At 34.7% G+C, this 72,089-nt stretch overlaps 2 protein-coding genes across 4 annotated transcripts in view; both read left to right on the top strand.

The window, feature by feature from the left end:
* The window catches only part of snx16 (sorting nexin 16), a 26,432-nt gene extending 9,202 nt beyond the window's left edge, over positions 1-17,230 (top strand). The window contains exons 4-9 of one of the 3 annotated variants that reach the window (XM_030123506.1): positions 3,613-3,761; positions 3,884-3,953; positions 6,027-6,163; positions 7,014-7,136; positions 13,222-13,264; positions 16,882-17,014. In XM_030123506.1, coding sequence (XP_029979366.1) covers positions 3,613-3,761; positions 3,884-3,953; positions 6,027-6,163; positions 7,014-7,136; positions 13,222-13,240 — 498 coding nt within the window. In that variant the 3' untranslated portion in view covers positions 13,241-13,264; positions 16,882-17,014. Of the gene's footprint in view, positions 1-3,612; positions 3,762-3,883; positions 3,954-6,026; positions 6,164-7,013; positions 7,137-13,221; positions 13,265-16,881 lie in introns of all 3 variants that reach the window. The other 2 variants (XM_030123504.1, XM_030123503.1) reach the window with 2 other exon arrangements.
* Positions 17,231-52,483: 35,253 nt separating this feature from the next.
* Positions 52,484-71,355, top strand: LOC115410953 (agouti-signaling protein-like). The gene is made up of 4 exons (XM_030122797.1): positions 52,484-52,519; positions 56,240-56,562; positions 64,634-64,713; positions 70,478-71,355. The coding sequence occupies exons 2-4, from the start codon at positions 56,430-56,432 to the stop codon at positions 70,679-70,681; spliced, it is 417 nt and encodes a 138-aa protein (XP_029978657.1). The 5' UTR covers positions 52,484-52,519; positions 56,240-56,429; the 3' UTR covers positions 70,682-71,355.
* The last annotated feature ends 734 nt before the right edge of the window (positions 71,356-72,089 follow it).

The raw sequence follows: 72,089 nt of genomic DNA, 5'->3' as shown, positions 1-72,089 counted from the left end.
GGCCCGCAACCCAAAACAGGCCCTCCAAAGGGTTCAGTCAGACCCACAGGTTGAATTTGCAAAGTGCAAAAATTATACAGAAGGCAGTCAAGAGTGTCACTGAGTCTTGACAAGTTGTTTTGATCATAAAGTTAAATACTACATTTTCAACTCCAGATGCCTTTTACTGTTTGTTTTGTGCCTTTGTAGATTCATTGCTATCTGTAAATTGTATTGTGCATGTGTAAATGATAAACTGAGGCATAATATTGTTAAAATTGCACTTGTTTTTAAGAAATTTGGATAGATGTTTTGGTTATTCACATTTTTTTTGTGAAAGGATAGTTTGTAAATGCAGTTATTTTCATACTAATATTTTAATTTTTTGCACTAAGACAAAAAGAAAAATCTGGTGTTATCATCATTTATAAGTTATTATAGCATTATTTTACCAGTCCAGGCCATTTGAGGTCAAATTGGGCTGAATGTGGCCCCTGAACTAAAATGACTTGGAGATCAAACACGTTAGCATCTGTTTTCAGGTTAAGTCTGCGTTCATTTGTACAGTGTGTGTAATGCGTTTTACTGTTGCTGAAGAAATAATGATTAAGAATTACTATAAGTCCATGAGCTACAGGTCCGACTTCTTAACTCTCATGTGAAGTGAGTCTGATTTACACAGATCCTTTCCAGTCTAAAAATGGTTTTGATTCATTATATAAGTCCAGCGGAACAAGTCAGGCCGCATCAGTCTAGGTAAATAATGGAAACACTGCAGCATCACAGATGCAGCTTGAAAAATGTGAAATGGTGTTTATTGGCAATATTATTATAATAGTGTTGGTCCACAATGATGCAGAATGCAGAGCTTCTAGTCAGATAAGCAAAACCAAAATGACACTCAGCCTCCAGAAACCAGAGAAAACTACATTTTGTAAGAGGTGTGAAGTGTCTAAATCAGATTGTGGATTGTGATTCTACCTCCAAAGATCATTATATATTCTTTGGGACATCAGCTACCACCTTTACTCTATAATTTCACTTTTAATCCTGTAAAGAAGTTGAAAAGGTGCTACTACATTTGCTATTTTTGTTTCTACTTGAGTAAAGTATGTGTGTTCTTTTCTCACCTTTGAACCTTTGAGAACAAATATACCAATTTTATTAATTAATTGATGCTAGAAGCAGTAAAACTAGTATTTACAAGATATGGTCAGATGTTAAATAGACGACGGTACCTCCTTACTGTGACTTGGAGTCAGACTTTGTTTGCGTAGTAGTCCGGACCTTATCTAATACCTGCAGATGAACAGATTCAAGTGTAGCTGTAGGTGCACATACATTTGTACTGGTCCTGCCCCACAAACTGGCATCTGGATCAGGTCTTTAATAATGGTATAGTGAGACGTTTCATGGTTCATCGCTTATACAAACCTCTCAGATGACACCTGCATGCTGTTAAGACTCTGCATGCTTCAAACAGCCTTGTGAAAATCTGATCTGAGTCGGTCACAGTATATAAATATACACTGAAATCACCAACAACCTTCCATGAGAAACCCTCCACACACCCACAGAGAACATAAAGTGGGGTTATATGCACTGTTTTTTCATGTAAGGCCAGGTCATATAGTCAGAGTCAGCTACGTGGAAAACCACTCTTTGAATAAGACTCCTGGGATGAAGCCTTGTGGGATTCTGGTTGTCAAGCTGCGTGATTTAAACACAGTCTTTCTATGTCACCTGATAAGAGCAACCCATCAGGTAGGATGCAAACAGAGAAGGTACAGCTCGACACACCCTGTATGTGAGGGTAGAGAACAGGATGTGGAGGTTCAACATGTCAAACATAGTGTTAGAGGGTTCCATCAGGAAGGGTTTTCACTACAGATTACAGAATGCAGTCACAGAAAAAATTATTAGACCATCAAAAGTCATCAGGAACAATGGTTATGCAATCAAGTACTAACTCCTGTGTGTATCGTGACTAAAACAGACAGAAAAGAAAACATGGAATGCCTAAAAGCACTGTTTTTGGCAGTACAATGCCATAGCTATCGATGTAAGAACTTAAATGATTTTGGTTATCAAGAAAACCATGGAAAGTTAAACTTAATTAAACTCTCAAATATGAAATGTTTAACATAGTCCTCATAGACCTGAGAAACAAGACCAAAAAATGAATCTGCGTGTTTTTTTTAGTGTTCAAAGTCTTAGAGGATTCACAGTTTTATATACAGTAGATGCAAACATCTTAGTCCACCTTTAGCTTTGTTGTTTTTGCAGGGTTGAAATGAGCATACATAGTTATTATTCACTCTTCTTCACATACAACAAGAAAATAAAGGAAATATGTCCACAGCTTTAAAAAACACACAAAAACTAAACTAAATGTGTTGTAAAGTTAAAGTCACTATTTAGTGTGACCTCAACCGCATGACAAGAAGCAGCACAAACTATTAGAAACATCTGACGTGTTTTGAATGAAACTTGGTATAAAACATCAGAAAATTAATGCAATAAATCTCATATTGTCCGAACAAAAGGGGTAAAGACATGTTAAGTGCAAAGGGAGGTCACACTAAATATGATCTCTTTGGTTTATAGAAGTTCTTAACCTTAAACTTTTGTTTTTCCTGTTGTACATACTTCACATATAACAGATTGATTCTAAATACAGAGACAAATGCATATATGTGGACATTAGAACTTTACAAAACCAACAAACCTAATGCTAGACTAAGACATCTGCACAGTATTGTATTTCTTTTTTTTTTTTTTTTTTTTTACATGTAGGCAAAATATTCTTCAAAAACTCTGACAGATACAGTACTGTGCCTACAACATAGACCTGTTAGAATTCCCACATAATCATATTGCAATTATTTTAAGTAGCTCGGATTATTTTACATAATCATTGTCTTTATCAACTTTATCAACAGAATTATTATTACCTAACAGAAGTGACATATTTTATCAATAAATCCACATTGTTCACTCTGTTTTATTATAATCATCAAGTTTCTCATTTTTCTTCTGCCAAATTGAAAATGAGCATCAGAATCAGAAACATTTTTCATTGTGTATATTTCATGACATCATTCTTAATCCCAAAGTGTAAATACGTAATTAGACTAAAAGAATAGACAATGTGGTTATTAGTGTAATATTAATGATCAACTCTAATTTCAGTAACATGGCAGCCCTTACAGTGAATATATTTGTGGTTTTGGAATAAAATCATTTATTTATTTATTTCATTTTTTTATTTAATCTTTATTTAACCAGATAAATTAGTTAAGAACTTACTCTCATTTACAATAACGACCTGGCCAAGAGGCAGCACACAAACAGAAAAATCATGCACCATATGACAGAAAATAAGCAAAAGCACAAAATGTTCCTGTTAAAATGTACATTTCGACAGCTATATGATGACAACATCTAAATGTAGACGACTGTAAACTCATATTTATGGCGCCAGAATTGGAAAACCACATACTGACATTCTGGTTTGTGAATCCACGCCAGTAACTGCATGTTTTGTTTAAGACCATGTAGTTTTCCACTGCTGTAAACCGCACACATGCAGGAGATCATCTGCTCATTCCAATGTCTGTATAATTGTTCTAGTTGAAGGAGATGTTTCCAGGCTTCCGGCTCTCGCTACCTCCCAAACGGTGGTTCAAAGACAACTACAACAGCGACTTCCTCGAGGACCGGCAGCTCGGTCTGCAGGCGTTTTTGCAAAACCTGGTCGCACACAAGGACATAGCCAACTGGTATGTTATGTGGGTTCACAGGGAAGTTCAAGGAATTAATAAACCACTGTGATGATTTAATAGATGGGTTTGTTTCTGAAACTGAAATGCTTTAACACGCATTCTTTTTGTTTTTCTGGCAGCCTGGCAGTGAGGGAGTTTTTATGTTTGGATGATCCACCAGGACCCTTCGATAGTCTGGAGGAGAGCAGAGTAAGTCTATGAATACACTGTGTCGATGTATTTGAAATTATCCACTCACTCATCCATTTTCCGAAGCGCTTAACACCCCCCCCCCCATTGGTCGTGGAGTGTTGGAAATCATGTTATTGGTTAATTTTACACATTAGAATTGCGGAATTCTTGGTAAGACGCTTTAAGAAATGGTTCGATTTACAAATTATTAACCTAATATTACACTTGAACTGTTTTTAAGAATCAAAAGTCACTGGTTCCTGTATAGCACTGTGTTTCCTCCAGGATTTGTTTTTAGTAGAATGGGAAAAGCCAGTACAGTTTTTAATCGACAGTAATTATCTGGTTATTTGGTCTCTTTTGTCTTGGATTTAAAAAACAGTTATATTCAGTATGATTACAGTATGTTTACAACCAAACTGCAAATTTACAGTATTCCTTATTGGTTGTTTGCTTTTGTGTTTGTTTCAGTTATTGTTAAACTGAGAAAAATCACAATGATAATGAGCATGTTTAATGAAATTAACAGCATCATCGCTAATTTTTAAGGACAGAACTACTACAGGAAGCAAAGTTGACTTTTATTTATATGTAACAACACAGAAAGTAGGAAAAAATCCTTACATTTTACAGGGAGAAGCTAAAACTTAAAACTTTTAAAAAGCCATCACATACATCCTAAGCCTCTACAAATCAGTGGAAACTACATTTTATACTGAGGTGAGGGAAGTGTAAATCAGATCGTGGATTGCGATTCTACCCCAAAAGATCGTCATTTGTTCTTTTGACCAGATCTAATGGCTCTACTCTGTATATTTTCACCACCTTTAATCCTATGAAGAAATCAATTCAGTACTTCTACATTTGATATTTTTGTTTCTACTTGAGTAAAGTATGTTGTACTTTTCTCAACTTTTCTCACAGACAATGAATATGCACATATTATTAATGAATTGATGTTAACAGCAACGTATATAAGTAGCTCTTATAAGACATTGTCAGGTGTTAAATACACGGCACTGCTTCTTGACTGTGACTAACATCACACTTTGTTTTGCTGTTGCTCATTTTCTCTTGTTTTGTTTTTTTTTCAGTAGTTGCTAAACTGAGTGAAATTAGAATGATAGTGAGCATGTTTAATGAAATTAACAAGAAAACCAGAAAAAAACTCTTCACATTTTACAGGGAGAAGCTAAAACTTTGCATCATTTACACAGCTATAAGCAACAAACAGGCTAAAAACAAGAAAACACTCATCTTTTGTACAAAAAATGAAGGCAAAGCAAAAAATGAATGCAGGACTATGTAAGGGTAGAGACTGCGATCTGGTAGGATCGGCGATTCTACCAGTAGAGACTCCGATTGTAGTCTCTACCAGTAGAAACTCCGATCAGAGTCTCTACTGGTAGAAACTCCGATCCTGCCAGTAGAAGGGTTAGGGTTAGGGTTAGGGTTCAGATTGGAGTTTCTACCAGTAGAGACTCTGATCGGAGTTTCTACTGGTAGAGACTACGATCGGAGTCTCTACCCTGACAACTACATGGACATGGGTGATAACAGCATTTTCCTGACTTGTTTCGTAATAAAAGCCTCTGCAGCCTTACAGCAACCTCATGACACTGAATTGTTATAAAGGAAACCCTGTGGTTTTATGTGGATTTTCACGTTATGCGGCTGTATAGAGGTTTTATTACCTTTTACATAATTGGAGTGTTATATAGTGCAGTCACACCTTTTTCATATCAACAAAACATTAAACTACAGTGAAATCGTGACTCAGTGGCTCAGTTAAGCTTGTTAAGTGTTATTTCACAGAGATATGATTTAGTGTGATGATATTTGGTAGATATGAGAGCAGAGACTCATTCCATTACATCATCTAGAGTTGCATATGGATCCTCCTAAAACACCTGACTTTAATATTTATACTTAACTTTTAACATGCTCTTTCTCTTCATTTTATTCCCCAAGTGTCATTTCTCTCTTGACTTTTCATTCGTTCACTTTTTTTTCTTTCTCTCTTTAAATTTTTCTTGTCTCTGTCTTTTTGTTTTGACTCTCAACAAAAGCCCTCTTTGTTTTCCCCCTCAGGCATTCTGCGAGACTCTGGAGGAGAGCAACTACCGTCTCCAGAAGGAGCTGCTGGAGAAACAGAAGGAGATTACATCCCTGAAGAAAAAGCTCGAGGAGAAAGAGCAGGCCATCTTGCTTTTAGAGAAGCATATCAAGTTAGTAGATGATGCACTGTGATGCCAAAATGTAGCAGTTTTAATCAGCGTTTGCGATACATTTAAGAACCAGAGCCTCTGCAGTACAGGTGAGGGGATGTAACCTGTTCTTTTTTAGTATTTATTTTTAATTAATTTGGTTTATTTATTTGACAGGGACAATGCACATCCATCAGCGTTGCAGTAAACATGCCAGTTGAACAAAAGTCTATCTTTGATCCTTGTCCTTGTGGCCAGATTTTGCAATGCCTCCCAACTTAAAAGCTGAAAGATGACAACTCAGAAAGATGCACAAATCTGCAGATGAAATCTACTTTATAAGATAAAAAGCATCTTTAGGAAAAACTTATTGCACATGTACCTTTCATTTTTACTTTGGCTCGAGCCAGATTGACAAATTTGAGGATGTAAGTGGGTGTTTTTCAAGTTATAAGTAACAAACGAACAAAAGATCATGGGAAAAACGATAATTCAAGGCAAATTTGTCAAATTAAAAATAAATTATTCCTTAGTATATTGTACAGGTAACGATCATGACCCTTTTATCTTCTATCACTGTTTTTTATACTTAATTTCCAGGGTTTATGATCTCTACCACAGCCAGCCACTAGGGGGCGATATAGATGATTCAGTTTCACTAAATACATCTTTATGAACAGTGTATGGCCCAATCACAAACATAGCAAAAGAGAATACAGATGGCACAGCGTATTGTACATGACCTTATGTTCTGTGTTGTGTCTCGTCTGCAGAACAAATTACACATATTAATTTCCAGGTTATTACAGAATTATATGTATAATTGACTCAATAATATCTTCGTGGTTGTCTGTGTATGTGTGTGTCACAGCGGTGAGAGTGTGAGTCCAGAGTCGCCTTGTCGTCTGTCAGCTCAGGGAAGTGAGAGCAGCGCTGATGCAGACGTGGAGTCATCCGCTGCAGAGGCCGACCAGGATATGCCTGATGAAACCGGGTAAGAAGGATGTAGCACGCACAGTAACACATAAGATGTTGAAAACACACAAACACATGCACTATTCAATGATATACGGATTACCCAGGGGTGTAATGGTTCTCAAAATTTATGGTTTTTAGACCTTCTTGCCCTTCTAGACATTTCTGTATTTACATATAAACTGTAATTGTATTAATTGAGAAGATAAATAAATATTTTGTGTTATATACTGTATATGTCACCTCACATTGGTGTTTGTCTAAATCATTAAAACTGCCCCAGGTGATATTGCTCCAAATGTGTGGCTGTACTGTAACGTTTTTGTCTACAGCCCTTTTTCTATCATTGTATTTTACATTGGAGCCAAAATGCAAGAAGCTTTTCTAGTTCTTTTAGAGTTGTGTCAGTTTTCAGTAAGCAAACTGACATTTGTCATGATCACAAACGATTAGCATAATATTTTATTTTTATATAAGCAGGACATGGTAGTGTTGATGCTGGCAGCATGAAGGGCATCACATTTCATCAGAGGGAAGGGAACGATGCACAAAATGTATGTTTTCTATAAAAAGCAAATGTTTTTGAAGAAACATGGCAGTTGTAGGACATTTTCTCACCTCAAACTTCAGACTACACTCTAGACAAGGTTGTTTTTTAGTTTAGTTACAGTCTGGGTAGTTTTATTTTTTATTTTATTTTACCTTGATTTAACCAGGAAGTCCCATTGAGATTAGAAATCTCTTTTGCAAGGGAGACCTGGCCAAGGTAGCAGCCATACAAAGTCCAAACAATACAAAACACATACATGATGCACAATGAACAATAAAACACAATAACAGTTATTCAACCATAAGAAAAACAGTGACATTCCTCCTTCACTGCATTCTCCAGTTTTGCTTTCACACTGCAATTTTGATAGTGGACAAATACAGACAAGTGCAAGTTCTTATGAATCTGAATTTGGTTTGTTAATTTGCCTTATTTTTAAGTTCTTCCTTCCTTTCTCTTGTCTTTTTGACAATAGATTTGCTGTAACTTCTCCAAAAGCCCAAAGTATCTAAAAACTGTTTTCACTCAGTACATGAACGAAACCATCATTCAGTTTAATCCAGATGACGCCACCTCTTTTGATTGGATTGAAAACAGACCATTAAGTCCAGACCAAATGAGGTGGATGTTAAAGCATCTTCTAAACTGCACTAATAAGGCAACATCTCAGATTTAATAAGGCATCATATGCCTCACTCCCTGCATCATTGTATCGTTTTGTGCTTATTTATGGTCTTTCATCTAAATCCACCAGGTTGATGGATTTAGTCACTACAAATTCATTCATGGGCTCCAACAGGTTTATTGCATTTCACCTGGGAACACGTTATCAGTCAAGTGCAGTATGTGCTGGTAAGATTTGGAATACTGGTGTTTGGCTTAATAGCAAACTGGTCTGAAAATGTAAACAGCCTAACCTTTTCATGTGCTTTAAACAGGCCACACTCACATGAACGCTGTTTAGTTTGTATGTTGTCATTTCAGCTCTACATCAAGACCTAGTGGATATTATGATTTAAGAATTATATAGGTAAAAATATAAAGTAAAATCGTTGGCTTTCTATGATTGTTAAACCTTACTTTAATACACACCACCACTTGGTCTTATTTTGCTGACTCTGTCTCAGCCTGGCAACCATTACACCCCTAATAATAACCACACTAAACCTTCCAAACCAGTAACTTGTTAGTAAATTTCATTTCCTCCTTCCAAACAGGATGTAAACATTGCATGTTAGATAGCAGTCAAACAAATGCAGGAGTCTGTTTACACTGACCTTAAAGCTGTCAAAAAATAAAACCAGAAAATCATTTTATGAAGCTTTTAGGCTGCAGCTGAAAGGTTGTCGAGGTTAAGTTGTGATCGTAAAATGTTGCTCTTGAATCATCTTAAGAGGCTTCTGTTGGTTTAAGAGGCGTCTACATACCACTTTCAATCAGTGCAGCAGTGTGCAAAGGCTTGCATTTTAATTGTTTGTGCATAAATAAATCAGCCATAACATTGTGACCACTGGCATGAGAAGTGGTAATAATATTGATTATTTCACTCCAATGGGACCTTTCACTGGGTGGATATATTAGGCAGCAAATGAACATGTGGTCATCGATGCTGATGTTTTTGAAGCAAAGTGACCAACATAAGAAACTGGAAGACTGAGGTCCATATTGTAACAGTGATGACCGGGTCAGAGCATCTCCACAACTGCAGTTGTTGGGTGTTCCTGATCTATAGTGGTTAGTACCGACCAAAAATGGACTAAGGAAGGACATCCCAATCTGAGAAGTATTGATCATCTGTTGGAGCTGTTTGACAAATAAATCTGATCCATGGAGGTCCACCTCTCTACCTCAAAGACGTCATGAATCCGCTGCTAACGTCTTGGTCCAGATACCACAGCACACCTTCAGAGGTCTGGTGCAGTCTAGGCCTCGGGTCAGAGCTGTTTTTGTGGAAAAAGGGGAACCTACACAATATTAGACAGGTGGTAATAATGTTCTACTCCCACAGATGCTGGATTAGTTGTAATCTGGTTTAGGGCTGCACCATATTGGCAAAACTTGCGATATGTGATATGGGTGTACAGCATTGCGATAACAATAATATTGCAATATTTCTTGTTCACCTTAAGAAATACCAATTTCATCTACTAAGAAAAATGTTCCTTAACAATGTTAAAAGGAGGCAGTTGTGTGTATGCTGACTCAATTATTTATAATTTAAGACAAAATACTGTACTACTACAATCAGTTACACAGTTCTGTCCTAGAACCTGGTGATGCTGCTACCATAGACCTTCAGACACAACACTGTCAAATACTTTGTCATTTTATTGACATTTAACAATGTGTAAATGATATGAATGTATTTCATAATAATAACTAAAGTGCCAGAGCACCGCCATGTAAGAGCTTTAACAAAACAATATTCCATTGCTTGCCTGGTTTGGTAAATACTGCATATAAAAATAAAATCATTAAATATAATTGTTCAGGCTTTGCCCAAAGTTGTGTTCTGAAAATATTCACATCTTTTCAACATTAATAACATGTAAACCTGCATTCAACCAGCAGTAGTAGCATTACTTCAGTTTTTTTGCCAGAAAAACTAGCATGTTAGAGCGATGGAGAAAACCACTCTGGTACCCTATGGCGTGTAAAACAGAGAGTTAATGGGGAAAAAAAAGGAAAATAAATGATTGCACTTCTTTGCGACATGAATATTGCACGCTCCATTATTGCGATAACAATATTTTGTCAAAGTTGCTCAGATCCTTCTCTTGGTCATTTTGTTTTTTTCTAACACATCAACTTAGACGTCTACATCTTCACCTTCTGCTGAATATATCCACCCACTGACAGGTCCCATTGTACTGAGATAATCAACATTAATACCACTTTACCAGTCTGTCCGAATGTTATCGCTGATCATTCTAGGCTTACGTTTTATTACATTCTGTGCAGAAATGGATTCTTATTATTTAATTCATCACTCACCATCATCCACACACTCCTGTACTCATCACTGCAACGCTTTAATGTTCTCATTGAACTGCTGTTGAATTAACTCTGATCATTTCAACTCCCTGTTATTCTTCTACTGTTTAAGTTGTTGCTAGCCCATTCCTTGAGATGTTTAAGTAGTGTTTAATATGAAATTAGCATGAAATGTGAGGGCAGGCAACAGAAAAAGCATGTACTGTAGATGTTTTTACTTAAATACTTAAAATAGTTGGTATTAAATGTATAATACTTACATATTTTTGTATATATATATATGTATTATATACAATACTGTACAAAAGTGTTGGGCTACCATGAGGTCTGTTGTTTCACAGAGGCTATAATGACATGTGCATATATATTTCTCAGTCTCTGTATTGAGATACAACTGGAATATACAGGAAAAAATGTAAACCATTTTAAAAACAAAACTGTACACCAACAATTTAGATATTGTGCCCAAGAATAAGAAGAGGAAGCTTTAATAGAAGATAATATACCATAACATTGCAGAGAAAACAAAGGCAAATGGAGGTCACGTTAAATTCTTACTTTTGCAGCAGACGCCATATTTAGTCAGATTGTTTTGTTTGTATGTAGCATTTTGAACCTCCTGAGACCCAGGAAATGTCAGCAAAGTACAAGCTTTTTTTGTTTTTTATTAAATAAGTGCCTATATTGGAAACATCATGATGCAACAGTCTTTTCAGATCCAGTTTATAATTTTTTTATGGAATGTCCTTTGTGGTGGACAGTTTTCTTTTTTTGTATAAAGTTGTGAAACTCTTGTCCACAAATGTGGACAGAAAACCCATAGCTGGGTCTTAAGAGGTTAATTCAGAACACATGTATTGCCTCCTGTATGTTTTTGTTGGAGCTTCATCATAACGAGACTGAGAAATAAATATCAGGGGTTTGCTTGTCTATTGTAAGACTTAACTGGAGCCTGAATGTTTCACTTAACAGAAAACTACAATTTCTGAAAGAAAAGAAACCACATTAGCCTGAAGAGACAGGTTTTTCTGGTAAACTGATATCCAACAGTTTGTAAAAATGCAGAGTTTTTTCATCAAATAATAGCAACAAAAGCCATCAAAGCACGAAATTCCTCTTCTAACCAAAGAAAAACTCAGAATATGTAGCTCATTATATAGAATACAATTGAATAAAGATGAAAAATTCAGTTTGGACAACAGTGACACATGTTGCTGCTGATCGGTCACACTCAACGATGACAATACAACAAAAAACCTTCAGACACAAAGTTTATTGTCACAGTAAAACGAAAGAACATGGCTTGTTAAAATCAGATGTGCAGAGTCGATCCCTGATAAAAGCAATGAGAGTAAAATAAAAAAAGACCAATTTTGATGCAATCAATAAATACATCAACGATAACCAGAAAGTAAACAGAGATAAAAAAAAAAGACTATATTGAGGTTAAAATAAAGTTAAATACTTTCACTTAAAACCCAAATCTTGCATTTCAGTAAATTAAACACAGCTGAATGTGGCCTGAGATGTGTAAACAGTAGTGTATATTACTAATTATTGCCAAAAAATGTAATTACTATAAATCTAAGAAAGTATTTAACCTCAAGTAGAGGTGGAATGATTGATGAAATCATAATATTAGGCTTCTCAATTGTAAATTCTGACTTTGAGAGAAAATAATGCATAGTTTGAAAGATAAAAAATTACTCCCACTTAGGTTTTTTTAGTTTGTTTGATGTCCTTTCCCACATTTATTTTGGTATTTATTACTGAGTGTTAAATACCAGTCACCCTGTTTTTAATTAAAAGTGAAATAAGGTTAAAGTGGACAGTTTCATTCATACATAATGTGTTTTCAGTATCAATTAATGGATTGCTGTTAACTGTTATATGAGTGCTTCTATGAAACTGGGTTTATTTTGGTACCTGGCACTTTTCCAGCTTTTTAGACCCAATAATAAAAGAGAAATTCAGACATATTTCCCCCAAGGATGGACCTATTGATGACCTCAGATAAATGCAGAAAAAAAACTATACTCTTGCTCTGAGCCATCCCAAAATTAATGATTTTTTTTAATCAAATATGGGGGCCAAAATTGGGACATGAAAACTACCTAGGTGTCAGTGCAATTTATCTTTTTGCAACAGCAGTTATTTTTTTGAAACACTCTGCCTTGCATAATTAGTTCAATTCCAAAAATGTACCTGTGAGACAATAAAAAGATTTTCTAAAAAATAGTGCGTCCATTTTACTGCGTTACACGTGGATTTTGGTATAAAAAATAATGTGTTTTATCTGAAAAATAGTTTTTCGTTTATCTCAGTAAATATTTATTTTTAAAATAGACTCAAAGTGCTTCCAAACTTGCTTCATAACATTAGTCTACATCTGATTTGAAGTTAAAGCACAGACTCTGGTTAAAAGTCTACGGTTACAACCTTCAGCAAAAAAAAAAACAAAAACAAATCACAACTACTCTAATGTGAGATATCCCAGAATTTCAGTTTAACACCTTATGTTTTCCACCCCCTCCTGTGTTTTTGCTCTCATGTTTTACAGCAGTGCCGCCCCCGTCTGAATAAAGCGCCCTGTAACATGTGAGGTACCTCCTATACCAGCTGTGCAGACTCTCTATAATGACATACCGCTGTTTTCATGTTCTTCCTCTCAGTACCAAGCATCCCTCTGCTAGACGCTGTATTCCGGGTTGTGTTTCGTTGTGTCGGGGTGGAAGAGGATTCGCTCTGAGTTTTTTCAAGGCTGCGAATGCCATGTTCACATGCGACATGTACTGTAATGCTGTTATAATTGCATGTGAGCCCTGAAAAAATCTGAATCCATCCGTTAGGTTTCTGGAGTGAGGATGTTGACCAAGGCTGGGGGCAGGGTACTTTCAGTTCATGTGATTCTGGAGAACTGGTGTCTAAACAGTCACAAACTAATGTGATTTATCCATGTTTTATTTTCTTACAATGCATGAAAAACCACATTTCTTGAAGCTGCATTTTAGTTGCACTTTTGTTTTTGCTCCAATTTTTTGTGGGCTGAAATCAACAATGTAAAACTTTTTATATGTATGCGAAATGTGATAAATGTGATAGTCCTAAATTGTCCTTACCCATGAAGACCCGTTAACCAAAACTATCTACTGATCTAAACTGTCTAATACCTGTTGACCCACTAATCCTATTAATACATGTAAATAATTGGTGTAAAATACAGTTTGTCATTTTTTCGTGGTTGTTAGATATGACCCATTTGGATGTTCAGAGGCTCCGTAGTAAACGTAAAACACCGTCATCCTCTACGACATTGATTCACCAGTAAAACCCATGGAGTTGGAATCAATGACAGTGGATGGAGACCACTTTTATCTTCAATTAATGATATCCTTGCTGAAAAAGTCCTTTTTTCTTCAATTTTCTCTGTTTATAATATAATAACCCTCAACTTTAATCTGAGCTTGTATGAACATCTACATGATCAGTGAATTAAATGTAGGAAAATACCTGATTTACGCTGAAAAAAGCATTAAATAAAGAAGATAATATTACAATAAATGGTGATAATTCACTTAAAAAAGTTTAAATACACAGAGAAATTCATTTGGGAACTGCCATAAAAGTAGCACTGGATCTTTATGGGTTAATTATCCTTAAAATTGATAATTAATCCTTAAATCTGACTTTCAAATCCTGCTTATTTTTTAGTGTGTTCCCAAATCCATTTCTACAGCTATTAAATCTAAACCAATATATATTATCTCATAAAGTTGCTATAAGTGTGGTTTTCTAGCTGACTAGTCGCTCTTTGACCGTCCAATCAAATGACAATGAAATGAAAATGCCGTTATTGAACACCTGCTAGATCGCCCCCTTGTGGCCAAATATTAAATCTGAATGGTTAAAGCAACAGGTTGATTCCATTTATTTAAACCTCCAGATCCTGCACTGTTGATTCTGAGCCTCAAAATAGATCTATTTTACCCAGCAACACATGATGGTAAAATATGATTGGACAAATGCTTTAACATACACATACATTACTTAAATTTAATACATCTTCATGGAACAAATATAAAAGTTTAGGTTGTAAATGTGTATTTGTATAAGTGATAAGGCTGTTAAAAAAAATTACATATTGATTTTTGTCAGTGTTATAGACGATTCAAATCTTTAATATTTTTTTCCGTCTACATATGCTTAAGACCAAACCTGATTGAAAAATTGTCAAAAGTGTATTAAATGATTAAATTTCCAGAAAATAACTTAAATTAATCTGCTTTTTTTATAGTTATCTCCACGTTCTGAGTAAGAAAACTATTATTTGTCCAAAACAGAGTCTTAAATGTTCTTATAATGGTCATGAAAATGTCTTAAATTGACGCACTGCTCCACTCTTCTACTCATTTCAGTTTCAGGTTGAACATATTGAACTGAAGTAACTTGTCCTCAGCTGTGTCTGTGTTCATTGTTTTCCTCTCATCTTTGCCTGCATCATGTGTGACTAACATGTGCCGTCGATGCATCTCTTCACATGACGACGTACAGCGTGTTCTTTGTTCTGTAAACTGTACATGGTTTTGGATTTCAGGTCTTTCTTCTTTCTCTCCCACGCCTTATTTTGTTCTTGATACGAATCTTACAATCATACCGATGAATGAAGTTTGGACACAGTATGAGACATGTAACAAAATAGTCACAATTTAGCCAATAGATTTTTGTTTCATAGACATGTGTAGTTTATTTTCCTTGGATGGATTTGTCAAGTTTGACTGAAAATTCATTACAAACCATTAGAAGACTCAGTGAAGCAATTTTCATGGCTGATAATGTACAAGTTGATGCTGTGAAATAAAGTAGTTAATGGATAATGTGCAGCAAGTGCAGCAGTTTTACCAAATATAAAATGATACTGATGATACTGATCATTATTTAAAAAAAATCTAATAGTTGAGTAGTTTATTAGCGGTTTGGTTTGTAAAATGCCAGAAATTATGGAAAATACCATTATTTAATCCACCACAGAGGAGGAAATAAACTGATGAAAATGAAATATGAAATGGAGCAAAGTCAAACATCGTCTCCTGCTGCTGAGAATAAAAAGTTAAAACAAATGAAAGTTCAATAAGAACTGACACTGTGCTTGTTCTGTTCATTTTGTTCTTGTCTTGTCTATAGACAAAATAACCTCTTAATGAAGAGATTCAACCCCAGCTAAACAAAGAAATTAGAAAAGTTATCAATGAAAAAAATGAATAATAGTTTATGTAGCCGCTGGCCATCACAACATTAAGTCTAACGGAAATTTTGTTTAGTTAATTGAAAATAAATAAGAAAAAGGAGTTAAACAATGAAAACTGAACAGTTTAATACAAACACTTTGACGACATTGAATCACATTAACAAAATAAGATGTGAATTTTAAATAAGTATGCAAAATAACCAAAAAAGATCAAAATTACTACTAAATTAACACAATTAATAAAAAATAAATTTAAAAAATGCACATTGACCAACGTAAGAACTAAAGAAAAAAAAACTAACGAAAACAAAGATGTATAGTATGAACAAAGTAAGCACTAAATGAAAAGAAAGTAAGCACAAAAATGTACATGAAAATAAAAAATGTAGTTACTGTTAACACAAAACGATATTCAAAAAAATTGCACAAAATGTTTAAAAACAAATAAAAATAAATTATACATAAAAATTTAAAAATAAAAAAGCAAATCAAAAACTAAATAAAATTGGAAAAAAATGAACAAAATAACAAGAAGATGAACAAAAATTAGCAAAATAGCAACAATCAATACTTCAAACGACTAAAATAAGTGTCTGATAATGACTTTTCTAGTACACGGCTACTTGTTCTTAAAATAATAAATAATTCTGATTAATCACTTATCAACATATTTGTCTATTGATGTCATAGTTATCATTAAACAGGTTTATCTCTAACCTTTACTAATCAGTTTCTTCATCATCCTGATCTCGTTATTGAGCTGAAATGAGAAAGAAGGAAACCCTGTGGTCGTGTTGTGTTTACAGACGTCTGTATCTGTGAGTTCTGCTGTTGTGTCTTCAATAACCTGTCACATCTGTCTCTCAGTGGGTTTTCTTCGTGTCCACTAGGATCTGCTCGTCCGTCCATCGTCTTCCATCTGTCCTGGTTCCATGTGTTAAACCTTCTCGTCTTCTGTCTCTTCTGTGTCTTCAGTGGCAGATGTGAGGTCCAGCCGGTTCGGTCCTCGGCCTGTTGGTGTGGACCGTCCCTCAGTTCGTCTCCGCCGGTCATTCAGGTCACACAGCTGTACCACCACAACCTGGATCCATAAGACCTGGTCCTCCTGGTCTCACATGTTCTACTCTTCTACTAAGTGGAACAGTATCCAATCCTCATCTTTATCTCTTCATTTCATCACTGTTACTGACGCCACACGGAGGACAAACCTGATATCTAAAGAAAAAGTCATGGAATTTTGGAGAAAAAGTCACAATATGTAAAGAATCAAGATTACATTTTGTACGGAGCATCGAATATCAAAACAATCCGTTATAAAATCAGATCTTTAAGTTAAAAAAAAAAACAAAAACAGCTGCTGCGTTCAGGTTGGCTGGGAATTCAGACAACTCTACGAATATGAAGCATTTCCCTATTCTGACTTCTTTTTTTCTTGAAATGTTAGCGCTTTATTCTCATGGAATAGTACATTTTCCCTCAAAACATTTCTGAATATTTTGACTTGTAATATATATATATATATATATATATATATATATATATATATATATATATATATATATATATATATATATAATATCGGGACTTAATTCTCCAATTTTGAGTTATTTCTCAATATACCAACTAATTCTTATAATATTAAAATAAAGTATTGACTTTTTACTTTTTTTCTTTAAATATGACTTCATTATTGACATCAAAATATTACCACGTAATTCTCTAAATCTAATCTAAATCAGGACTTTTTTTTTAACATTACTTTATGCTCATGATTTTGTGACTTTACTTCTTTTCTTGAACTATTATAACTTATTTCTCATTGTCAGTTTTTCCCCTAAATATTATTTTTCAAAATATCGTGATTTTTTTTTTTTTCTTATGACATTCTTTTTTTCTCCAGATAACAGCATTATTCTATTTTGACTGTTAATACGACTTTTCTCAAAATATTATCACTAATTTCTTGTAATCCTATGACCTTTTTTTTTTTAGATATTAGAACTTCATTCCTGTGATATTGTGATTTTTTTCTCTGCAGCTTCATTCATTCTAATCTAATATTTTTTTCTCTATGTTTTATGACTTCTTAGGATTTTGTTTTGTATTATTATGACTTTGTTCTTGTAAAATTATCCTTATTATGACTTTCCTTGTGTATTACTTATAATATAACTTCATTTCTTATGGCATCGGAACTATCTTCTGTAAATATTCACCGGTAATAACGACTTCATTCTTGTGATATTTTGACTTTTTATGCAACAACGTTACTGTCATGATATTGTGACTTTTTCTCCAAATATTAATTTTTTATTCTCTAAATATCGGGTTTACGGCTCCTCAGTGTGGCTGTAAAGATCCTCCATATATGTCACTCTTTCTTTTCTGTCTATTAAACAGATCATAACCACTGTTTCACCCTCTGGTCTCAGACGGGGATCTAAGTTGGACATTTTCGCTTCGAGACAGTTTTATATAATAGTCTGTTTCACTCCATGGCTTAAGGATGAGATGTTTTATCTGTCATCCACCACAGACTTTGTTCTGAAGACTGTTAAACATCCTCTAAGGACTAAAGTAGAAAAGCTCCTTGTTTTTGGTGGAGATTCTCGGTTCTTCTGTTTCCAGATCGGATGAGCTTCACCCGTTGGCCAAAACCAAAGCTGGGATTCCTGACGTTTAATAACTTAATAAGAAGAAGACGACTCTGCGGTTTGACGGGTTTCACAACCGAGACAATCGACAGATCCCAATATCGATTACTCCATCTCCTGTGGCTGAAACGCCGCCCCGTTGTGGCCGTGAGAAGTAGGACGCCTGACTCAGGTTAAGCAGCATTAAACAAGTCTCAGAAACATTCATCGCTGTTTGTTCAAGGAGGAAAAACGCAAAACCTCCTTATGTGAAACACTTAGTGTGCATTTAACGCCAACATTCCCTTACATTTTTTGTGCCATGTGTAATTTGCGGTAAAAACTATGTGCTGTGAGAGATGGTACAATCTGTAAGAGAGAGCCGAGGAAATGTGGCCGACTGCTTTCTGAGGAATGTAAAAGCTGGTTTATACTCATCATGTCATTTTTCTGTCACATTCCAGACTCTCTATTACAGCACGGCCCTGCTGTTTTTTTTTTTCTTTTTCTTTTTTTCATGAAAATTTAAGTCCCTACATATTCACGACAGTAGACGTCGTCTGGCATCGGGCCTGGACAATGATCTGCAGTTCACCGACAATTATAACGTCAAGACATATATCTGTGGTTTTGTGGTTTGTTTAAATTTACTGCCTACATCTCAATAAACCCGCAGTGAACAGGGTTTTCTTTGTTGATGTGAGTGCACAGGAAAACCCTTCACTGTAAGACTTTATGTGCATGGATAAAACAACCATGAGTAAGAAAATATTTAGTTGGTGTTATTGTTACTAGGATGAACTTAACTTTTAAGGAATACATTATTAGTATTTATTGAATACAGAGAAAAGCTCATAAAATGTGGTGGTGCTTCGAGTTTAAAGCTTCACTAGGCAGGTTTTTACTCATGTAGTAATCTTTTATTGTAATTAAAGTGCCATAAGGGGGAACAAAAATCCTGCAGATCCTCTTATGTCTGTTTTCAGGCTGCAGAAAATCTAGCCAGTGAAAGAAGATTTTGGTCTTTTTAAGGAAAAAAAGGCGAAAATAGCTGTAGTTACGAATCTGTTATCTGTCAGATTCTGTACTTAACATGGCAGCTCCGATGAACGATTAATGTTCTATTTCATGAAGCTGATATTAAATCGTATCTGCAGGTGCAAGCTTCACTGAGCAGCGTGTTGGATATAAAATAAAAACACCTATTTTTCACATGTGCTAAGCAGCTTGCAGCAAAATTACAAGACTTTTTCCAGGAGAGACAATTCATCATTAACCCATAAAGACCCAGCGCTACTTTTATGTCAGTTCCCAAATGAGTTTTTCTCTATATTTAACATTTCTTAAGTGATTTATCACCATTTACTGTAATATTATCCTCTTTACTTTGTTTTTTTCCAGTAAAAATCATGTATTTTTCTATATTTAATTTACTGATCATGTAGATGTTCATAAAAGCTCAGATTAAAGTTGAAAGTTATTATTGCAGAAACAGAGAAAACTGAAGAAAAGCAGTCTTTTTCAGTCTAATCTCTCATTAACTGAACATAAACTCAGTGAGTCCATCTACTGTCATTGATCCAACTCTATGGGTTTTACTGGTGAATCAATGTTGCACAAAATAACGGTGTTTCCACGGTAACTACGGGGCCTCTGAAAGTCCAAATGGGTCATATCTGATGACTATGAAAAGATGAATCACTGCATTTTACACCAATTATTTACATGCATCAATAAGATTAGTGAATTAACAGGGATTGAACAGTTTAGATCAGTAGATGGTTTTGGTCACTGGTGAATGTTTGGGTTTTTATGGGTTAAATCCTCTATCAGTCGACTTCTGAGGTTTAAGACAGACCTGTAGATTTATGCCTACTGCAGCTTTAACGAAGCACCACTTAAATGATCACTAAGGGGAAAAAAAAACAAAAACAAACTTAAGGACTGAAATGAAAGCGAGCCATGTTCCCCAACAGGGCTCATCACATCTTTTTCCAATTTAAAAAAAAAAAAAAAAATCCAGAGTTATTGTGTTTGTAGAACTCACACAATCAGCTGACAGACACTGTTGGGCCTCGCTGGTCGCCAGGCCTTCACCGAAGCCATATTTCTACACCCAGATGATTCTCGAGGGGCTCGGCATCACATTGAACCCATGTGAATAAGACCAGCTGCTGCTCTGTGTGTGACTCGTGTGGATTTGTCTCGAACCAGAATTGATAAAGGTTCTGGCGACGCACTTTATGGATGAATGGCTCGGATCTGAGACAGAAACGTGCCTTTTCAATCGCTGAAACTGTCTGCGTTTCCGACTGGAACTAATGTGTCAATATGTGATCGGCGGAGTTTTGTTGATTCTTATTTTTCTTTCTCTAAGTGCCTTGAATATCTGTCAAGTTACATTTCATTTCTGATGTGTTTAAGATAGCTTTATAGGCGTAGGACATGAACCTTTCACTGCTCCTCAGATGGAAATTTTGTTTTAAATGACACTCCTGCATATATGTTATATATATATTGTTTTTGTAATAGTATGGATTAATATGGAGTCTGAACTCACATATACACTATAGTTGCACTATAAAAGATTTATATATATATATATGAAAAAAACTCAGCATCATTAAATATCCCGGGTTTAAAGGGGTGAGTTCACCTGATAATCTGGTTTAAAATGAGTAAATACTGTAAAACACGCTGTGGCAGAATGAATTCACAATTAAACATGTAATGATGTGTTGAATCCATGTGGAGTTTGGTTTTGTTGGGAATGTTTGCTTTGAGTGCAGTCGCCTTCATTGTTGATTAATTGACTTTTTTGGATTAATCAAGAAGTTTAGTTTGACAAATGGTTGAAAAATGTATGTAGTTACCATTACAGAAGAGGAATAATATTAAAAGGACACCAGATATATGAAAATACAAGTATATTTGGTTTCATCGGGTCAACTTCACATGACATATTTTCTCTTGCTGCTGAAAGTAAAAAGAATAACAAAAGATTGATCTGACTCATTTGATTTAATGATAATAAAAATCAGAAAATTAACAAAATCTGTAAAATGAACAAAGAATTTTCAAAAAAAAAAAAAAAATGACGAGAATTAATCAAAAACAGAACAAATTATAAAAATTAAATGAACAAAATCAGTAAGGAACAAACCCTACCAAAATACTTGCAAAAATTGAAACCAAATGTTAAAGTCTTCAACAAAATGAATAACCCATCAACCAAAATACACAAAATTAAACCTGAAAATCCACACTTTATATCAGTGGTTCCCAACCTTTTTTAGTTTGTGATCCCATTTTAACATCACAAATTTCTGGCGACCCCAGACATTTAAAACGAAAGCTTTTTTTTTTTTTTTGCTAAAATTAATTTGTTTTTGATCATGTAATAGTTTGCTATACTATGTTGCAACTAAATGTTAATTTTAGATGACATTTAGTCTATATAATGTATATTATTCTGGACGGAGGCAGAAAAGCCAGGTGTAGATTACTGCACAAAGTGAGAATTTGATTTTCCTTGGTCAGGATATGTACAGTCAGTCCAGTTTGGATTTACAAGGCTGACAATTAATACTGAACAAACAAGAACTCAAACTATGAATTATGAAAGAGCTGCAGCATCTGAAACCGACCACAATGAACATTTGACAGATAAACAGAACCGCAGTGCTTCAGTTTCAGCTTCACAGTTTGTCATGTCTTTTATGTATTGTGATTGTCAACTCACCATATATTTTTTATTAGTAAGTTTTTATTTTTTAACAATTACTAGAAATTTCAGGTGAACCCCACGTGGGGTCTCGACTCCAAGGTTGAAATACACTGCTTCATAACATAATTTCCACTTCACTGTAAACTCGCAGAATTAAAACTACTGAATGTGCGTCAGTGTCCTCATATTTCTGGATCTGACTGTGTGTTTATCAGGTATTACTTCATTTTGCACAGATGAAACATGATAATTTTGAGCTTTTTTTCACCAAAACCTAATGATGTTTCACTGTAGAAGACAAACCAGAGCAGAAAACCATCACATTAGAGCCAGTAATTATCAGAAGACAACATAAGGACTAATGAATAATCTGAAATCCAGACAAAATGCACTTTACTTCCAGGAAAATTTGAACCTTTAAACAAAAGAGATAAAAAATCACAAATGTAAATTCACTGATTCATGCCGACACGCTCATAAAAACACTGCTAATAAAATCTGACGCATCTAATTGTCAGCTGCATTTAAAGTGCCTTCAGTTTTAATGTGGGTCATGACATGTGTTCTCTTTGAGTTGTGTAACTTTGAACGTACCGTCAGCATCAGATGTTTAACAGGTGAAAATCTGGAACAAAGACCTGCGGCTGAAGAAAACAAGGAGCAATCGGTGCCCATCCAATAAAAAAAAACAGTCTAAAGTTTATGATCTAATTATTTAGCCTTTTTCAGCCTGTTTAGGAATTATAACTGTTTTATAGATCCCTCACCCAAATGAGTCAGCATTAAAAACCTACTGAGAAAATGAATATATTACAAAAAATAACAAAACATCAATAAAAATTAAGTCCATCAAAGGATGATAACATTTTAATAAACCAACAAAATCCTCAATAAAATGGATAATGGCTAACATTTTGCTTAGAGGTCTCATTTCCGTCTTTGTGCATAAGAAATCAATCTAAGTGAATCCCCAAAGGAACTTTGTGTTGGTAAATGCAAGTTCTGCAAATTGACATGATTTCAGTTCTGTTGCAACATGTTGATGGTCATATGAACTATGTTTTCAGCTCAAAAATGTCCAGTTTCATCACAATTAAAGCGATATTTTCATGTCACAAATGGTCAAGCTATATTTTAACTGAATTTACCTGAAAAACAAATATTCTATTCTATTCTATTATTTAGATTCCCCAGTTTTTCTTACAAGATTCTATCCTACATATCACGTTTTATTTTTACAGGTTCAGTATGAAGTATGGTGCTGATCCATCCTGCTTATGTTACACCAATACATACATTAAGAATGTCACACGTCACTTTTTAAATCAACAGTTTTCTAATAATAAGCATTTTTATAAAGAAATAACAATTCTATATTGTTATTTACTCTTTAGTATGATGATAAACTATACAATAAATAATTCTGATACTAGTTTTTGCACAGGGATCATTCGTGGAAACGGTGACATGGCTGCCGAGCATCAGTATGATGGGATCCACAACAACCATGTCACATCTGTCCACTGACACATTTAGTGTTTTTGTGTCAGCTGTTATTGTTATTGTTTCATTCATTCATTCAATACTAACATTTATGAATAAGAGGATAATTATCAATAGTAAGTCTATAAGTTTATTACTAATAAAGTACTGGTACTGACCAGATCATCATGGGTAATGTCACGTCCGTCCACCAGTAAAAGTTTTCACATACACGTGCTATTCAAAATCCAATATTTCTGAAAATAGAGCTTCCACTGTCAAATAATATCAGTAGTCTGTGCACAAATGTATTAGCATTATTTCAACACAGTTCTATGCATTTCTTACAACTTTTTTTTTTTTTGACAAAAATGGCCACTCATATGACTCCCTAAGTAAATTTTAGCCGATAAATATTAATTAAATACTCAAAAAATGAACAAAAACAACAATAGATGTCCCACAGTAAAATGATTATATAAAACTACTGAAAAAATGAACAAAATCCTGAACTAAATTCATAAAAATTATTGAAATACTAAAAAAAAAAAAAAAAAATCCTAAATATGTTATAAAACCAACTAAAACGTCAATGAAATGAACAAAATCCAAAATAAAATATCCAACAGAATCAACAACACAGTGAACAAAAACGGTCATAAAATGAACAAAAGAAAGTCGAGGCAATAAACACAATCCTCGCAAAATAAACAAATATTGATAAACTACTTAAAAACTAAAATACAACATAATGAACATCAAAATGAGTAAAGTTTTGTAATGTGTGGTTTAATACTGCAAATATCCTGAAAACACATGTAGAAAGTAAAAATACATCTTTCAAAATTATTGGACAACTTTGACAAATAAGAAAAGACTGTTCCTTTTATAAATGTGTGATCATATTAATAATTATAGAGCATTTCTCATCATAATAGTCAAACAAGTGCTTCACATGAAAAAAAAAAAAAAAAAAGTATAAAAGATTAAAACCAGAACAAAACAAGAAAATAAAAACCATAAAGGCTGCTTAATGCAACATGTCTGGAAATAAAAACATCAATAATATTTTCAGTATGAAAATCTTTAACTTTGTTTTGGTCCGTGGAGGCCAAATAAAGTGGATTTTTCAGTTATTTTTATGACACTTTTAATCTCATGACTGAAGTCAATTCCAATTTCTTCATATTACAGATGAACACCACTATTAAACCAGTTTATTTGGGAAAATGTGGTGTTTTATGTGTGAAAACAGTCTTATAAAGAAATCACAAATACATTAAGACCATGTGATCACCCACATATTGAGAAGAATATCAGTTTTGCAAACTATCTGTGTTAATGTAGACGGGTCATACTGTTTATCTGCTTTTACCAAAACTGTAAAAATAGAAGGTGTTTTCTATCAGGTTACCAAATTACACGAGTAAAAAAGAAGAAAATATGATTATATGATTGGATGTAAAAAAAAAAAAAAAATGGAATTAAAGCTCATTGTTTTCACACATCTGTATTATGGTATCATCACGTTTTCTTCTTCGCACTAAAACTCATCAGAAGCTTAATTTGAAAACCAAAATCATCCAACGATCTAAAATATTTAATAACTTCTGATCCACTAAACCACAGGTGTCAAACATGTGGTCCGGGGGCCAAATCCGGCCCGCTAAAGTATCCAATCTGGCCTGCGGGATGAATTTGTGAAATGCAAAAAATTACACTGAAGATATTAACAATCAGTGGTGTCAAAATCATTTTAATTCAGGTTCCACATACAGACACACAGTCCAATTAGATTTCAAGTGGATCAGAACCAGTAAAATATTATCAGAATAACCTATAAATAATGACAACCCCAAGTTTTCTCTGTTTTTTTTTTTTGTGTAAAAAAAGTAAAATTCCGTGAAAATGTTTACATTACCAAACTATACTTTTACAAAAATGTGAATAACCTGAACAAATATGAACAAACGGAAATGTCTTAAGAAAAGTAAATGCAATTTTACCAATATTCTGCCTGTTACTCAATGTTTTGTGTGATTGTAACGCACTTGTGTAAATGACAAACTGATAAACTGAGGCATAATATTGGTAAAATTGCACTTGTTATTCTTAAAGACAATTCAAGTTGTTCATGTTATTTGGATTTTTAAGAAAACTTTGAAGACGGAAACCTGATCATAATATAATTTTCCTTTTTTCACTGTTATTATTTTACTGGTCCGGCCCACTTTAGCTCAAATTGGGCTGAATGTGGCCCCTGAACTAAAATGAGTTTGACACCCCTGCACTAAACCTACACTGGTCAACAACAAATTTATTGTTTAAGTTTTTTGAGCTGATTTAGGATCATTTTGGTGTGCTGAATCCAAAAATCACATTAATTTTGCTCAATCAGGTCAACTTTCTGAACTATGCTACATATTGGCTTTTTAACATTTTTGCTTACATTTATGGGCATTTTCACATCATATGATACAAAATTCTTTCATATTTCTTGCAATAAATGAGTTCTGAAGATTTTACTTTTGCCAATTTATGATTAATGGTTTTTTTTTAATATTACAGGTGAATGAAATGGCTTCGACTAGAAGATCTTGCAAAAATAAACCTGACGTATTCTGCTACATCTGCGCTGAATACACCATTGTACCTAACAGGAATCCTGTTAGAAAATGATTTTTTTTCTCTTAAAACCTATTTTGGGTGAGAACTGTATAAAAAAATCAACTGATAAAGTCACAAAAATGTAATCAATTTTGTGAGAAGATCAAATTTTTCAAAATCAAATTAACAAAAAAACCTGACGTGATTGAGAAAAACAGATGTCATTTTTGGATTTAGCGGTGCAAAATGGTCCTAATTCAGTTGAAAAAACCTAGACAACTTGCAAAAAACATTTTTTTGTAACCCAGTGCTATCAATCCATGTAAATAATTGGTGTAAAATACAGTTGGTCATCTTTTCATGGTCATCAGATATGACCCATTTGGACATTCAGAGGCTTAGTAGTTACCGTGGAAACACTGCCACCTTCAACTACATTGATTCACCAGTAAAACCCATGGAGTTGGATCAATGACAGTGGATGGAGACACTTGGTTTATGTTCAGTTATCTTCAGTTTTCTCTATTTCTTTTTTTTTTTTTTTTCAATTATCTTTATTAGATTTTATTACATTTTTTTTTTTTTTTTTTTACAACAAATGGCTCAGTACAACACCCAGTCTATAAGAAAAAAAACCAAAACAAAACAATGAAGCTGCTGGAAGATGAGCAGAGTAAGAGAGAGAGAGAGAGAGAGAAAACAAAAGTATACTAATCCAAGATAAAGCAACTAGTACACAGTCTGGAGTTATAGCGAAGATAAAACAAAGATCAGACAATCAAGCAGTGACAGGTGAGATCAGTAGTGATCTAATTGGAAACAGGCACCAAAAATTTTCAGTCATTGATGAGATCTGAAAGCACAGAAGTCACTGATGAGTTTGTGAAACGGAGGTATGGAGTCCAAATTTTCATAAACTGTCCCTTTGAAGAATGAAGTAAACAGATCAAATAGTCCATAGGAAAGCATTCCATGAGGATTTTATGCCAAGTTGTTTTAGTGGGAGGTTTGTCGTTTATCCAAGACATGAAAATATTTTTCCTTGCAGCATATGCGAGGATATCATACAGTCTTTTCAAGCTGGTGTCAATAACGTCCCGACTAGGATGTCCCAAGAGTAGAGATAAAGGGGTCCAGTTTCAAAGACACTCCAAGAATCTTTTCCATATCTTATAAATATCTACCCAGTAGGACTGAATTTTTAGACATGACCAGACAAGTTTTCTCTATTTCTAACATAATAACCCTCAACTTTAACCCATAAGGACCCAGTGTGATATTTGTAGCAGTTCCTGAAATGAATTTTGCAGGTTACTACTCTGGTTTACATTACATGTTATACTAAAAGATTGGTTCAATGTAATAATAATAATAATATAATAATAATAATTTATTTGTAAAGCGCTTTCAATCAAAGTGCTGTACAGATATAAAATCAATCACAATAAAACATAAAAACTAAAAACATTAACAGTAAAAACAAATCAAGACATATAACACAGAGTAAACAAGTGGGTCTTGAGCTTTGCTTTAAAAACATCCACAGAGCATGCCTGCCTTATGTCCAGAGGAAGACTGTTCCAAAGTGTTGGCGCACAGAAAGAATGGGTAATGTCACGTCCGTCCACCAGTAAAAGTTTTCACATACACGTGCTATTCAAAATCCAATATTTCTGAAAATAGAGCTTCCACTGTCAAATAATATCAGTAGTCTGTGCACAAATGTATTAGCATTATTTCAACACAGTTCTATGCATTTCTTACAACTTTTTTTTTTTGGACAAAAATGGCCACTCATATGACTCCCTAAGTAAATTTTAGCCGATAAATATTAATTAAATACTCAAAAAATGAACAAAAACAACAATAGATGTCCCACAGCAAAATGATTATATAAAACTACTGAAAAAATGAACAAAATCCTGAACTAAATTCATAAAAATTATTGAAATACTAAAAAAAAAAAAAAAAAAAATCCTAAATATGTTATAAAACCAACTAAAACGTCAATGAAATGAACAAAATCCAAATAAAATATCCAACAGACTCAACAACACAGTGAACAAAAACGGTCATAAAATGAACAAAAGAAAGTTGAGGCAATAAACACAATCCTCGCAAAATAAACAAATATTGATAAACTACTTAAAAACTAAAATACAACATAATGAACATCAAAATGAGTAAAGTTTTGTAATGTGTGGTTTAATACTGCAAATATCCTGAAAACACATGTAGAAAGTAAAAATACATCTTTCAAAATTATTGGACAACTTTGACAAATAAGAAAAGACTGTTCCTTTTATAAATGTGTGATCATATTAATAATTATAGAGCATTTCTCATCGTAATAGTCAAACAAGTGCTTCACATGAAAAAAAAATGAAAAAAAAGGATAAGACATATAACACAGAGTAAACAAGTGGGTCTTGAGCTTTGCTTTAAAAACATCCACAGAGCATGCCTGCCTTATGTCCAGAGGAAGACTGTTCCAAAGTGTTGGCGCACGGAAAGAAAAGGCTCGCTCACCAACGGTCTTTTCCTGACTTTAGGCACAGTCAGGAGGCCAGATCCTCGTGAGCGAAGGGCACGAGAAGGTGCATACAGTCTAACCAGCTCCATCAAGTAAGAAGGTGCCGCTCCATTTAAAATTTAATAAGTCAATAAAAGCACCTTAAAATCAGCATGTCAGTGTCAATAAACTATTATTAAATCTTAGTAAAACCAAATATATTGTTTTTGGTAAAAGGACAAATAACAAACTAGTTAAAATTAGAATTAAGGACAGTGAAACTGAAAGAGTGTGTGCAACAAAATTTTTAGGCATTATAATTGATGACCAGTTAAATTGGAAAAAGTATGTAAACTTACTTAGATCAAAAATAGCCAAAAGTATTGCTATAATGTATAAAACTAAAAACCTTCTAAATCAGAAATCTCTCCATGTCATGTCGGCTCCCAGACTGTCTGGATTTTGTCTGTCTTTTATGTTGTCTGTCATTTCCTGTTTCCCTCATGTGTCACGTCTGGTGTCTTTACTTCCCCTCCTTGATTGTTTCACCTGTGTTTGATTACCTGTCTCCGCCCTGATGTATTCCACCTGTGTCTAATTGTCTTCCCGCCCTCTTGTGTATTTAAACCCTGTGTCTTCCCCTGTTTGGTTGCCAGTTTGTTTGCTACACTCGTGTGCTTACTCACCAGCGGTTTTGGGTCCTGTCAGTCTGTCTGCCCGTTTTGTCTACCGACCACCGATTCTGCCTGTTCCTGATCTGCCTGCTCATCTGTTGTGACCTGGTTTGTTCATCCGACTTCCGTTTCTGCCTTTTCCCCTGATTACCTCAGCCTCCAACGATTACCTGTGAATCGACCCTTCGCCTGGATTACTGACCGTGAGTTTTTGCCTGTCCCTCATGTACTGTTGCTTGTCATTTTGCCTCCCCATGTATGACCTGGACTGTTTTTTTGACATCCCTTTGCTTTTTCCTAGTTGGGGTTCCGTTGGGTTTTTTCCGGCTCGGCCACGCTGGCCGCCTGCTGTCCCCATTCACGGACCAGACGTCAAGCGCCGAACTCAGCGTCATCACAGATTCACTAACTAGTCTGTGTTGTGCCTTTTCTCTTGTGATAATGTTCAATAAACACACTAGACTTCACGTCTGCCTCTTGGTCTTGCATTTGGGTTCAGCCTCTGTACTAAACTCATTACACTCCATATATTGTACAACTCTCTTGTTCTTCCATATCTGAACTATTGTGCAGTGCTATGGGGTAACAACTATAAACCAAATATTAATTCTATATCCTTACTTCAAAAAAAGGCAATTCGACTTGTCAATCAAGCACAGTACCTAGCTCCAACTAATCCCCTATTTATCAAATTAAATGCTCTAAAACTACACGATCTGGTTGACCTCAATACTCTTATTATAATGTGTAAAGCCCATGAACATATGCTCCCCTACAGTCTACAGGAGATGTTTGAGCCCAGGCAAAGGAATTATAATTTAAGGGGAACTGAAATCTACAAGAAAATTAAGTGTAAAACAAACATAAAAAGCCAGTGTATCTGTGTTAGAGGGGTGGAGCAAAACTTAAAAATGTCTTCTTCAATCTGTGCATTTAAAAGGATGTGTAAATCCACTATAATAAAATATAGAACATTAGAAGTACGCATAAATAAGATATCATAGTTAATTGGTTATCATGATGGGAAGATACTATCATATTTATTGATCATTGTATTTGGAGTAAATATTTGAGGTGGATATTAGGGTGGTCCTTATTTTTTCAACTTTCACATGTTCATGCTCTCACCCCACCAATTTGTTAGGATAAATGGAAAAAAAATTCTGGCAAAATTTTAGGAACATTAACCAATATTTAGAGGTTGCTCAAGAAGTTTAAAATATAACACAGTTAACCGTATTCGGTATTTTTCGCATGTTATATGCTGCATTGTGTGCCAGGCTTCTGGCATGCTGTTTATTGATTAGCCTTAGTCAATATTTTTTTCCTTAGTGTTGTTATTCCTCTTTAGGCATTAAAAAAACAATGCAATTGAATTTTTTTTATGAACCTATTTTTCATGGAGTTACAAAAATGTCCACTCAGCTGGACACCATTTGTTTAATTTTTGAAGCAAAGAAACATGTATTTAAAACTCCTCATCAGAAAGTGATATACTGTGTGGAAACTATGAAATAAACACATTTTTAATGCCGCTAATCTGATGTTTTCTCACATTTTATCATACTCTAATATTAGTTATTACTCATTTCATGGAGATAATATCCTCCTGAGACCCAGGAAATTGACAGTTTTAGCTGTTTTACATTAAAAATTTGTCTTGATTGGAAACTGCATAATGCAACAGTTTTTTCAGATACATTTTAAAAATTATTTCTAGTTATTGATTGATTTTTTTTTTTTTTTTTTTAATGGAATGTCCTTTGTAATGGACAGTATTTTTTAAGTTAAACTGCCAAACTTTTGTCCCCTATAGAAGACAAAATGCATTGCTGAATCTCAGGAGGATATGCAAAAAAAAAAAAAAACCCAAAAACTTTTTGTTTAAGAAAACTGTTATTTACAATCTAATAACAATTAGCAATTAATTTACACTGAAACATGTTACTGCAGATCAGGTTTATCAAGAGCAGCAAAGTTACTGTAATTTTATGAATTGCAGTGTTTTAGATGACGCCTAAGTGTCCACTGTGTTGGCTGATATGCAAGTAAAACAACAAAATCCATGAATATACAAGAGAACAGCTGGATAATAACTGTCCACTGGAGTGACCACTATGCATGAAAGGGTTAAAATGTCCATATTACTTGGATTTGCTGACCTCATCTCCTAATTTTGGGTTTCCCCAAAAAGGTGCTGTTGTGCACAATTTGTGTGGAATCACTGTTTAGTGTTTTAGTAGTGGTATGTCGTTGACAGTAATAACACATCAGTCTGAGTGAAGCACAGACAATACTCTGATGCAAGAAAGGCCACGCTGCTCAGTGCTCCAGAGTGACAGTAGTTGTTAATCAATATTATCATCATGCATCTTTCAGTTCAATATTCAGTCATGAATGCAGGAAACTATTTTTGTTCATTTGTTTCTTGCTATTTTGTAACATACTTGTAATATACAGGGTGGGGAAGCAAAATTTACAATATTTTTGTCATGTCGGCTTCTGGACTTTGTCTGTCTTTTCTGTTTTGTTTGTCATTTCCTGTTTTATTTTGTTAAGTTTCCCTCATGTGTCTTGTCTGTTGTCTTTACTTCCTTTTGTGTTCACCTTTCACCTGATTACCTTGCTCCTCCCTGATTATCTCCACCTGTGTCTCATTGTCTTCCCGCCCTCTTGTGTATTTAAACCCTGTGTCTTCCCCTGTTCCTTTGCCAGTTTGTGCTCTGCAACTCGTTGTATTCACTTACCAGCGTTTCTTGGATCCTGTTTGTTCGTCTGCCGTGTTTGACCTGTTTTCGTCCCTCGACCTTCGATTCAGCCTGACCTCTTCCTGCCTGCCTGTTCCCGACCTGGTTCGTACCCGACTTCGTCTCTGCCTGCTCCCTTTATTACCTCAGCCTCCAACGTTAACCTGTGCTTCGACCTCCGCCTGGATTACTACCGTGAGTTTGCTCGTCCCCTATGTACCGTTGCTCGATTGATTGTTTTCCCGTGTATGACCTGGCTTGTCTATTGACCACCCTCTGTCTGTCCCTAGTGGGGATTCCGTGGGGGTTTTCCCGACTCGGCCGAGTCGGCCGTCTGTCTATCCCACCCGCAGCCCAGACGTTTACCCCCGGAACCGGAGGCCTCTCAGAAGACAAATATTCTCTGTGTAGAGTTTTTTTCTTCTGTAAAAGTGTTTAATAAAAACACTAAATCTTATTCGGTATTTGTGGTCTTGCTTTTGGGTTCTGCCTCTGTACTCAGTCTATTACAATTTTGAGGCAGGGATTGAAAGACAGTGTAAGACCAATTAGTTTATTGAAAGTCATGAGAATTTATTTGCCACAAGAAAATTTACATAATAGAAAATGTTTTTATTCTATGTGTCCTCCTTCTTTCTCAATAACTGCCTTCACACGCTTCCTGAAACTTGTGCAAGTGTTCCTCAAATATTCGGGTGACAACTTCTCCCATTCTTCTTTAATAGTATCTTCCAGACTTTGTCGTAATAGTTTTGCTCATAGTCATTCTCTTCTTTCCATTATAAACAGTCTTTATGGACACCAACTATTTTTGAAATCTCCTTTGGTGTGACGAGTGCATTCAGCAAATCACACACTCTTTGACGTTTGCTTTCCTGATTACTCATATGGGCAAAAGTTTCTGAAAAGGTATGGATAATAGTGTTAGGTATGATTATGACATCAGTATATGTTTGGTTTCAAAACAACTGACGTAGTGCCTGCTGAGAAAAAACAACTAAATGTTCATTGTAAATTTTGCTTCCCCGCCCTGTACATGTGACAACAGTTACGATCACTCAACTGAAGACAAGATGATAATTCTGACTTGAGTTCTACGATCTTTTGCGAATACATGCATGAACTTTTTTGGCTTGTTTGTTCCTTTTTATGGATATGTTGTGTAGCTGTGCACATGTAGTTAAGGTGTGGGTGTTAATAAAAGCAATGTTGCATTCCGTTTTGTAATGTGGCGTGCGTTTGTAAGAACGGTGAAAGTTATGCAATATTTAACGAGTTTGGAAATATTCAAAGGCCTTGAGCTACACCCAGATATTTTCAAAACAATCTGAAATTTGGCACAGTCTGTTTTTATTGGCATCCTAACAAATTTAGGGGGTGAGAGTTGAACATTTCCAAAAAAAAATTTTGACCCCATATAAGGACCACCCTAGTGGATATGTATATTATAGTTTATATAAAACGGTTGATTATTGCATATCTGATTGTGTATGAGGTGACTAAAAAAACAGTGTATATGAATGGTTTTTATGGATGTTTTGTGTTATTGTAAAAAATATACAGAGGAAAATGTGTGTTAACAAAGCAAAGGGGGTGGATCTAGTTTGATTATTAGTTTGTAAAAAGGGGGTGGGAGTCAATAAGTTATACTTCTTCCCACTCATTTTCGAGCGCAAAAAAATTGTATTTATTTATTTGTTTTGACCATGTTGTATGATTTTTTGTTATCTGATGATTCTATGCGCTCGAAATAAACTACTACTACATTATAGCTCTGTTAGTTTAGCTCTGTTTTTCGACAAAACGCAAATCACCTCTGTTTTATGTACAGTTTGTGTTGTCAATAACTGAACTAATCTGTTTGGAATCCGACAAACAAGGTCAGAACTGTCACAGTTTAGTCTTAAAAATGGATTAACAGACAGCAGCTTAGCGAAATTAATAACATCCCATAATAACTTTATGCCTTCATAAGCCTCATAATAAAACTCACCTGTGCAGAAGAAATCCTACCATTTCAGAATCAAACTCCATTTGTTTTCATTTGCTGCTGAGTCCAGTGGCTTCTATTTTTTATTATTATCCCTTCTTTTCTTTGACTCTGAAGGTTGTTTCTTAATGGTTCTCATCCCATCTGGTCACTCCCTCTAGTGGTCACATAAATCCACCGGTCCAACACTTCCTGTCTCTGAAATCCAATTCTCTAACATACTAAACATATTCTCCTGCACCTCAAACAACCAAAAGTAAACCATTAAAACATCTGGAACTGAAACAGCAGGCGTCCCTCTGGTGTCCGTTGTGGTATTTGCATGTTTTTATGATTATATCAGTGTTTGATGTAAACTGTTACTTTAGAATGTAAACTGTTTATATCAGTATATAATAGATATAATGACGTAAACGAGGCCATTTTTGTTACATGAAGTCATCTAAATACACATTATGTTATTGTAGGTTTTAACCCCCCACACCCACCCCCCACCAGTCTGCTATTTAAACTGTCTTTAACCCTTTCAACCTTTATTGTTGATATTCTACACTTTCACACTCTGGTCTGGATCAGGTTGGAGGCGTCTGTTTAGAAGAACACATAAATTTACATCCGATGTGAAAAAACGTGATGCATGTTTCAGGCAAGACTTCATTTTTGTCCTTTTTCTTGTTTCATTTTCACCCTATTTTTAAAAAATTTTCCCACTCATTTTTTGATTAGACTTTTCTTTGTCGTCTAATTTTTGTCTTTTTTCTTGTTTTCTTTTTGTGTAATTTTTATCATGTTTTTTGTGTAATTTCTTGCCTTTTTCTAATTTTTTTTCTCCTTTGTGTCTTGCTTTGTTACATTTCACTGTCATTTTCCTCTCATTTATTGGTTGTTTTTTTTAATTTTTTATTATGGTTTTGTCTTAATTTTTGTCTCATTTCATCTTTTGTTTAACCCTTTCATGCATGAATTATGAAAACCTCAATCAAGATTTTTTTTTTTTTTTTTTCCTGAGTGTTTTTATTCCTCTTTAGGCATGAACAAAAACAATGTGAATGACATTTTTTTATGAACCTATTTTTCATGGAGTTACAAAAATGTCCACTCAGCTGGACACCCTGCATTTAGTTTTTGAAGCAAAGAAACATTGCATTCACTGATATACTGTGTGAAAACTATGAAATACAAATATTTTTAATGACACTAATCTGATGTTTTCTCACATTTTAACATACTCTAATACTAGTTATTACTCATTTATAATAATATGCAACAGAAAGCAACTACATTTTGTTTAAAAAAAACAAACAAAACTGATAATTACAGTCTAATAACAATTAGCGATTGATTTACACTGAAATATGTTAGTGCAGATCAGGTTTATCAAGAACAGAAAAGTTACAGTAATGGTATAAATTGCAGTGTATGGGATGATGCATGAGCGTCCATTGTGTTGGTTGATCTGCAACTAAAACAACAAAATCCATGAATACACAAGAGAACAGCTGTAGAATGGCTGTCTACTGTAGTGACCACTAAGCATGAAAGGGTTAAGGCTAATTTTTCATTGTGTTTTTCTCTCATTTTTGTCTTTTTTTCCCCCCTTGCTTTCATTTCTTTCATGTCCCATTATTTTCTCTATTGTTACATTTCTTGTCTTTGTCTCATTTTTGACCTGTTTATTGTTTTTTTTTTTTTATTTCATTCAATTAAATTCAGTTCAGCTTTATTTATAGAGCACATTTCATGCACAAGGTAAACTCAGTGTGCTTCACAACAGGTATATAACATAAAAAAAAAATAAATAAATTCATAAAAAAGAGAGTGCAATAGCAAGTAAACACCAGCAGGTGCAGGAAAAAAGCCCAAAGCATCATGGGTGATACCACCCACCCTTCACATGGATTTTTTACCCTTCTCCCATCAGGCAGGAGATTACGGCACATCCAAGCCCAGACCACCAGACTCCGAAACAGTTTTTATCCAGAGGCAGTGAGAATGATGAACTCCTGCTGAACTTTGAGCCCAGAATGCACTTTTAAATTGGCACTTTACTGCTGTGCACTTTATAAATAAAACTTTTTTTTTTAAATAAACATTTATTTATTATTTTTCATTCATACAAAACTTTAAACATCATGAACATCTTGAACATGGCAGAGAAAAAATAAATATATAAATAAATAAATGAATAAATGAAAATAAATATATATAAATAAAGCCAAATAAATACATAAAATGAAAATAAATAAAATAAATCGCAAAAAGATGTGACAAACATTAATCTGACAGCATTATATAGAAACAGCTGATTAAATAACATAATAAATAAAACTTAGGTATAGAGTTGAAATAATACTATACATGTACATTCCCACATCAAACAAAATGTCCCAATTTGTCACTTACTCACTACCCCTTCATCATCACCACTCTTAATTAAATCCAAAAACATCTTCCAAATGTTATAGAATTCCGAAGTTCTCTTTTTAACCGTACATGTCAGTTTCTCAAGAGCCAAATTTGAGGTTAAATTATTTAACCAGAAGTCAAAAGAGGGGCGACCAATATTTTTCCAACACAAAGTGATACACCGCTTAGCTTGTCAATACATTTTTTTTTTTAGTTATTTATAAGTAATTTTTAGGGGGGGTGTTATTGTTTTTTTTTTTTTTGTTTGTTTTTGTTTTTTATATCAGTATTTTATTATTTTTATTATTTTATCAGTAACTTATACTATTTTTACTAAATGCTGCTGACAGTCGGGGACCTGAGTACAATATTTCGTTTATGTGTATTTTTATATGCTGAAATGACAAATAAACTTGAATCTGAATCTGAATCTAAACAATCATGTACACACATTTAAACTCGCACATGCACACACACAACTCAACAGAACGCTGTCGAAAAAAGATACGTACAATTTCATTTCTATCTCATTTTCAAAATAATTTTTTCCTTATATTTATCTCATTTCTTGCTTTGATTTTATATCTTGTTTGTCTCACTTTCTGTCTTCTTTCTTGTCTTATAGCTTATTTTAGTTTTTGTTCCATTTTTTTTTTTAAGATCTTCCCGATTCCAGGAAAACCTTGATTTTTATTTTTTATTTTTATTTTTTTTTTGGATCACTGATGTCCAAGAATGTCCTGAATCACTCATATGGTTTGATCTAGATCCAAACTAAAACCAGATTACATAATTCAATCTGAGTCAAACTCACTTCCAAACATGATCTGATTTACTTCTCGATAACCTGCCCCTGAGGTTAAAAAGTGAAACGATGTCTTTATGTTTTTCTTCATCTCAGCGGTCGAATAAACTATTTCATAAGCAGACGTCCAGCTGTAACGTGTTTTTCTACTGGGTTTGTCAGCTTTATATGTTTGACATACGTGTGAAATAATGCAGGCCACGGTGGAGATTAAAGTCTCAGTAACAGGAATGAGAAGCAGAGGCATGATGGGAAACTGAAAACCACCTCGCCTCCTGACGTAGATCTGGACAAGATGTCCTGGTCCAGGGCGTGGAGATGAAAACAGTTTGATTAAAACTAATGAAACCACTATTGCTGCAACTATTACTTGCACGATCATCATCTGAATTTCCTCAACTGTTTTCATTTTTTATTTAATCCTTTTTCTCACTGGATTCCTTACTCCTTTAGTTAATGGGTTTTCAAATCTGGTATAAACACAATCAAATACCATAAAGACAAATTAATCAAGACCTCAGTGATATTAAAATACACTTGAACTTATATTTTATTGTAGACACTATTAACACAATATATTTTATGTCATTTAATTTTTCAGCCTGAAATATGTTCAAGAAAAGTTGGAACACAAGCAATTTAAGACACTGAGTTTAATAATGAAATAACCATGTGATTGTGTAAGAACAGAAATGACCGTTGATGATGAGATGTGTGAGAAAATTACTGAGATGTTTTATATAATGTTCCTCAAAGAAAACTAGAAATGATTGTATGTTTCAGTGTGTAGAGGGATGAACAGTGTGAACTTTGACCCCTACAGATAATACTGGATCTAAAACTGTAGTTGTAGACCTCAAAGAACGACATGACAGGATTTTTGCTCATTGTTGCCTCTTTTTTTTTTTTTTTTTTTTAATTTCAGTGTCCTTTTAATCTCATTTTGTCTCACTGGTTTTTCTTTAGTTTCTATCTCATTTTTTGTCTTGTTCTCATACCTTGTTTATCTCACTTTTGTTTTGTTTTTGTGTCTTTGTCTCAGTTTTGGTTTATTGTTTTATTTCTTGTCTTGTTTTTGTCTAATGTTTTTGTCTCATTTTCATCTTTTGTCCTATTTTTTTTTTGTGTGTGCGTGTGTGTAGTTTTTGTCTCATTGTCATCTCCTTTTTATTTTTATTTTTTGTCCCATTTTAATCTCATTTTTGACATCTTGCCTTGTTATTGCCTCATTTTTGTCTGTTTGTCAGCTTGTTTTTTATCAAATATTTTCCACATTTTTCCCATACAAATAGTCTTTGTCTTATTTTACTCTCATTCTTGTTATTTTGTCATGTTTCACCTCATTTTTGTCTCATTTTTTATTCTGTCTTGTTTTGTTTTCGTCACATTTTCTTTTTTGTGTCTGTTTTTGTCCCATTTTTAATAAAAATTTTTTGCCTCATTTTCATCTATCTGATCCTTGTCATTTTGTCATGTGTCACCTTATTTTTGTCTTTGTTTTTTTGTCTTTTGCTTTTTCTAGTTTCTATCTCATTTTTTTGTCTTGTTCTCATACATTGTTTATCTCATTTTTGTTTCGTTTTTGTGTCTTTGTCTCAGTTTTGGTTTACTGTTTTATTTCTAGTCTTGTTTTATCAATGTTTTTGTCTCATTTTCATCTTGTTTTGTCTCATTTCTACACATTTTTTGTCCTATTTTTTGTGTGTAGTTTTTGTCTCATTGTCATCTCCTTTTAATTTTCATTTTTTGTCTCATTTTAATCTCATTTTTGACATCTTGCCTTGTTATTGCCTCATTTTTGTGTCTTTTTCATCTTGTTTTTTTATCAAATGTTTTCCACATTTTTCCCATACAGATAGTTTTTGTCTTATTTTAATCTCATTCTTGTCATTTTCTCATGTTTCACCTTATTTTTGTCTCATTTTTTGTCTTATTTCTTGTTTTGTTTTCATCTCATTTTCTTTTTTTGTGTCTGTTTTTGTCCCATTTTTAATTAAATTTTTTGCGTCATTTTCATCTCATCCTCATCATTTTGTCGTGTTTCACCTTATTTTTGTTTCATTTTAATGTCATTCTTGTCATTTTGTCATGTTTCACCTTATTTTTTTCTCAATTTTTGTCTTATTTCTTTTTTTTTTTTAATCTTTTTTGTCTGTTTTTGTTCCATTTTTAATTGAATTTTTTTGTCTCATTTTAATCTCATCCTTGTCTTGTTTCGCTTCATTTAATGGCTATTGTTTCTCAGTTGTTGTTGTTTTTTTTGTTTGTTTGTTTAATTAACTCAGTAAACCTCAGCTGTTATTCATCTGCATCAGGTTGAACTGCATGGATCATGAACCAAAACTGAGCGGAAACGTTGATCATACTCAGACCAAACAATGTCCGGAACTCTGTGTTCCGTGCTTAACAATAACAAGTTCAGAAGCCAGAGTCTTTCCTGGTCTGGGGTCAAAGGTCATTAATGCAACACATCTTGCGATCATTACAACAACTCTTCCAGAATTGAGGATCTAATTTTTGTCACATTTGTGTCTTATTTGTTGCCTTTTGCCTTTTTTTTTTTTTTTTTGCTTTCACATCTTTTTTTGTCCCACTTGTGTCTCATTTATTGTTTTATTTGTCTCATTTTAACTTTTTAAATCTAATTTCTTGTTTTTATCTCTTTTTTTGCCCTTTTTTCATACATTTTTGCCTCATTTTAATTTTTTTTTTCTAAATTCTTGTTTTTATCTCTTTTTTTGCCCTGTTTTTATCTTTTATGTTTTATTGTTTTACTGGGATTGATTTTATGTCTGTACAGCACTTTGATTGAAAGCGCTTTACAAATAAATTATTATTATTTTTTTTTTTTTCTCATACATTTTTGTCTCATTTTAATTATTTTAAAATCTAATTTCTTGTTTTTAATCTCCTATTTTGCCTTTTTTTCCATCCATTTTTGTCTCATTTAAATTTTTTTAAATCTAATTTTTAATCAAAATTTTTTCATTATTGTCTCACTTGATCATTTTTTATATATGTATATATCATTTTTGTCTCATTTCTTACTATGTTTTCATATCTTTTTTGTCCGATTCTTCGTACTATTTTTGTCTTCATTTTTGTCCATACAGCTGTCAACAAGATGATGCACATTCCAAAGTTTTCTCATTTGAAGTCCTAGTTGTTTCCACATCTGGTGCTGCATTTTCAGCAAATCACAGTTACAAAATAAATACTTTAATGCAGAAATTGCCATCATGCTTGGCTTTATCTTACATTATCCTCCCTTGTCAATAAACCTACACTCCTTATATGTAAAGAAACAAAAGCTGAACCTTATATCACTGATAATATCAACCACCTGGGCCAGTAGGGAGTGAATTACAATCCTCCTGTGCATATTTCTGTCATGTTACGCTGTACAAACCCTATATCATCAACTACTTAGCTTGTTGGATCAGTCCTCTATAAATGTCCAGCTTGTTGTTATGTCATTGTTACATAAAACTTAAATCTATTGCATTATTTTATTCCTTTTGGTGTAAAATTAGTCACTGTCTGACAAGGAAAGAATAATAATGCGCAAGACAGCCAGCACAACTGTTTCTCTTTTGTTTCATATGGGGTTTTTTTTTTTTGCTTTTTTTTCGGAATTTTTAGCCTCAGGGTGCAATGTTTCGACAGAGGCATGCAGCCGGAGAAGTTGATGGATTGAAATGTGGAAGGGGTTAGAAGTTCCACCTCATGTTTGCCCACCAAGAGATGAGCCTTGGTTGAACATTTCCAGATGTAGCTAGACACACCTGAAAGGCAATGCAAGATTGGGCCAGGTGAAGCACACAAAAGGAGTAATTTGTCTAAATACTTTGGCAATTTTGGCGGCACTCTGGGTACATTTCAGGTGTTGGGGAATTTACTGGCAAAGAGGTTCATGAAAACTTGAGCGGCCTGTCTTACTTGGACCTTGTGTGTTGAGGTGAATGTACAGAGACAAGAATGAACCAGATGAACCATGATTTGGCATTTCCTACAGATGACAATATTACTAGGATTAATCACAACCACATAATTACCGTAACAAGAGTTTTCAGCGGTTAAACTTCAGCTTGGAAAGTGCATAAATTACAGAGTATACATCTGATGGGACACACAAGTTAACAAAATACACACCATGAGCATAGCTGTTTAATTAATTAACCCCTTAAAGACTTAAAACAGCCAGTAGAGACCAAAAGCACCTACTGATCTAAAATGTCTAATTATTTCTGAACCACTAATCCTATCTATACATGTAAATAACTGAGGTAAAATGCAGTTTTTCAGCTTTTCATGACAATCATTTATACCCATGTCGACGTTAAGAGGCTCCATAGTGAATGTAGAAACACCACTCTTTAGTTTTCTCTATTTTGATATAATAACCTTTGGATTTTAACTAAAAAATGCAAAATGCAGACTGTAATATTTTAATAAAAGGTGTTCAGTTGCTTAGGAAAGGTTTAAATTCAGAGAAAAATTAATTTTAGGAGTTGACACAAAAACAGTTTTAGGTTTTCAAAGGTTCAAAGTTCTCTTAACCTTTTCATAATATTATCTTTTGTATTTTGTGTTTTTTCAGTTTAAGTCATGCATGTACCTATATTTAATTCAATTATAATGTAGATGTTCATAAAAGCTCCAATTATAGTTGAGAATTATTATATCACAAACAGAGAAAACGGAAGAAAAAGTGACTTTTTCAGCAAAATCTATCATTAACTGAACATAAACCAAGTGTGTTCATCCACTGTCATTGATCCAACTCCATGGGTTTTACTGGGGAATCAATGTTGTAGAAGATGATGGTGTTTCCACGGTAACTACAGAGCCTCTGAACGTCCAAATGGGTTATATCTGATGACCATGAAAAGATGACAAACTGCATTTTACACCAATTATTTTTGTGTCTATTGATAGGATTAATGGATCAACAGGTATTAAACAGTTTAGATCAGTAAATGGTTAAGGTTGATGGTGGATGTTTGGGTCTTTAAGGGTTAACATAAAACTATGTAAAGGAACAGATAAACATGATGAATGCAGAAAATCACTCTGGAATATCTACCCTCAGAGGGCAGGGGTGTAGAGATATACCAGGAATACCATCCGTCCAAGATTTTACGCCTGATTTCTCGGTCACTATTCACCCGATTTATTACAAATCTGGTACACGTCTGTTACATGTGCCTGTCTCTAAATTTTTGAAAACTTTTGAAAACTTTTTTAAAAGATTGAAAGTTAAGGTTCAAAATGAATCCCTGAGTAGGCAAACTATCAGTGAGCAGGAGGGGCAAAGTGTGGGGGTGTTTGAAAAGTCTGCTTATTTTTCAGTTGTTAAATTTAGTTTTTGCCTCATTTTTTGTTCCACTTCCGTTTTGTTTAATTTTCATCCAATTCTTGTCATCTTGTTTTGCTTCATTTTTTGTCTAATTTTCATCATGTTTTTTTCTATTTCTTTCTCATTTTTTGTCTCATTTTTGTTTCGTTTTTTGATTCATTGTCATGTCGTTCTTATCGTCTTGCTTTGCGCATGTTTTCTCAGTTTTATTGTCTTGTTTTTGTCTCATTTCTTGTTTTGTTTCCCTCATTTTCATTTTGTTTTTGTTTTCTTATTTCTTTCTCATTGTTTGCCCGATTTTGTTTTATTTTCATCTCATTTTTGTCATCTTGTTTTGTCGAATTTATGTTGTCGTATTGTTCATCTTGTTTTTGTCTCACGTCTTTCTCATTTTTTGTCCCAATTTTGTTTAATTTTATTCCATTTTCATCTCATTCCTGTCATCTTGTTTTGCTTCATTTTCATCTTGTTCTTCATCCATTGGTTTCCAGGATAGGCCCCATCATCCCCAGAACTCTCACGAGGACCAATAAATGGATGAATTAATTAACTAATTAATATATTTGGTCCATGGTTCGGTCGATGACAGTCTGTAGAGCAGCTTTAAATGGGCGTCATCTGTCGCATCACCATCAGGTAGTGTTGTGTCACCTCATCTATGGATAAAGATATTAACCCTTTCATGCATATTGGTCACTACAGTGGACAGTTATTCTACATCTGTTCTCAAATATATTCATGGGTTTTGTTGTTTTCGTTCGATATGAGTTAACTCAGCAGACGCCTATGCATTATCCCATACACTGACATTCAAATCATTACTATAACTTTGCTGTTCTTGATAAACCTGGTCTGCAGTGACATGTTTGAGTGTAAATCAATTGCTAATAAAAAATTGCGCATATGATAAAATGTGAGAAAACATCAGATTAGCTGCATTAAAAATGTTTTGATTTTGTATATCACTTTCTGATATTCAAAACTTAAACACATGGTGTCCTGCAGAATGGACATTTTTGGAACTCCACAAAAAAATTATGAAGGCAGATTTGTTTCTTTATTGCTTAAACCCCCCCAAAATATTTTCATTAAAAAAAAATTTAAAAAAATAAAAATCACTTCAATCAAAGAAAAAAAGTGTTCAAATGCCATTTTTTGGATTGTAATTTTTTTTCTGCATTCTAACACTTTTTATTGAATTTTTTTTTTTTTTACTTAAAGCAATTAAGAAACAAATCTACCTTCATAAAAACATGTTTTTTTTAAAAAAAAAAAAAATCAATTACATTGTTTTTTCATGCCTAAAGAGGAATAAAAACACTCAGGAAAAAAAAATCTCAACGAAGGTTCTCATAATTCATGCATGAAAGGGTTAAAAAAACATCTCAGAGATAGTTTGGTTGTCATGAAACCAGTCAAATGGAATGGAGTCACTTCTCCCACAGGATCCATTCACACAGCTCAGACTCTGTTTTCCTCCCAAATACTCTACAGCTATGACGTGTTTACGTTGAAAGACTGACAACTTTTTTTCAATGTTTTGAAAAGCAGTGACAGATTTACCTACAGGCGCCCTTGGTGCTGCGACCCCCCATTTGAAAATCTGCAGAAAAAGTTGTTACAAAAACCAGGACTCCAACCCTGGTTTTCTGTGTCACAGTTCAAAGCTTTACCCATTGAGCTGAACCCCAGTCACTGACAGGGCCCATCTATTTGCTATCTGTTTATCTTTGTACTTTTTCAGGATGTGACGTTTATTTCTGCCGGTGAAGCTTGGATACTTACTTTTGCTATCTACAGTGCAGACACCATTTATAACTGTATTTATTACTGCATTTTTTATGATAAAGGAAGTTCAATCTGAACTTGACTGAAGCCTAATAATCATGAGGAGACAACTGTCTATTCCAGCAGTATTTGGGTCTGCACACCAGAAAAACAAATGGGCAACCACAGGAGGCATGTAATGTATTATTACACAGTTGGAACTATAGAACTGCATGAGATCTACTACAGAACACAGCCAGTGAATGAGTGAACTAACAGAATGTTGTCAGTCATAGGCCTATATGTAACTAGTGTGTGTAGATACATTTACTGGCTGTTGGACATGTGTCAGCATCTTGTGAATTGTTACAGTGTTTTGTTTGACAGGTCATGAAGTATTCTACATGCACACACACATTTTCCTGTATGAACTACTAGAAGGCCTACTATGAAGAAGAAAAAGCCTCAGGGTCAGTTTAGATTACAGTGTAAACTAGAAGCACTCGGAGAGCGCAGACCTCCACCAAGGCTGATCAGTGGCCCCCCCCGTGGGCCCCCCCACCCCCGATCACCACCAAAATTTAATCATTTCTTCCCTATCCCATTTCCAACAAACCCTGAAAATTTCATCAAAATCTGTCCATAACTTTTTGAGTTATGTTGCACACTAACGGACAGACAAACAGACAGACAAACAAACCCTGGCAAAAACATAACCTCCTTGGCGGAGGTAATTATGTTGTGAAATATGACCATAATGCACAGCATGTTCTGTAAACAAAGCAAGCTGTCCTGCTGAGACAGAATACGACAATTCAGTGAAGGATATCACATGTGTATGTATATATAATGCCCCCCCTTTCCATTTTTTCTGGATCACCACTGAAAAGCATATCGATATAGTGTCAGTTTGGTTTTACAAGTACAGTTTTAGAAACACCAAGGATAGAGATAGCTGAGGGGGTAAGGCAGTATTGTATATTTAACCGGTTTGTGGCCTGGTGTGGATGGATGTACATCCCTGGACCTGTTTTTTTGGGGTCACACCAAAAGATGAACGATTATAAGAGCTGTTTGCCGGTTTAGTTTTTTGTTTAAAGTCAATTTTCCTTTTTGTTTACTAACTTAGTATGTTTTTTTTTTGCTAATTGTTTGTTTTTTGTTTGTTTAATATTTGGAATATATTTTTTGATTTTTATGGTTATTGTTTTCATTCTTTGGTATTTAGCACCTTTTGTTTTGTGTTTTCTTATTGGTTTAGACCGTGGGCACCTGGGTATAAAAAGGGAGCACAAAGTTAGACCAGCATGCACCTGGGTGGGCCTATGTTTTTTTACCAGACACACAGACGATCAGACAGTCAAACAGGATGAGCTGGAGAGACAGCACAAAAGACCTCAGTTGTTGTTTGCCCGCGAAAACTTCAAAATCAACCACTTGAACTACATCTATGATATGGACATTGTATTTTTGACTGCGTAAACCACAGACCCATGGTGCATCTAGTGGTTATTTGAGTTATGTTACAGTCTTAAGTTCAGCCACCTTTAAGTTGATTTAATTTTGATGACAAATAGCCGCTACAACGATTTCACTGTGCTATGTATGATATATGATGATGAATTTGATCCATTTCAGACAAAACAATTAGTGATTTCAAGCTGGAGGCAGATAGTAATTTACAAGAAAAAAAACCTGTACATTCTCAAGGTTTAGAATCAAATATTTGAGTCAATAATGTCACACATGTACAGACAAAACTTACATATTTTCTTAATATGGTAAGGAAAAAAGTTACAGATTTCTGAGAAGAAAGTTGTTTAAAACAAAAGTTGTAAATTTACTTTGCTCCCCTTGAATGACCCCAACCATGTAAGGAAGTTTTGTTTTGTTATTTTTTTTCTTTAAACTTCTGGTGCTTATCTACGATATAATATGATACGATATGATACAATATGATACGATACGATATGAATATGATGTGATATATGATGTGATACAATACAATGTATGATATGATATGATATGATATGATATGATATGATATGATATGATATGATATATGATTTGAGATATTTTTTCCTGTGCAAAGAAGATTTCCATCATTTAATCCATTTTTACTGTGGGAAAGGAAGTGAGTCCTGCTGGTTTAGAGTTTATTTCATGTCTCAGCATCTTACTAACTAATATTACTTTTCAGTAAAGTGATTGTGACATTAGATTGTTTCTCATAATAATGTTCCACTTTTTACTCAATAGCTTTTCCAACATGTGGATTAGGCCACAACCTGATAAAACTGAATGTTTAATTTACACATAACTTTAACCTCATACTCTGAAAAACACCCAAGATAATAGTAGAATGAAAGGGCTTTAACTTAGTGATGGTAGATGAGAAAAACAAGGCATAGTTGCAGAAATACTAACTGTTAATGGAACAGAAAGGAAACAAAACTCCATAAATAACGATCAGCAAAATCAGGAGTTTTTTTTTTTTTTTCTTCTGAGGTTTGGTGTCATTATTTCTATAGTATAATACTTCACATAACTACACTGTTTTCATTACTTCACCATCAGTCTTACTATGGTGTTATTTCATCAGAGTCTCAGTAACAGGCCTGAACCGGACGTTGACACCATCCATTAGACATTTTTATTGCTAATTTTTTGCTGACATGTTTGTTACAGAGGGACCAAAGGCCACCACTTCACATCCATCAGGGATTCAGCAGGAACTACCACCGATCAGACGTATACATATTTCATCCAGCAGCTGTGAATTATGGTGTTTTTTAATTTTGGTCATGTTGGTTGTGTATTTCACTATGTCATTTATAGCCCGCATGCATTGATTTGGTTTGTAAACTAAAAACTTCCCGGGGTCTTTGACACATGAGATAAATGAGGTTTTTCCGCACAGAAGGATCCAGAGCAGTGATGTCTACCAGCTGCGTCTCAACCACAGCCCAAGAGAGAAGATATGAACGCCTTTTGATGCCTATTGTAATGGAACTTATGACTCCTATGATTCTGGGATTTGGGGAAAAGTTGATCTACAGGAGAATATATATTTTAGCCACCCCCTTGCAGTTAAAAATATCTATTGTTCTAAAATGTTCAATAATTTTTGAACCGCTGATCCTACCAATATGCTTTAAAGGGGTAATATTTTGCTAAACCCACTTTTATTAGTCTTTTGTACCTTTATTTGAGTATTTGGGGACCCTAATAGTTCAAAAAGTTTGAATTTGAACCCCCCAGCTGCTGCAAAGCTATCTTTACATTCATTCTGACAAAAATTGAGTGGCTTTCTACAACCTGTTTTAAGCCAAAAAGACCCAAACATCCATCACTGACCAAAAACATCTGCTGATCTAAACTGTTTAATGCCTGTTGCACTAATTCTATCAATCCATGTAAATAATTGGTGTAAAATGCAGTTTGTCATATTTTCATGGACATCATATATGACCCATTTGGACGTTCAGAGGCTCCGTAGTTACCATGGAAACAGCATCATCTTCTATAACAGTGATTCACCAGTAAAACCCATGGAGTTCAATCAATGACAGTGGATGGACACACTTGGTTTATGTTCACTTAATGATATATTTTACTGAAAAATGGACTTTTTCAGCAGCTTTCTCTGTTTTTGATATAAATAATTCTCAACTTTAATCTGAGCTGTTATGAACATCTACATGATCAGTAAATTTAAAAAAGAAAAAATGAGCATCAGGAGCAAAATGTCGTCTAGATCTTTGAGGGTGAAAGCCGTGCAGAAATCTTCTATTACGCTACAAAAACACACTATTTTCTTCTTTTTTCTATAAAAAATATGAACCCCATCATACACACAAATGAACCAGAATACAGGAAATCAACCCCACAGTGCAAAAGACAACCTTTACCCCTGCAGAAGGTCACAGGAAATGAAATTCCTAACTAAGATAAGATATTTTCTGCTGTTTCTGTATTTTTATCCGCTGGTGGGTAATGAAAACCACGCCACTCATGCTTAGCACTGGTTTCAGCAAAAGCTTGAGAGTTGATAGTTCTCGCTTTTATTAAAGTAACAGGGCGATGATACGCAGGTCAGGCATGGGAACGTGTTAAGAGAGTTATTCATGTCAGGAATTTCTCCAGTAATCTTGTTTTTGCTCATTACAGATTTAGGACAGTGTATTACATCCCAAAGTACAAACCTCTTAATGTCCATCTCAGGTGATTCAGTTGAGCCGGTGCCATAAATCAGATTATCTAATTGTGAGTATTTCTGTCATTTTCAGGTCTTTCAAATGGATCACTGCACCGTCAACCAAAACTATCACTCGATCAAACATAGAGCTTCATTTTTCACATGAGCAGTTTCATTTTTTTCTTTTTGCTTTTCTACCAAAGAGAAAAGTGGATGCTAAGAAATCATGTTTTTGATTTATTTCCTTGCTCCTATCAGTTACACGTTGCATAAGGGAACAACATAAAGCAAGAAAAGTAAGGCCAAGCTTGGAAGGTGGATATTAAATGTTCACTCCAAGTATTTATTCATTGCATGGTGTAGTCTTTCAGAGCATTTATTTGTCTTTTAAATACGTGCTTTTTTGGTTGGAAAGAACACTTACGTAACTTTCATCTGCAGAATTCCAATGAAAACAGAATAAAAAATATACAAAATAAATAGGATTTGAATTCATTTCAGATTCTCTTTCACAGAAGGTTTTAATGTTCTCTTCATCCATCCATTTTCTAAACCGATTTGTCCTCTCGTTTGGATGTTGGAGCCCATCCACCTTTTCACCAGGTCACATGACTGATTACACACAGATGGACAACCATCCACATGTGTGAGTGATTTTAAACAAACTCACCTATCAGTGCATGTCTTTACATCAGGGGCATCGAACTTATTTCAGTTCAGGAGCCACATTCAGCCCGATTTGACCTCAAGTTGATGTGAAAAATTGCCAAAGTAAAATTACATGATGATAATTTATAATTACCAACTATCCTTTCACAACTAATATGAAAAACCTGAACAACTATGTATAACCTGAAATTTTAGAGCAATATTATGCCTCATCTTATCATTTACTCATGTGCATTACAGCTCACAGATCATATTGGATCTGCAAAGACACAAAGCATTTAGTAGCAGGCATGACATTGTTAAAACTGCAGTTATTGTTCTTGAGAAATTTAATTATTTTTGAGGTTATTTGCATTTTTTTTGTGACAGGATGGTTTGTAAATGTAATCATTTTTGTAATGTGATTTTACTTTGCAATTTTTCAAATTAAAGCAAAAAGAAAAACTTGGACTTTATTATCTCCTTCAGGAGGTATTGTGATCACTTTGCTTTGCTTTGCTTTTCATGAAATTTTCAGGAAATGTTGATACTGGCACAAGGAAGAAATGATTAAATTTTGGTGGTAATTGGGGTGGGGTGGGCAGATCTCTCTTGGCGGAGGTCTGTACTCTCCGAGTGCTTTTCTTGTTACTTTATTACTTTTATTTTTTATACTTTATTATTTATAGGTTCTTATGCTATTACTTTACTGGTCCGACCTGCTGGAGCTCATATAGGAGCACATGTGGCCCCTGAACTAAAATGACTTTGACACCCTTGATGTTTAAACTTTTAGGCAGTGGAATTTTTTTTTTTTTTTTAAACCCTATAAAGCCTAAACCATTAAATCATTGACAGAAAATTCCAGTTCTCTGAAACTGGAGCCTTTATCGGTCCTTCTGAACAACCCCCCCAAAACATTTTTCAAACATCAATTTCCATGTATGATTTTCAATTTTGTATCATATTTCATACATCAGGTCTCAATGCTTAAATATTATTATTTTTGAACAAACAAAAACATAACATAACATAAATATGTCTAACAAATTGGTAATTCCTTTTCAAAATTGTCAAAGTTGTGCCTCCTTCCTCATTAATGACAGTCTTGTAGTGTCACTGGAAAGGCCTCTGGCAAATGAATTCCTCCCCCGTGGTGGATTATCCCTGTATTACATGTATCTAATTGTATACATCAGGTTTTTCAAGAAAAAAAAAATCACACTGATCACGTAGAGGGCTTCAAAACTCATGTATCAAATTTGATATGTTTGGCGTTACAGGGTTGATATTCAATTTTGATATCAAGATTTGAAAAAACTGTCTGTTTCGTTCAGTTATGCTGCATGACGCAATACTAAAACCTTGGTGCTTGAAGGGTTAATAGCTAGTGTGTAATTTTTGCACTTTACAAATTCATCCAGATTGTACTTTTTGGAGGACCTTCTTTTTTTTAGAACATAAGAGGATGGTAAAATACCTGGAGAGAACATGCAAACTCCACACAGAAAAGCCCAATTATGAAATGTATTTCTGCAAACATTGCAGTGAAAGCCCAACAGTCTCATGCTGTATTAATTTTGTAAACTGGAATGTTAAAAAAAAAAAAAAAAAAAAACATGATTACAGGACTTCAAGGATGATAATTTTATTTACAGAAACAACAAGGCATTGCGAGCATGTGAAGGAAAATTGTTGAATCAAAAATGTAAAGAATTATCTCACAAATGCAACTAATATATACATCAGGCATTGTTTAAAAATTACTCATGCAACAACTTTATTTTTTATACATATATTTGCATGTATATTATTTATTGATATATTACATTGGAGGGATATTTTGGCATTCATCATGGTTACATAGTTTTATAATGTTCTGAGAACATAAGCCTTAAAGACCTAAAACTATTTTTCTTTCAACTTCCAATGAATTTTCCTTTACATCTAACCTTATCTAAGTGATCTGTGACCTTTTATTATGATCTCACCCACTACACTTTGCATTTTTAACCTCCTGAGACCCAGAAAATGTCAGCAAAGTACTAGCTTTTTTTGTTTTTTATTAAATAAGTGCCTTTATTGGAAACATCATGCTCCAACAGTTTTTTCAGATGCAGTTTTTTTAAAAATTATGGAATGTCCTTTGTGATGGACAGTTTTCTTTTCTTTTCTTTTGTATAAAGTTGTGAAACTCTTATCTACAGATGTGGACAGAAAACCCATAGCTGGGTCTTGGGAGGTTAAGTTAAAATCAGATATTTTCCTATATTTAACTTATTGATAATATAAACGCTCAGAGTAAATCCAAAAGTTATTGTATCAAAACGGAGAAAACTGAAGAAAAAGTGGCTTTTTCTAATAATTGAACATAAAAACAAGCAACTCCAACCTTTGTCATGTGTCAAACTCCATGGGTTTTACTGGTTAATCAATGTTGTAGAAGATGAAGCCGTTTTCACATTCACTACAGAGCCTCTGAATGTCCAAATGGATCATATCTGATGACCATAAAAGATAACAAACTGTATTTTACCTGAATCATTTACATGTATTAATAGAATTAGTGGCTGTTCAGGTCTTTGAGGGTTGATAATTCAATCATACTAAAATAATAAAGTGAAAGTTTAGATGTAAATGTGAAAATATTCTTTTACAAGGCCTATTATGTTATACTTTTCAGTTCACTTATAAACACTGTGTCTCATATTGAGTTACAGAGCTTGTAAAAACATGCGTGCAGCATGTTGGACTGATTCCGACCTCTCCGCTGAGTACGATCAAACTCAGTTCTCAGGAGAACCTTCTGGGTGGGTTCTTGTAAGTTCTCCGTTCCATCCTGGCATTATTATCCTTCCTGAGCAATTCCAACCACATGTGGAAAAGTGTACTGTCAGGTCTGAATGCTCTGAAGTAACAGTGGGATTTAGTCTGGGATGCCAGTGTCCATATTCTCCTAACAACCTGAAGATGAATGAATTGTAGGATGGATCAAAAGACTGGATTCTATTTCAAAGATGCCCAGGAATATCAAAAACATCATAAGGATTTATAACAGGTGAGGGGATTAACCACCTGCTGTTTGCTTAAATCCGTACAAATTGATAAAATATTATGCTTGAAGATTCAGTCATCATTTAAAAGTCGGTAACACCAGAGAACAAATAAAGAAACACAATGATCAAAGGGGTCGTAAGGATATTTTATCCGTAAAGGTCAGGGTTAGGGTTAGGGCTGCTGCTTTTCCAACACTTCCAAAATGAATTTTTCTCTATTTTTAACCTTTTTTTAACTGATTTATCACCATTTATTCTAATATTATGCTCTGTATTTTGCATTTTTAAGTATAAATCAGGTGTATTCCTATATTTAATTCACTGATCATGTAGATGTTCATGAAAACTGAGATTAAAATTGAGAGTTATTATTTTAAAAACAGAGAAAATTAAAGAAAATCAGACTTTTTTGGTAAAATATATCATCAACTCTACTCAGTGTTGTTATGGGGCACTTGCAGCTAGAAGAAATACGATACTCCCTAAAGGACAAAGTAGGGATATTTTATGTGTTTTTATTCTACAATAAACCTTTTGCCAATATAGGCATGTGATACCTTGTTAGAAAGCTTAAATTCTCCGCAATCAAACCGCAAAATTAATTTTATAGTATTCACGAGCACCAAAACATAATTGGGGTGTCATTGTCTAATGTTTTCCATGTGGTTCTTCAGTTATAAGGAATAAGTATTTACTGCTGTGAGTTGTTTAACAATAGACTTTAACCCATAAAGACCCAGTGCTACTTTTATGTTGGTTCCCAAATGAAATTTTCTCTGTATCTAACCTTTCTTAAATGATTTTTCATCATTTATTTATGATATTATTGTCTGTATTTTCCATTTTATCAGTACATATCAGATATTTTCCCATATTTGATTCACTGATCATGTAGATGTTCATAAAAGCTCAGATTAAAGTTGAGGGTTATTATATCAGAAACAGAGAAAATTACAGGAAAAGTGACTTTTTCAGTAAAATATATTATAAACTGACATTAGAAACAAGCATCTACAGTGACTGTCATTGATCAAACTCCATGGGTTTTACTGGTGAATTAATGTTGTAGAAGATGACAGTGTTTTCATGTTTACTACAGAGTGTCTGAACGTCCAAATGGGTCATATCTGATGACAATGAAAAGATGAAGAACAGTATTTTACACCAATTGTTTACATCTATTGATAGGATTAATAGACCAACAGGTATCAAACATTTTGGATCAGTAGATGGTTAATGTCGATGATGGATGTTTGGGTCTTTATGGGTTAAATGTCCAGCTTTTCCATCTAATCTACAGATAAAGATGAACTTTATTGATCACCAGGTATAGTATATTTAAAGTATATTTAATATAATAGTGAAAGACAAAACACTATGAGATGTAAGATGATGTTGCTGTCTATACGTGTTACATTATTTAGCATGATAATCTACAACTGTCAGAAATTGGGATTAGATGTATGCATGTAAAAGTATCGCAAATACTATCAGAGTACTCCAGCTGTAGGTTTCTCTCTCCTCTACTTCATCCTGAAGAGACATAACGACTCCAAACCATGGTCAGCAGACAGATATCAAACCCAAACAATCTCCTTCTGTGCTCTTTAGGAATGTACAGATGTGCTCCAGCCAAAATGTTTTTTTTTTTTTTGAGATTTGACGAATATAAGCTTTTAATATCAGGAGGTGAATTCAGAACTGAATTCATCAGTGTCTTGAATTGACCTGAGAGGTGTGAACAGATGAGCTAACAGCTGATCACTCAAATATATAAAGATGTATGTTGATCATAAGTGTGAACAAGGAATTAGAGGGTGCACAGGAAATTTGCCTAAGTAAAATTTACTCAAACTGAAGAAAATGTTTCTCTCCTCAGATAATATTTGGTCCCTCTCTAAATAGAGTAAAAGTTACTCTTTGGGTAGACCTCTCCAAACTCAATACAGAGCCAAATTTACCCTTTTTGAGAAAAAGACTTTTGACTCTGGAAAAATGCTCAGTAATTTTTCCTGTGTGGAAAAGTACTGATTAGAAACCCCAGAGAGGATTCTGGGTAAAATTGTTAGAATACAGAAGGGTGGAACCATTTCAAGACCGACCCAGAACTTATCATTAGTTAGATTACACATGACTGTGTAATCACAATAAATTCTGTTCTGTTCTTCTAGTCAGCACCTTTTTTTTTTTTCTAAAATTGTGGTGTAAATATATACAATAATTTACTAACAAAGCTGTGATCAGTATTATATTATATTATATTATATTATATGTTTGCAGCATTTCTAATGAGATGCTGTGAATGTGGACTGTCTGACTAGTGGAATAAAAAAACGACCCATTAATTTCTGAACTGTGGTTTATGTAGTTTTTTGTTTGTTTGTTTTGTTTTCTTTTTAAATATATATAGGGACAAGAGAGTCAGAACTTGTCGAGCACAAGGGGTTATAGGTAAGCAAATGCCAGCTTGCTGACATGGTAAAACCGTTACCCAAATCAAACATTGCATAGTAAAGTTATTGTATGGTCTTTTATAGAGGAATCATAACGAACCTTTAAAATAAACGGAAGCTCTGAAGAGTCAACAGGAAAGTGAGCTGTCAATCACACGTATCAGGATATCATGCCTTAACGCAAAATTGTATTGCATGAAAACTGTATAAATAAACAAAACACAAATATACTTGAGAAACTGTGTATTTATCATGTAAATAATTAGAATACAAATGATGCTATATTTGCATGCATGGCAGTATTGCAATAATGATTTATGTTAATTGAGATCAGTCAATTAATCAATCAAATTTTAATTATATAGCGCCAAATCATAACAAAAGTTTTCTCATGTCACTTTACATATATAGCTGGTCGAAACCAAACTCCACAAATAAACCAGAGATAAACTAATAAATATGTAATTGCATGCTGTTAATAAAACGCATATAATAAGCACTGTTTACGCACTGTTTTATAATTTAACTAACAGTTTACTATCAAAGTTCATTTGTAACCGTTTGGGTAAAACTAGACCATCATCTCGCGAGATTATGAATTTGTGACCTTTGACCTCTCATAGACGTGGTCAGAGGTCACTACGAGGTTCTGATATCACACACATAAAATCTCGCTAAATACGTCTGAAACAAGAAAGGGACGGATAAATGGATTTCTAACGAATTTACTAGATTTTTTTTCTATGGAAAGAGGCCAATTAGATATTTACTTAAATGAGTGGGTAAAGTTATGTTAGCATGCTAAGCTAGCGTCATTAGTTTTCTGTTTGTTTACATGCTAAGCGCACTGTAAATATTTAAGTACAGTTTTGCTTTAGGGTTATTTATTTTCAGGTACACTTCTCATGGTGTGAGTGTGTTATTATGGCATGTTATAAATAACTGTAACCAACACCTAAGACGCACATAAGAAATAGAAATAGATGCTCGTTACGATGAACCGATTAAATCTGTTTTGTCACGAGAAGCTACAGGTTGTCACGGATATCATTGTAAAATGGTTGCATTTCATTAGGAGTGTTTCATCTCAGACCCTAACGTACTATAGGAGACTGAAAAAGTACAGGTGAGTCTGCTGCTATTGAATTACTGCACATGTATATGAAGTGGGTAAAAATTAAAGTCCACTGTGGAGACCAACATGAAAACGACCTGTTCGAATAATTCAGTGTGAAATCTACTTATGTCCAACTTGTCCCTGATGTCTAGGAGGCGTGAAGACCGAGAGAGGGGTGTGGGCTATGCGTGGGTAAAGCCTGCCTCTCCAATAAGTTTCAAGCGGAGAACATTGAAAGCCAGAGGAAGGGAACAACATCTCAGTAACCGTGAGGATTTACAGGCCACTGTGCAGACATCAGGAGGCTGCCCTCTATTGGCTCCGTGAAAACATCCAGTCAGGATGAAGCTGGCGATTCTGTGCTTGTGTGTCCTCTGTGTGGCTTTGGCAGATGGCCGAATTTTCACCCGCAATGATCTGCAAATTGCGCACAAAAATATGGCTGGCAACAGGGCGCAGATCCCTCATAGCTCAGGTGAGTAAGGATATACCAGGTATTATTACTCTTTAATAAGATGATTATGTGAAATAATAATGACGAATGATTGTATAATAAGATGTATAATAAGGGATGTTAAAGTAAAATACCTAAGTTAAAAGTAGAATAAAACTATATGCACTGTAAACACACAGTAGCCTGATTATCTGTGTTTTCCGTTCAGTGTTCCTAATTAGGAGCAGATGATTGCGAGGACGCTGTGTAACTGCAACATGATGATGGGCAGGAACAATTACCTCAGAAATATGGCATTTTAAGGATAAGTTTGGCCTGTAGTCGGGATTCAATTAAACAGACTTCAGTCTAGGAAAAACTTTCTTTTTATAAATGAGTCTGGATTCATTCTCAAGAAAGTGTCTTGTTCTATGGAATTAAATGATTGACAACTTAAACTATAACCTGACTTTGATGCAAGGACATGTATATCAGGAAAAAAAGATTAGGTGTCTTGTGTACCTGTGTTGGGGAAACTATTTTCCATGTTAAATGACTACACTGCAAAAAGCAAATGTACTTTATAGATTTTTAATTAGAATTCCTCATCTCAAACTACTTTGTTTTAATGTAATTCATCTGAGAATGTACATGTGATGCTCAATTTTCAAAGATGTACTATGAACCAGCAAAAAAATAATCCACCCCACTAATCTTCTAATGACGCATGCCTTCAAGATAGTCCAGAGAAGTTTTTATTGCACCGAACTTAATTAGGATTACATGCTTTACCAGATGATGTCAACAAATAGCGTGGCATAATTTCTTTGAATAAGTATTAAAAAGTAGCAGTCATCAAGACCTTTTGTTATTATAACCTTCATTTAACCAGGATAAAAGCTCATTGAGATTAAAAATCTCTTTTTCAAGAGTGTCCTGGCTAAGACAGCAGCAGAAGTTACACAAAATAGAAATCACAGCCACACATCCACACTAAAAATATACATAAAAAGTATACATAAAACACAGTAAGTCAGTACGAAAGGCATACATAAAACACTACATAAGAACATGCATATAAAACATCACCACCTACACCTACAATGAATTGGCAAATAACAACTTAAGTAGGCTTAATTACAGCAGAACCCATTTGTGTCCATTTTATGACCAAAAATTGGTTGCAGAAATACTGTAGTTTTTAAAATCCTTATGCTAATGTTGATCCAACCGAACAAGAAGTTTAATTGCACACTCCCCATCACTTTTTATGGAAGGGATTGTGTAGGATTCACAGTGAAATGTGATGGTTAAGATAAGAATTGTCACTGGAACCAGTCTATATTTGGTATACAGCATGTGTGTCTGACCACAACTGATTGCATTGCATGCAAATATACAGTGTCTCACTTCCTATAGGAGGCAGTAGTAAAACATATATTATGTAAACTGTAAGGCGATCTCTGCAGTTTTACAAAGTTGTAATTCGTAAGGTACAACATTGCATGCATTTCTTGTATGTTTACTACCTTAAATGGGCCCACACTGCAGTCCCACACATTTAGATACCATCAGAATCCACCTTCAAGTTTGGACATAAAAATGTCAGAGGATTTACCACAATATACAAACTGCACATAATGCTCACTGATCAGATCTCAAGTGAATACAAGTGATGTATTTTTTAATGAGACATTTTTATATACACTCAGATTTATTCGTCAGTAATGGTAGGTTAATCGTTAAAACATACAGCGATAGTGTTTCACTCAGTCATCACAATTTATATAAGGGGTTTAAAAGGAAGCCTAACAATATCATTAAGGCAGACCCTCAGTTCCAGATGATATTAACCTAGTTTATTGACCACATATTTTTTCAACAATCATTTTATGCTTTTGTAATGTAATAGCATGGAAATTTGTTTGATACAGTGAGAGCATATAGTTCTGTTGCTATTTCAGCCAAAACGTCGGTTAAATCTATTATATTTAAATGTGTTTTTCCTGTCAAATATGGCAATTAGTTTAAGTGGTCCACCTGACTTAATCCACCTTTGTAATGTTAATATTATACCATAAATACTGTACAAAAAAACTCAATATAACAGGACATTGCATCACAGACAGGTGTCTGACATAGGGAATGAATACCATTACTAAAGCAAGAAACTAATGAACGCAACTCAGCAGGTCTCCTTTCACTACAGCCATTGTTTTACCTCATACATCATCATCTCAAACACAATCAGCAATATTTACTGAATAAAATGACAAAAACAGGCTAATGTTCATCAAATACATTACAGTCAACAAAACTGCTACATATTTTATCTTATGTAAGTTACTACAGATGATGTAAAAATACCCACATTATTGTAAGCCTGTTAGATCGCCCTCATGTGGCCAACGTGAAATCTGATTGGTTAAAGCAACAGGTTCATCCAATTTATCTAAAGCTCCAGAAGCTGCGCTGTTGATTCTGAAGGACTTGAGGCAGATTTCTTTTACCTGGCAACACATGATGGTGAAATATGATTGGACGAATCCTCTAACATACACATACACTACTGGAAGAGGTGACCAAAAGAAAAGATACCAAATAAATTCAACAGACTATTGGGAATAATTTAATACATTTTCATGGAACAAATATGAAAATGTAGGTCGGTGATTCTGATTCTTTAGTCCAGCAGAGAAGGCCTTGCTGGTAGAAATATTAAAAGTATATTTGAATCGGCTTTCGTCAGCTTTCATAAATCATCTACATTGTTGAAAGAGATCAAGACTTAAATTTTTGGCCATATCGCCCAACTCTAACTCAAAGCGCATTGAAGTAGAATGCTTTATTTACCATACACTGCCATATATTAAAAAAAACATCACATGGGCATCAGAATGGACAAACTAAAAATAAAAAGTAATAATACCGGCAAAGAAATTATTCACTTGAAAAAAAGCAAAGTGAGGAAATTCAAGAGGATTAGGTTAAACTTGAGGTAAGATATAGAGTGCTGTGCATGTTATTCCAGTTTACAGTTGTACACTGGATTTTACAGCCTCAATAAATTTACCAATGATACATTTACAAGTATGTTTATTGTACATTTAAAATTCCTTGGACTTGTTAGTGCGAATTGACAAGGTTCAGAAACAAGGAAGTTGTAAAACCTCACAAATGAACATTCTGAGATCAGCAAATAGTTTTATGAAGAAAGTTCCCAGTGTCGGGACCTGAACTGTTCATTAAATACATTAATGGCATATGTAAAGTGTCTGAACAAGTGACATTTTTATCATTTGCTGATGACACAGATATTTTAGGAACTGGTGAGGATTTACAGCAACTTTTGGACTTATTCACTCTGGAGCTAAATAAAACCAAATTATTGTTTGACAAAATAAGTTATCAATAAACCTGTGTAAAACAAAATCATGATTTTTGGTAAATGTAAAACAAGTAATCAGGTAAAGGTACAAATAGAGGGTGTAGATATCGAAAGGGTGAATCAAAACAAATTTCTTGGAGTAATAATTGATGGTAAAATTTGCTGTAAACCTCACATAAAACATGTACAAGACAAACTATCCAGAAACATCTCAGTCCTGACCAGAGCAAAGGAGATATTAGATCAAAAATCACTTCACATTCTGTATAATTTATTGGTCTTACCTTATTAAAGTTACTATTTGGAGGTATGGGGAAATACATATGCAAGTTCATTACAAAGATTTTATATACTGCAAAAAAGAGCCATAAGAATTGTTCAAAATGCTGGTTTTCATGAACACATCAATTCACTATTTTTACAATCTAAAACTTGAAAACTTATTGACCTTGTGGAGTTCAAAACTATTCAAATAATGTATAAAACAAAGAATAACTTGCTACCGAGCAATATTCAGGAAATGTTTTGTGAAAGAGGGAGGTTAAGATTTAAGGGGAAAGTTAAATTTAAAGATTCATAAAGTGCGCACTATGTTAAAAAAGTTTCTGTATTACCATCTGTGGAGTAAAACTGGGTGGAGATAAAACAAATATCTAATATAATTCAATTTAAAAAAAGATGAAAAGAATTGATTCTTGTGAGGTACAGTATTTAATAATGACTATAAGGGCTGTTTGTTTAAGGATAATGTATTGACAAATATACTGTAACTATTGAAGAGCATAGTTGAACTGTTGAAATCTGTATTAATGTACTGCCATGATAATATTGTTGTGCATAATTCAGTTACTGTATTATGTAGTAGTTGTTGGTTGAATGCTAAATTAAGAAAAACTTATTATTTGATTCATGAAGTAAGTTACCGATAATGAAGTGAAAGTATTTGATGTATAAGTATTTGAGGTGTAGGATTAAATAAGTTTATACTTCTTCCTACTCCTTTTTGACCATGCAGATTTATACTTGAAGACAGATTTCTGTTCATTTAAATCTTATTTTGTTTTTGTTTTCTTTTGTTTTTTTGCATGTTCGAAATAAATAAGAAAAAAAGAAGAAAAAAGGGTGGTTTTCAGGGAGGTTGTTGTTTTGTAAGCCAGAGTGAGTAAGTACATAACAAATGATGAAAAAATAAACAGGTTATAAAAAAAAAAAAAAAAAACCTCATTATAATCAAGCAGGAACTAATGAGAAATAACTGGAGGACTGGCAGTTAAAATACATCAAATTTATGATAAATATCTTGAGCTTATAATATACCAGTTTGATTGCCTTTTATAGTTTTTTTCTGGCATTTATTCATTAAACATAAATGTTACTGATATGTTGTAAGAATGTGATGGTGAAGCCAAATGACTGAGAGGTTGTAAATTTGAAAGACATGGGGTTTTTTTTACAGATTGTTTTCACCCTCGTAATTTTGCACGACAGTCTTTACAAATCAGATATTTATCCATGAAAACCTCAACCCATGTGTTGTATATTAACACTTACATGTCAAACTTAAAACCACACTGTATACATAGGCTTGTGATAAATTGCAGCTGTGTTACAGGAAGATTACAAGAGGCCTCTAAGCAAGTCAGATGTAATTTTTTAACTGGGATTATCTTACACCATGGTGATTTTAATGATGGATTTTTTTATATTCCATTAGTCGAATTGAGTTTTCATAAATGCCAAAACAACAGGATTTTCTGTAACTTCTCAGATGGATTCATTTCCCGGTGAATCACCCTTATTTCATTTGTTTTTATCTTCCTGCCAAATATTGAATGACCTGATCTATTCTGGCTCACTGGATGTACTCAGTGTTTGCAAGTGCATGCTGAACTTAAAGGTGGTCTTCATAATATTGATGTTCCAAACTCTCATTAGCAGGGGGAAGTTACATATCAGAACACACATCTACCAAAACCACCAACAAATCAACACCATGTTTTCACAGACTGTATCACTCACTGAATAAAATATGAAGCTCATGTGCTACAGTATAAAATAATATAATAAATTGAATAAGGAGGGTGACACGGTGGTGCAGTGGTTAGTATTCGTGCCTCACAGCAAGAAGGTCCTGGGTTCGATTCCAACACCAGTTGACAGGGGGTGGGACCTTTCTGTGTAGAGTTTGCATGTTCTCCCCGTGTCTGCGTGGGTTCTCTCCGGGTACTCCGGCTTCCTCCCACAATCCAAAAACATGCACTAATAGGTTAATTGGTTAATCTAAATTGCCCATAGGTGTGAATGTGAGAGTGATTGTTTGTCTCTATATGTTCAGCCCTGCGATGAACTGGCAACTTGTCCAGGGTGTACCCCGCCTTCGCCCCTATGTAGCTGGGATAGGCTCCAAGCGACCCCCGTGACCCTAGTGAGGATAAAGCGGGTTCAGAAAATGAATGAATGAATGAAATTAAATAAGTAAAAATAATATATAATAAAATATTCATGTGTTGTGTCAGCTGATAGTTTACATTATAGCTCTGTTAGCTTAGCTCTGTTTTCAGACAGAAAACGACCACAGTAATACCACAAATCACCTCTGTTTTCTGTACGGTTTGTGTTGTCAATAACTGAACTAAAGGTCTGTTTGAAATTGTCCAAACAAGATCAGAACTGTCACAGTTGAGTCTGAACCCAAGATAAGATTATAAGATTTCAGCTTCAAGCTCCATTCTTTTCATGTATAGCTGTGTCCAGTGGAGAAAACAACAACAGTGCTTATAGCTTTTATCACTGAGTCACATTCTTTGACTGTTAAAGTTGTTTCTTTGAGGTTCTCATCCCATCTGGTCATTTTCTGATGCTTTGGTCAAAGGGCCCGAGGTGTTAGTTTTCTTCAGCATGGGAGACCGGCAGAGTGACTCACTACTAGGGCTGCACAATATTGGAAAAAACTGACATTGTGACTTTTTTTAACCCTGCGATATATATTGCAATATGAAAAAGTACTCAGGAGCATATGATAGCTGTGTGGTGCTGACATAAATGGTCAAACTAATTACTTGTGTTACCTTTTGTTGTGGCAACAGGTGCAAGGCACCATCAACACAGAACATGTATTTCAATATCATCCTTCTTGTAGCCGAAATATTCCAGATAACTGACGTTGCTTTTCTTTTTGGTACCAAGTATTTATTTACAGTGATTTTCTCTTGTTTCGTTGCTCATTTTTCAATATTGTTACCAGCGACTCACTCCAAACTGATTAAGAACAATTGTGATTGGTGGATCGCTACATGCAGTGTGTGTTAGGTACCCTTGAAATTAGATGACTGCGATGTGACTACTGCGCACATGTACATCATGTTATTGATGCCTAAACGATATATTGTGCAGCTCTACTCACTACTCCCTCTAGTGGTCACATAAATCCAACATCTCCAAGAAAGCAATCTTGATTTTTTATTTAGGCAATGTTCTCCGGCCCTACCTTACATACTTCCCCTGACCTTTAAACCCTATCAGAGATCTTTCTTATTCAGATTATATTAACAGCTCCTATATTTCGATATTTTTTTAACTGCTACAACTAGAATTTCTGGGGTCAATGACTGGATAAAGTTTGAGAAACACATTTTCAAATCTTTATTATCTGAAATCTAACAAATGGGTAAAGTCCTGCCCAATTGTACTTCGCCTCTGAAGTAAACTTATTAGTCAGTGTTTATTAGATGAAAAGCTTGAAGTCAAAAAAGTTGCAGTTGTCCTGAAGACAGTAAAGTACAGTTTACATTCTTGTGAAAAAGTATCAAAATACGTGAAAACTGACAAGTCTAGTGATATTCAGATCAGCGATGTCTTCAGGAGCTCTGAGTCACTTATGCAACTTTTGGATATGTATTCTTAATAATTATATATATTTTACTGAAACTTTACCAGTTTTACTTTTAATTTATGACCATGTGTAGTTAACACCTCTTATCATTGACCACCATTCATAGTTTTTCCTCCGGATGGGAAATTTTTTCTATAAGGTTGAACCAATGACCTCACTTCATCCTATACTTTTACCCATATAGTGCTAATTTAAAAACCTAACAAACCACAAAATGTGTTTTACAAATGCCCTGGGATTTACTAACAATGTGGTTTGTACATTATATATATAACAACCATTCATCAGGACATTCTATAGTTGTTTCTAAAGCTTGATGCTTTAGAAATAGATGGGATTTATATGAATCACACAGCATTTGTAAAACATGATTTGTTTAGTTTTGGTTGGACATTATATCCATTCATGTTCTCGTTTGTCCTAAATGTGGACAAGTCTCTTTTTTTATTCTTGGAATCCAGATCTCCTTACAGCTGTGTCTGTGGTTTCAGGTGAGCCTTCCCAAAATCCCTCAAAATCAGAAATAATAGCCTTTGTTTCTTTTCTGGCAAGGTTTGTATTTTACCCCTCTGGAAGTAATTAATTAATCTTCATATTAAGATGGTTTTGTATTTTCTTAAGGTGGAAACAGATTTACAGTCTGCTTTACAGTAACAACTAAGGCTGCAAATGTGAAAAAAAGGAGAAAAAAAAATTACCCACATATAGATCTGATAGTTTTTCATTTATAGCAGCAGTAGTCAACAATTACATATGGGTATCCTGGGGAAAATAAAATATTGTTCTGCAGCTTAAATCATATACACACTCATGTTATTTATTTGTTGTTTCAGCAAAGTCTTCCAACCAAAGCAAGCAGAGAACGCTGTTCGCACGGAGAGGGCAGTATGAGCGCCAGAGGATTCATGTACCGGTACGTTGGAAAACTACACAGCTGTGTTATTTATCAGTCTGACCTCTTGACTCTCCCCTTAAAGGAAACATTTTTATATCAAAAAAACACAAGCCTGGAGTGCTGCATGGGTATCATTGGTCTTCTTTCCTACCTTCTGGTGCTCATCAGCGTTGGGATCCAAATACGAGTTGTTTGTAAAAACTGAGGCACTCAGAGTAGGGCTGAAATTAACAAGCCTTTATTAAAGCATGGCCAAACAAATAAAAACTGAGCCTACGTGTTGCGGCCTATGGGCCTTCATCAGGGCTGATATAAGAAGGCCGCCTATATGGATCCTCCTATATATAGGGAGAGGTCACATGACTGGGCGGACCTTAAAAACAGAGATTTAGAGAATTAAAAATTGAAACAGACAAAGAAAACAGAGCAATACATAGTATAAAAACAAACTACATAGATGTTTCAAGCACTATGAGTCTTCATATAAAGTGAGTTATCAGAAATAAACAGATAAACAATGAGGGTTTTTAATCAGGAAGCCGAGGGAGGGCACAAGTAAGCCTAGTGGGGAGGATCCCACTTGAGTCAGAGGAAAGGGGAGAAGTCGAGTTCACCGTTCAGGCCTGGGTATTGTGTGGCTTTTAGAGTGTATATCCAAAAGGATTCTCTCTGCAGGAGCCTTTTTAACCTGTCTCCTCCCCTTACTGAGCTGGCTATATGTTCTATACCTGAGATCTTTAAGGTATTACAACTATGGCTGGTCTCCTTATAATGTACAGCCATAGGAAATTGGGGGTTACCTATCCTAATGGCATGTTTATGCTCGGCTAATCGTATTTTCAATTTGCGTTTTGTTCTCCCGATGTAAAACCGACCGCATGGGCATTGAAGTAACGTCTGTGAAACAGTTGGCATTGATCATATCGCAATGGTTGCAACTGCCACATTTGTGATTTCCTGTTGCTGTACTAAGCCATGTTTTTGGGGGAGCTATAGTAAGATGACTCTTCACCAATTTATCACTGAGGGTGGGGGCTCGTCTGAAGCAGACAGTGGGAGCATCTGGGAGAACCTCTCTAAGGATGCTGTCACTTCTCAAAATTTCCCAGTTTCTTTTTATGATTTGTTTAATTGCATTAGCCTGATTCCCATACTGTGTCACAAAATAGACTTGATTAGGATTTTGTGTTTTTTGCTTGGTAGTCAAAATGAAGACTGAATGAAGACTGGATTTCACAAAGTGAACATGATTTTCTTCTGAGTGAAAATCCAAGAATCCCTTCATTTTATCTGCTTCCAAAGGTACATAAGAACTTACTAAACCCACCAGGAAGACCAATTATAAGTGGAAACGAGTCAATTACAGAGCCAGCATCTAAATTTGTAGATTTCCACATTAAGTCATTTGTAAGCGAATTGCCCTCTTTTATTCAAGACAGTACACATGTCCTAAATAAGATCAGAGACCTAAAAACATTGGACCATCACTACTGGCTACTATGGACGTTGAAGCATTATATACTAACATTGCTCACAATGAGGGCCTAGAAGCTTTATCATTTTTCCTGGAAAAGAGACAACCTGAGTTGCTGCCCCCTGCTGCCTTCATCTTGTCACTCACAGAATGGACTTTAAATAATAATGTGTTTTTGTTTCAGAACCAGTTCTATAAATAGAAAAAGGGTACAGCAATGGGAGCATGTTTTGCACCCAACTATGCCAACCTATTCATGGGATTCTGGGAAGAAAAGTTTGTGTGCTCAAGCCTTAATGTTTACAGAGATAAAATTATTTGGTGGGGCAGATACATTGATGACATTCTTCTACTCTGGTCTGGGTCTGAGACAGAACTTTCCCAATTTCACTCATATTTGAATAGCACTAATGAGAATTTGAAACTCAGCCTTGACTGTTCCCATTCTGAAATCCACTTTCTTGACCTCAAGATCTCAAAAGATGAGCATGGTGATCTACATACATCCATATTCAGAAAGCTTACTGACCGTAACACCATACTAAGGGCAGACAGTTTCCATCCACCTTGGATGATTGAAAATATACCCTTCAGTCAGTTTCAAAGGCTCAAATGAATCTGTGACTCTGAAGCAGATTTTGAGAGACATGCTCAAGATATGAGTTCCAGGTTTAAGAGAAGAGGTTACAAACATAAGACTATTGATAAAGCATACATTAAAGCAAAAAAGCTTACAAGAGAACAACTTTCGACTACCAAGCAAAAAACACAAAATCCTAATCAAGTCTATTTTGTGACACAGTATGGGAATCAGGCTAATGCAATTACACAAATCATAAAAAGAAACTGGGAAATTTTGAGAAGTGACAGCATCCTTAGAGAGGTTCTCCCAGATGCTCCCACTGTCTGCTTCAGACGAGCCCCCACCCTCAGTGATAAATTGGTGAAGAGTCATCTTACTATAGCTCCCCCAAAAACATGGCTTAGTACAGCAACAGGAAATCACAAATGTGGCAATTGCAACCATTGTGATAATATGATCAATGCTAACTGTTTCACAGACGTTACTTCAGGTTGCAGATATGACGTTAAATCATTTATAAATTGCAATACTACATTTGTTGTGTATAGATTGGAATGCCCATGCGGTCGGTTTTACATTGGGAGAACAAAACGCAAATTGAAAATACGATTAGCCGAGCATAAACATGCCATTAGGATAGGTAACCCCCAATATCCTATGGCTGTACATTATAAGGAGACCAGCCATAGTTGTAATAGCTTAAAGATCTCAGGTATAGAACATATAGCCAGCTCAGTAAGGGGAGGAGACAGGTTAAAAAGGCTCCTGCAGAGAGAATCCTTTTGGATATACGCTCTAAAAGCCACACAATACCCAGGCCTGAACGGTGAACTCGACTTCTCCCCTTTCCTCTGACTCAAGTGGGATCCTCCCCACTAGGCTTACTTTTGCCCTCCCTCGGCTTCCTGATTAAAAACCCTCATTGTTTATCTGTTTATTTCTGATAACTCACTTTATATGAAGACTCATAGTGCTTGAAACGTCTATGTAGTTTGTTTTTATACTATGTATTGCTCTGTTTTCTTTGTCTGTTTCAATTTTTAATTCTCTAAATCTCTGTTTTAAGGTCCGCCCAGTCATGTGACCTCTCCCTATATATAGGAGGATCCATATAGGCGGCCTTCTTATATCAGCCCTGATGAAGGCCCATAGGCCGCAACACGTAGGCTCAGTTTTTATTTGTTTGGCCATGCTTTAATAAAGGCTTTTTAATTTCAGCCCTACTCTGAGTGCCTCAGTTTGTACCAACAAAATTTTTTATAGTTGGTGGTAGATTACCTAATTGCACTTTAATGCTTAACAGGTTGCTGACTTAGTTTCAGCTTTGCAAAGGTCAAATAGTTTGTTTTACAGGGACAAACACATTAAATTTTTCTACTATATCTTCCTGAGACCCAGGAAAGTGAGTTTTGGCTTTTTTACTTTAAATGATTGCACTGATTGGAAGCACCATAATGCAACAGTGTTTTCAGATACATTTTCTTTTTCTAAGGCTAATGACGTTCAATTTGTCTTCTGTTTATGTAAATATAGTATTTTCTTTTGTTCAGACAAGGAATAGTTTTTAGATGTTACCTGCTTGACAGTTTCGACTGTGACTCCAGTCTTCCTCAGAAGCATCATCCGACGTGTTGCTGACGTGTCATTTGTCACGTCACGTCAGCAACACGTCGGATGACGCTTCTGAGGAAGACTGGAGTCACAGTCAAAACTGTCAAGCAGGTAACATCTAAAAATTTTCTTTTTCTTTTTTCTTTTTTTTTTCATTTTTTGTAATGGAATGTATTTTGCAGTGGATTGTATTTTTAATGTAAAGCAGTGAAACTATTGTTCACTATGGAGTTGAAAATGCATTGCTGGTCTCACGAGGATATTAAAAGTCGCCACTGCTCTTTAAAGTCATTTTTCAGTGTTATGGTTCTATGTTGTTATTCCAAATTCTCACCAGCAGGGGGAGTCATGTACCAGAGCAGACCCAGAACTAACAAAACCACCAACAAATCAATGCTATGTACAAAATTACACTGTGTTAAAGTTTTCACATAGGTTACTGTAATAACTATAGAGACTCTGACACTCTTGAAATCATTGACACTGCTGGCATGAAGCAGTGTCATACACAATACTTAATCCAAAAGTTCCATTTGCCTTTGTACATCTGAGCCTCAAGCCAAATTTGTTTTACCTAGCAACACATGATAGTGAAATATGATTGGACAAATGCTTTAACCTACACATACACTACTGGAAACAGTGACCAGGAGAAACGATACCAAATTAAAGGAACAGATTATTGGGAATAATTCAATACATCTTCATTGATCAAATATAAAATCGTGGGGTGTAAATGTAGGTCAGTGAATCTTATTCTTTTGTCCCACTCGCTAATAGTTGCCACTATAATGAGTTAATAAACATTATCACGTCACTTGTCAATGGTCAAAATTTTATGGATGATCAGTCTAACAGTCTCTTTATCTAAACAAGTGTTCAGAGAACGCAAACCTCCGCCAAGCACCCCAAACGGTGTGCATGTGTGGATCGACTATTTCTTTTTAAATTAAACTGTTTCAAGGTTGTTCCATACAGCAGGAAAAGTTGAAGCTTGGTCCCAGTCATGTGTATGTCAAATCATATTAAATTCCAATCAATATTTGTTGAGTTATAATGAAAAATGTGTCGTAAATGGGATTTTCAACGTTAAATGTAAATGTCCACAGAGTCCACATTCCACAGCGGATGTGGACAATTTTGTGCCAGATACAAGATATTGTTAAAAGCTACGGGTGGATCAAATTGGAGGCTAATTGGAGTCTTTTGAATTTTTTTATGAATTTTCCAAAATTGCTCGATGATGAGAGACAGGAAAATTGTAGATTTTGTGACCTTGCTGTGACCTTGAACGTCAGCCTACTTGGCCCAAAATTTAATGGGTTGGTCCCAGGGCCTAGGCCTATCTGTGGGTACAATTTGGTAAAGATGGTTGTAATACTTTTCCCGTAAAGTTGCTAACAAACAAACAAACATGCAAATAAACAAACACACAAAGCAAAGGGATCACAATACCTCCTGGCAGAGGTAATTAACAAAAGAGTACATTGGTGGCATTAAGTATGAAGTTCAGAGTATATTATGTAAAACTGTCGGTACGATGATGATACATTCAGACAGTTCAACGCAGCTTTTAACAAACAATTTTGTCAAACTCATGTTATTACCTTCACCAGGAGGTATTGTGATCGCTTTGCTTTGCATGCGTGCGTACGTGTTTGTTTGTTTGTTTGTTAGCAAGATAACTCAAGAAGTTATGGACGGATTTTCATGAAATATTCAGGAAATGTTGACACTGGCACAAGGAAGAAATGAATAAATTTTGGTGGTGATTGGGGGGGGGGGTCTGTCTTGGCGGAGGTCTGCGCTTTCCAAGTGCTTTTCTTGTTTCTGTGTTATTACTAAATTATGGCCTGTTTTTACTTTTTTTTGTTATGACTGATCTTTTAACCTGTTCTTTCATTATGTATGGTATGTGCTGCTAACCTTTTGGCCAGGTCCCCCTTGTAAAATAAATCTCTGTCTCAATTGCACTTTATCTGGTTAAATAAAGGTTAAATAAAATCAAATAAGTAAAAAATAAACTAACTAATAACCCATAAACTGTGATAATGTTTTTGTAAAACCACAGTGGACTCACGCATCCTCTTTGTCTCTTCCTGTGTTTTGTCCAGAAGCCCAAAGTAGTTCCCAGCTCCCCCAGCGCCCCTTCCCCTAAGAGGCGTCCGAAGCCGGTGAAGCCCCGGTGTTCTCAGCTGACCCAGAGCTGTGTGCCTCAGGACGGATGCTGTGACCGGTGGGCTGCGTGCCACTGTCATTTTTTCAACGCCATCTGCCACTGTCGGAGAACAAACCCAAATCACACACAGAAAACCTAAACACCAGCCGGTCGGACATAAGAGACATTACACACACCAGACATCTTCGCCCATAGGGGTCATTTTATAATCGCTTCAACACACAGTTTGTTGTATTATGAAGATCGGACACTTCTTAAGAAATGGAAAAACTTTTGTATTACCTCTTTTAAAAGGCAGCTGCTTAAACAAACTATCAACCTGTTCTCCAAGCCTACTTTCACAACGCACAATCAGTATTACTGCATGTAAAACTTCCACTAGTTTTCTGCTTTGTCTGTTGGTTTGTTCTCTCCATTATTGTGCAACAGAAGGGAGTCTAATCTAATGAAAGAACAGTGTGTACATTCCAGAATCTGCAGAATTTTAATGGTAACTCATAACAATATTGATTGAGTTAACTCGTTCATTTGTCATTCTCATGTTGTTCTCTTGCAGGTGATTTGATATAAGATTAATGTCTGTGACCTTTTTTTTATTGTAGTAGTAGATTTTGCCACATGATTATTGCAGTTTGAGAACAGAGAAAGACTGCAGAATAAGATCGAAACTTAAGGTCAGATGTTACACGGAAGCGTTTTTGTGAATACACTTATAGTGAAAGATAAAATCACTCATGTATGTACTGTATCTACCATGTATATTTGTGTCCATTTACTTGTCATGCAGTATATAGAAAAATAAACACATTTCACGTGCTTGTATACAAAATTAAATACCCCAGTAATAAGGAATACAGGCTAGAATCCCCTCACTGGGTGGCATCCATCCTTCATGCCTGTAAAGTGTGAGCTAGTATGATATATTTGGTAGAGTGTATGGAGTTGTGGAATTTGTTCTGCGTGTTGAGGTTCTTTGTGTGTAAATGAGACTAAGGAATGGAGGTGGGACCCTTAAGAGCAGAAACAGCGGGAAACTTGTTTGTTCAGACACAGATGGTTGAATGGAGATGATCTGACCCCGAAAATGCACAACACCATGACGTAAAAGTATGCAAGTACTGTCCTGGGGTTCCTCCCACATTTTTCCCCCCAAATACTCAACCCAAAGGTTGAAGAACAAATTGTACAAAGTGCTCCTTGAGGCAAACTTATGAGCAAATAAAATTCAATTCAGTTTTATGTGTTATACACCGTCTGGCTGGAAAACCAATTAGACGCTACACAGTGGACCTAGCAGTACGAATTTAATTCACTCTGTGACCAAGCTTGTTTTGCAATTTACTCATTTTACAATCAGTCTTCCCCCTTTGAAATGAACTGAAATATAATTAATCTGTTCCAGCCCTTAAAAATCCTTTTTTAAGGGTTTTTTTTTTGTTTGTTTTTGTTTTTTTTAAACAGAAAAAGTGCAGTTAGAAAGAAATAACAACTATACAAACAAACAAGTGGTGCCGGGCACAACAGACCGCGCCCCTCGCATATATTTC

Source organism: Sphaeramia orbicularis, chromosome 20, assembly GCF_902148855.1.
Source record: "Sphaeramia orbicularis chromosome 20, fSphaOr1.1, whole genome shotgun sequence".
NCBI classification, from domain to species: Eukaryota; Metazoa; Chordata; class Actinopteri; order Kurtiformes; family Apogonidae; genus Sphaeramia; species Sphaeramia orbicularis.
Note: the sequence above shows the minus strand (reverse complement) of the source record. Positions and strands in the feature narration are given on the sequence as shown.

What these genes read in the sequence shown, in the direction of transcription:
- LOC115410953 (XM_030122797.1), top strand. Translation starts at nt 56,430, where the DNA reads ATGAAGCTGGCGATTCTGTGCTTGTGTGTCCTCTGTGTGGCTTTGGCA. An exon ending in GCAGATCCCTCATAGCTCAG is followed by an intron (nt 56,563 to 64,633) that starts GTGAGTAAGGAT and finishes TTGTTGTTTCAG; the next exon opens with CAAAGTCTTCCAACCAAAGC. An exon ending in GCCAGAGGATTCATGTACCG is followed by an intron (nt 64,714 to 70,477) that starts GTACGTTGGAAA and finishes TGTTTTGTCCAG; the next exon opens with AAGCCCAAAGTAGTTCCCAG.